General features: G+C 50.5%; 2 protein-coding genes across 4 annotated transcripts; both read right to left on the minus strand.

Annotated features, from left to right (window-relative positions):
* Nucleotides 1-1,087: 1,087 nt before the first annotated feature.
* Nucleotides 1,088-9,428, minus strand: CTF1 (cardiotrophin 1). The gene is made up of 3 exons (XM_077273888.1): nt 9,300-9,428; nt 3,709-3,827; nt 1,088-2,455 (listed from the first exon to the last, which is right to left on the minus strand). The coding sequence occupies exons 1-3, from the start codon at nt 9,313-9,315 to the stop codon at nt 2,027-2,029; spliced, it is 564 nt and encodes a 187-aa protein (XP_077130003.1). The 5' UTR covers nt 9,316-9,428; the 3' UTR covers nt 1,088-2,026.
* A 19,405-nt stretch (nt 9,429-28,833) lies between these two features.
* LOC143785182 (uncharacterized) lies at nt 28,834-60,041 on the minus strand. 3 transcript variants are annotated; one of them, XM_077273889.1, is made up of 8 exons: nt 59,905-60,041; nt 39,910-40,223; nt 38,836-38,874; nt 37,983-38,162; nt 37,425-37,607; nt 37,067-37,207; nt 36,205-36,701; nt 28,834-29,494 (listed from the first exon to the last, which is right to left on the minus strand). In XM_077273889.1, the coding sequence occupies exons 2-7, from the start codon at nt 40,193-40,195 to the stop codon at nt 36,493-36,495; spliced, it is 1,038 nt and encodes a 345-aa protein (XP_077130004.1). In that variant the 5' UTR covers nt 40,196-40,223; nt 59,905-60,041; the 3' UTR covers nt 28,834-29,494; nt 36,205-36,492. The 3 variants fall into 3 exon arrangements, with proteins under 3 accessions (XP_077130004.1, XP_077130005.1, XP_077130006.1); XM_077273890.1 differs by having other exon boundaries at nt 59,884-59,992; XM_077273891.1 differs by lacking the exon at nt 59,905-60,041 and adding an exon at nt 59,117-59,135.
* Nucleotides 60,042-62,432: the final 2,391 nt, after the last annotated feature.

The raw sequence follows: 62,432 nt of genomic DNA on the forward strand, positions 1-62,432 counted from the left end.
ACGCTCCACCCAGTGTGACTAGTTAATACTGTGTATTATATGCACGCTCCACCTAGTGTGACTGCACGATACTGCAACAAGTTAATACTGTGACTGATATGCACGCTCAACCCAATGCGAAAGGTTAATACTGTGAGTGATATGCACACTCAACCCAATGCGAAAGGTTAATACTTTGAGTGATATGCACACTCAACCCAATACGAAAGGTTAATACTGTGAACGATATGCACGCTCCACCCAATGCCACAAGCTAACACTGAACGATATGCACGCTCCACCCAGTGCGACAGGTTAACACAGAGTGATATGCGCGCTGCACCTAGTGCTGTGACCTAGTATCAGCATGCACCAGGACAAGCCCTCCAAATAAACAAGGCCGGTTTATAGACTGGCAGGGCGCCTCCAGCCTCTCCTCCGCCTTCAGGTGCCTGAATGTATCAGACTATAGTATATCCATGGGGAATCCCAAATCTGGATGCAAGGGTAAAGGGCGCAGAACGTGGGCATTGGGGGGAGGATGCGCTGCAGCCAACGTCCCAATACCCTCTACCTAGTAAGAGAGCGTGCACACTCAACTAAACCGAGCATGCACGTCTGGTGGGAGAACAGCTGTTGGCTTCGGTGTCTATATTTTTGGGCACCTCTAAGGCTCGACCACGTCCAAAGCTGCGACCACTTTCTTGCTCCCTTTCACCAGACCTTTTTAGATGATGGTTTGTCTACATCTCACAGTAAATAGTGCAGAAGACGACGAGGCAACCAGATGGAGCAACGGAGTAAACCGGATCGTCCGCCGGTCTGCGACATTTTACTTGAAACCCAATTGCAAGAATTTATTACAAATTTTGTACCGTGTCACTTTTACAGGCATTTTTGTTTCCCTGAAAATTCACCTTTCATGTGATCATAAAATAGACAAAAGCAATAGAAACGTTCCTGACAACCCGAGCTCACTGACCGCTTCTCAATAAACTCATTCCGCAGTGCAAAACAGCAATATTTGTAAGGACAGCGAATACTTGCCTGCACATAAAACAGCTCCCAAGAGGTGGACAACCCCTTTAACCTGGTAGAAGAGTAACGATCACGTGTGCCAGGATTTTATTTATTAGGGACAGACAAACATTTATAGAAATTCTATGGAACATTATAAAAGCAAAGTTACAGCAGGTTTAGACATCTCACAACTATTAATATCAGCTGCCTGGCTATTGCAGGCTCCCATGGGCTCGGGTCCACCACTCTCCATTTCTGGGGGCTATAAGTGACAGTCGAGCCAAGAACCAGCAATGACCGAGAAAAATAATACTCCAAGACTCAACAGGTCACATGGTCCAAGATTATCTTCCCGTTTCTGTGACGTCCATTGTTCCCAGCTGCAGGAACCAGAGAAACCAGTTGGTCCCAATTCACCTGCCGAGAATCCAGGAAGCTGAACCTCAATTGGTTGCCGGAGGTTAGAAGGGATAAATCTCATCAATTCACATGAACGATGAGACTCCCCAGAACTCGACAAACGTCCATTATGACTTGTCCATGGGACAACTCCATTCACCGGGTCAGAGACTGGAGCTGTGATGCTGAGAGAAGAAAGGTCACGAGGAGAACCAGTAGAGTCTACAACCTTAGAAGTCCTGCTTCAAGACGAGCAAAGACTGAAGACCTTCCAGGGCAGAAGAGACTTTGTCCAAATTTTAGGCAAGTTATTCTCCATTGACGTTTGATATCACCTCTTGGATCATGGGTGAACTTCGAAACATGAGACAACTCTACCCAAGATGTCATCACCCCAGTGCAACGACAAGTGTCCTTCAGTTGGAATGAGAAGAAGTCTTGTCCACCGCTGGACCCTGGCACGGCCTAAATGCTTGGTCATGCTGCCTACCTCTGAAGCCTCAGTCCAAAATGAAGTCAATTTTACAACTTTTGTCCTCGTTGAGGTAGACATGTTCTAACTGGAAGTGTCCAAGGAAGGGTCTGGTTAGTAAGGTAGTGTCCGATAAGTCATACTGGTGGAAGGGATCTACACAGAGCTTTCTGCCAGGAGGATCACCAGGTCCCTTTCAGTCTGACTGAGCCACTCGTAAAAGCTCTTACAGACCATGTACCCGGCCACCTTCTTCTTTATGGTGGTGGAAAGAGTCGTCAGAGAAGGAGAAGAGATATCTTGCCGCCCCAGGATGGTGGCCAGATTAGAGCTGACGGCTCGGGAGTTATTTTCTGCGATTTCTAGGAGATTGAGAAGCTCCCACGCTTTAGGATTGAGGGACCTCTGCCAGAGAAGGACAGAAGCCAACCACTCGCTGAGCGAGGAGAGGGCACTGAGGCTCAGAGCCAGGCGCTTCCACGGAGAGGACGGGAGGCTGCTGTGCTCCAGGGACGGCAGGTCTTTGATCTTTGACTGAGGGACGGCACTTCCATTGTCGGAGAACGGAGGCCCTTGTTGACCGAGCTATGGGGAGATGAAAGATGCGAGTTACTGGAGCAGACATGGGAGATTAGAAAGATTATTTTAAAGGGGGTGAAGTCACTGCCTGGAAACATTACACGTAGGTAGGTATCGGAGCAGAGGAGACAGCTAAAAATACCGTGTGACTCCAACAGAACCGACAACTGGAACAAGGTGACAAGACGAGAGCAGTAAATCAGGTCTAAGGATTCATCCACATGGCCACAGTAAGTGCAGAAAACCAGACACTTCCAGAGCTGCATTCACAATTCTGCTAGTCTTCTATTCTACCCTCCTAAAATATCAAGAGTAATAGTTGTCCCCAATGCAACCACCATCAGAGGAACATAGAGACCCCTTTCCTTCAAGGTCCACCACATGGTCATTTGATGATCCTCGTTAAGTAGAATGTTCTAGGAACATTTCTTTTTTAACTTATTGATCAGTTTTTGTAAAGTTATGAATATTTTCATTATACTCCATTACCTTATTTTGGATCCTTCTATCCAAAACAGCCTGCTGAAAATGCCGATTTATCTGCCTAGTTCATGCTTTTTTAAAAGCTGCTTTGAACTGCTGCTCTGGAATTTTTTTACCCAAACGCTATGTACAAACACTCTGTGTCTGAGCACGGGGTGGGGGTGCAGAGAAGCTCACACAGGGAGAGTGTTCATGTTTGCGTGCAGATCTTAGCTAGAGCAGCAGTTCAAAGCAGCTAGTGAAAAACAAACCCCAAGCTAGACAGCTAGAACAGTAAGAAAAGGAACTGGAATATGTGACAAGCACAATGCTGAAAGTGCTGTTTTATCTGCCTAATTCATATCCTTGTAGAAGCTGTTTTGAGCTGCTGTTCTAGCAAGAATCCATAGTGCACACACCAATTACAGACCCTCTCCCTGTATGAGCGTCTCTGCTCCTCTCCCTCCATGCTCAGAATTCAGATTCTTGCTATAGCAGCAGTTCAAAGCATCTTGTAAAAGGAGCATGAACTAGGCAGCTAAAGCTGAACTTTCACAAGGGCATTTTCAATCTACTCCATTGCCTTTTGCTTCCTTTTTTCTGATTCATAACTTTACAAAAAATCTGCTCGACAAATTAAAGAAAAAGGTTCCCTAGTCTTTAATTACAGTCTGATGACCATAGATAATGGTCCAGACAGGAACATGACACCTGGACCCGGACTTGTAAAACCTTCCCATCCCCTCGTATTGGGGGTCCCGGTCCACATCACCCCCACGTCCCCAGATGCCACTTACATACGTCTCCACCAGGGTGTCGGCCTGAGACTTCGCCATGGTGACCAGCAGGAGCGCCTGCCGCTTCGCCTCCTTCCCATCCTGCTCCTGTGAGCGGCTCAGGATTCCAGCCAGGTGTTCTATCGACAACAAGAGAAGGTTAGTGACCAGGAGGGGGCCTGACAACTGACGGAAGGACGGGAGGCCCCGACAACTGACGGAAGGACGGGAGGCCCCGACAACTGACGGAAGGACGGGAGGCCCCGACAACTGACGGAAGGACGGGAGGCCCCGACAACTGACGGAAGGACGGGAGGCCCCGACAACTGACGGAAGGACGGGAGGCCCCGACAACTGACGGAAGGACGGGAGGCCCCGACAACTGACGGAAGGACGGGAGGCCCCGACAACTGACGGAAGGACAGGGGGGGCCCCGACAACTGACGGAAGGACAGGGGAGGCCCCGACAACTGACGGAAGGACGGGAGGCCCCGACAACTGACGGAAGGACGGGAGGCCCCGACAACTGACGGAAGGACAGGGGGCCCCCGACAACTGACGGAAGGACAGGGGGGGCCCCGACAACTGACGGAAGGACAGGGGGGCCCCGACAACTGACGGAAGGACAGGGGGGGCCCCGACAACTGACGGAAGGACAGGGGGGGCCCCCGACAACTGACGGAAGGACAGGGGGGGCCCCCGACAACTGACGGAAGGACAGGGGGGGCCCCCGACTGACGGAAGGACAGGGGGGGCCCCCGACAACTGACGGAAGGACAGGGGGCCCCCCCCCGACAACTGGCGGAAGGACAGGGGGGGCCCCCCCCGACAACTGGCGGAAGGACAGGGGGGGGCCCCCCCCGACAACTGGCGGAAGGACAGGGGGGGGCCCCCCCCGACAACTGGCGGAAGGACAGGGGGGGCCCCCCCCCCGACAACTGGCGGAAGGACAGGGGGGGCCCCCCCCGACAACTGGCGGAAGGACAGGGGGGGCCCCCCCCCGACAACTGGCGGAAGGACAGGGCCGGGGCCCCCCCCGACAACTGGCGGAAGGACAGGGGGGGCCCCCCCGACAACAGGCGGGGGGCCCCCGACAACTGGCGGAAGGATGGGGGGCCCCCCCGACAACTGGCGGAAGGACGGGGGGCCCCCCCGACAACTTACCTAAGGAGGAAAAGTCCTTTTAAGAAACCAAAAATAAATCCCTGTACAGCGGAGACTCCGAGAATGGAGGAAGAAGGACATAAATATGAAGGCGCCAACAGGAGAACAATGGCCGCATTATTACCCGAATTCCTGGGAGATTAAGTATCACCCACAAACAACCACAGATGCCACCCCAAGAGCCCTGTATCTAATCCTCTCCTGTGTGATACTGACTGCTGAGCTGTGTATCTAATCCTCTTCTGTGTGATACTGACTGCTGAGCCGTGTATCTAATCCTCTCCTGTGTGATACTGACTGCTGAGCCGTGTATCTAATCCTCTCCTGTGTGATACTGACTGCTGAGCCGTGTATCTAATCCTCTCCTGTGTGATACTGACTGCTGAGCCGTGTATCTAATCCTCTCCTGTGTGATACTGACTGCTGAGCTGTATCTAATCCTCTCCTGTGTGATACTGTCTGCTGAGCTGTGTATCTAATCCTATCCTGTGTGATACTGTCTGCTGAGCCGTGTATCTAATCCTATCCTGTGTGATACTGACTGCTGAGCCGTGTATCTAATCCTATCCTGTGTGATACTGACTGCTGAGCCGTGTATCTAATCCTCTCCTGTGTGATACTGACTGCTGAGCCGTGTATCTAATCCTATCCTGTGTGATACTGTCTGCTGAGCCGTGTATCTAATCCTCTCCTGTGTGATACTGACTGCTGAGCCGTGTATCTAATCTTCTCCTGTGTGATACTCACTGCTGAGCCGTGTATCTAATCCTCTCCTGTGTGATACTGTCTGCTGAGCCGTGTATCTAATCCTATCCTGTGTGATACTGTCTGCTGAGCCGTGTATCTAATCCTCTCCTGTGTGATACTGTCTGCTGAGCCGTGTATCTAATCCTCTCCTGTGTGATACTGACTGCTGAGCAGTGTATCTAATCCTCTCCTGTGTGATACTGACTGCTGAGCCGTGTATCTAATCCTCTCCTGTGTGATACTGACTGCTGAGCCGTGTATCTAATCCTATCCTGTGTGATACTGACTGCTGAGCCGTGTATCTAATCTTCTCCTGTGTGATACTCACTGCTGAGCCGTGTATCTAATCCTCTCCTGTGTGATACTGTCTGCTGAGCAGTGTATCTAATCCTCTCCTGTGTGATACTGTCTGCTGAGCCGTGTATCTAATCCTCTCCTGTGTGATACTGACTGCTGAGCAGTGTATCTAATCCTCTCCTGTGTGATACTGACTGCTGAGCTGTGTATCTAATCCTCTCCTGTGTGATACTGACTGCTGAGCCGTGTATCTAATCCTATCCTGTGTGATACTCACTGCTGAGCCGTGTATCTAATCTTCTCCTGTGTGATACTCACTGCTGAGCCGTGTATCTAATCCTCTCCTGTGTGATACTGTCTGCTGAGCAGTGTATCTAATCCTATCCTGTGTGATACTGTCTGCTGAGCCGTGTATCTAATCCTCTCCTGTGTGATACTGTCTGCTGAGCCGTGTATCTAATCCTCTCCTGTGTGATACTGTCTGCTGAGCTGTGTATCTAATCCTATCCTGTGTGATACTGACTGCTGAGCCGTGTATCTAATCTTCTCCTGTGTGATACTCACTGCTGAGCCGTGTATCTAATCCTCTCCTGTGTGATACTGTCTGCTGAGCAGTGTATCTAATCCTATCCTGTGTGATACTGTCTGCTGAGCCGTGTATCTAATCCTCTCCTGTGTGATACTGTCTGCTGAGCCGTGTATCTAATCCTCTCCTGTGTGATACTGTCTGCTGAGCTGTGTATCTAATCCTATCATGTGTGATACTGTCTGCTGAGCTGTGTATCTAATCCTATCATGTGTGATACTGTCTGCTGATCCATTGTATCTAATCCTATCCTGTGTGATACTGTCTGCTGAGCTGTGTATCTAATCCTCTCCTGTGTGATACTGACTGCTGAGCTGTGTATCTAATCCTCTCCTGTGTGATACTGTCTGCTGAGCAGTGTATCTAATCCTATCCTGTGTGATACTGTCTGCTGAGCCGTGTATCTAATCCTCTCCTGTGTGATACTGTCTGCTGAGCCGTGTATCTAATCCTCTCCTGTGTGATACTGTCTGCTGAGCTGTGTATCTAATCCTATCATGTGTGATACTGTCTGCTGATCCATTGTATCTAATCCTATCCTGTGTGATACTGTCTGCTGAGCTGTGTATCTAATCCTCTCCTGTGTGATACTGACTGCTGAGCTGTGTATCTAATCCTCTCCTGTGTGATACTGTCTGCTGAGCTGTGTATCTAATCCTATCCTGTGTGATACTGACTGCTGAGCCGTGTATCTAGTCCTCTCCTGTGTGATACTGTGTGCTGATCCATTGTATCTAATCCTATCCTGTGTGATACTGTCTGCTGAGCTGTGTATCTAATCCTCTCCTGTGTGATACTGACTGCTGAGCTGTGTATCTAATCCTCTCCTGTGTGATACTGTCTGCTGAGCCGTGTATCTAATCCTATCCTGTGTGATACTGACTGCTGAGCTGTATCTAATCCTATCCTGTGTGATTCTGACTGCTGAGCTGTGCATCTAATCCTCTCCTGTGTGATACTGACTGCTGAGCTGTGCATCTAATCCTCTCCTGTGTGATACTGTCTGCTGAGCTGTGTATCTAATCCTCTCCTGTGTGATACTGTCTGCTGAGCCGTGTATCTAATCCTCTCCTGTGTGATACTGTCTGCTGAGCCGTGTATCTAATCCTGTCCTGTGTGATACTGTCTGCTGAGCCGAGTATCTAATCCTCTCCTGTGTGATACTGACTGCTGAGCTGTATCTAATCCTATCCTGTGTGATTCTGACTGCTGAGCTGTGCATCTAATCCTCTCCTGTGTGATACTGACTGCTGAGCTGTGTATCTAATCCTCTCCTGTGTGATACTGACTGCTGAGACGTGTATCTAATCCTCTCCTGTGTGATACTGACTGCTGAGCTGTGTATCTAATCCTATCCTGTGTGATTCTGACTGCTGAGCTGTGTATCTAATCCTATCCTGTGTGATTCTGACTGCTGAGCCGTGTATCTAATCCTCTCCTGTGTGATACTGACTGCTGAGCCGTGTATCTAATCCTCTCCTGTGTGATACTGACTGCTGAGCTGTGTATCTAATCCTATCCTGTGTGATACTGACTGCTGAGCCGTGTATCTAATCCTCTCCTGTGTGATACTGACTGCTGAGCCGTGTATCTAATCCTCTCCTGTGTGATACTGACTGCTGAGCCATGTATCTAATCCTATCCTGTGTGATACTGACTGCTGAGCCGTGTATCTAATCCTCTCCTGTGTGATACTGACTGCTGAGCTGTGTATCTAATCCTGTCCTGTGTGATACTGACTGCTGAGCTGTGTATCTAATCCTGTCCTGTGTGATACTGACTGCTGAGCCGTGTATCTAATCCTATCCTGTGTGATACTGACTGCTGAGCTGTGTATCTAATCCTGTCCTGTGTGATACTGTCTGCTGAGCCGTGTATCTAATCCTATCCTGTGTGATACTGACTGCTGAGCCGTGTATCTAATCCTCTCCTGTGTGATACTGACTGCTGAGCCGTGTATCTAATCCTCTTCTGTGTGATACTGTCTGCTGAGCCGTGTATCTAATCCTCTCCTGTGTGATACTGTCTGCTGAGCCGTGTATCTAATCCTCTCCTGTGTGATACTGCCTGCTGAGCCGTGTATCTAATCCTATCCTGTGTGATACTGTCTGCTGAGCCGTGTATCTAATCCTCTCCTGTGTGATACTGACTGCTGAGCCGTGTATCTAATCCTCTCCTGTGTGATACTGACTGCTGAGCCGTGTATCTAATCCTCTCCTGTGTGATACTGACTGCTGAGCCATGTATCTAATCCTCTCCTGTGTGATACTGACTGCTGAGCCGTGTATCTAATCCTCTCCTGTGTGATACTGACTGCTGAGCCGTGTATCTAATCCTCTCCTGTGTGATACTGACTGCTGAGCCGTGTATCTAATCCTCTCCTGTGTGATACTGACTGCTGAGCCGTGTATCTAATCCTCTCCTGTGTGATACTGTCTGCTGAGCTGTGTATCTAATCCTGTCCTGTGTGATACTGACTGCTGAGCCGTGCAGATGAGATACCTCAGGCTTAGATACACGGGGGTCACCTTCTTCCAGCTCTCGGCTGTCTCCCCCGCTATCAGTCAGGACCCCTGGGGCATGCTTGTACTTATAGTCCCACAACTGCTGGAGTCCCATAGCTGACTTCTATCTGTTGCTCTCTGTTATCAGCCGGGGGTGGTTACACACGAGCCCCCCCATCCCCCCTAACATATAGATGTCACACACTAGTCTCACATGCTGGGAGTTGTAGTTCTGCACAGTCAGGCGTCTCACGGGGACGTTTCTAGGACTATGGCCAGCAGTTCTGTGGGCTTGTTGGGAGTTGTAGTCCTACCTGTGATGACCTCCATCCCGGCCGCAGGCTCCAGCAGCGGTTTCTCCGGAGTCTCCCAGCTGCAGACGATCTCCCTCCTTTATCCCGAGTCCGGGCTCCGCCCACCAACAAGTTTCTCTGGAAGTTCTCCCCCGTGATGACGTCACACCGCGCCCCCTCCCCCACCGCCTGCTGCTCAGCACCGGGGGGCGAAGGCTGATCATGGGGGGCGAGAGCTGATCATGGGGGCGAGAGCTGATCATGGGGGGCGAGAGCTGATCATGGGGGGTGAGAGCTGATCATGGGGGCCGAGAGCTGACCATGGGGGGCGAGAGCTGATCATGGGGGGCGAGAGCTGATCATGGGGGCCGAGAGCTGATCATGGGGGGGAGAACTGATCATGGGGGGCGAGAGCTGATCATGGGGGCCGAGAGCTGATCATGGGGGGGAGAACTGATCATGGGGGCGAGAGCTGATCATGGGGGGGCGAGAGCTGATCATGGGGGGCGAGAGCTGATCATGGGGGGCGAGAGCTGATCTTTGGGGAGACTGATCATGGGGGCGAGAGCTGATCATGGGGGGAGAGAGCTGATCATGGGGGGTCGAGAACTGATCATGGGGGGGAGAGAGCTGATCATGGGGGGCGAGAGCTGATCTTTGGGGAGAGCTGATCATGGGGGGCGAGAGCTGATCTTTGGGGAGACTGATCATGGGGGCGAGAGCTGATCATGGGGGGTCGAGAACTGATCATGGGGGGTCGAGAACTGATCATGGGGGGGAGAGAGCTGATCATGGGGGGCGAGAGCTGATCTTTGGGGAGAGCTGATCATGGGGGGCGAGAGCTGATCATGCGGGGGCGAGAGCTGATCATGGGGGCGAGAGCTGATCATGGGGGGCGAGAACTGATCATGGGGGTGAGAGCTGATCATGGGGGGGCGAGAGCTGATCATGGGGGTGAGAGCTGATCATGGGGGGCGAGAACTGATCATGGGGGGCGAGAGCTGATCATGGGGGGAGAGAGCTGATCATGGGGGGTGAGAGCTGATCATGGGGGGGCGAGAAATGATCATGGGGGGAGAGAGCTGATCATGGGGGGAGAGAGCTGATCATGGGGGGTGAGAGCTGATCATGGGGGGAGAGAACTGATCATGGGGGGAGAGCTGATCATGGGGGCGAGAACTGATCATGGGGGGCGAGAGCTGATCATGGGGGGAGAGCTGATCATGGGGGGGAGAACAGATCATGGGGGGCGAGAACTGATCATGGGGGCGAGAGATGATCATGGGGGGCGAGAGCTGATCATGGGGCGAGAGCTGATCATGGGGGCGAGAGCTGATCATGGGGAGTGAGAGCTGTTCATGGGGGGGGAGAACTGATCATGGGGCGAGAGCTTATGGGGGTGAGAACTGATCATGGGCGGCGAGAGCTGATCATGGGGGCGAGAACTGATCATGGGAGGCGAGAGCTGATCATGGGGGGAGAGCTGATCATGGGGCGAGAGCTGATCATGGGGGGGGGAGCTGATCATGGGGGGGAGAACAGATCATGGGGGGCGAGAACTGATCATGGGGGCGAGAGATGATCATGGGGGGCGAGAGCTGATCATGGGGCGAGAGCTGATCATGGGGGCGAGAGCTGATCATGGGGGGGGAGAACTGATCATGGGGCGAGAGCTTATGGGGGGAGAACTGATCATGGGGTGAGAGCTTATCATGGGGGGGAGAACTGATCATGGGGGGCGAGAGCTGATCATGGGGGGGAGAACTGATCATGGGGGGCGAGAGCTGATCATGGGGGGCGAGAGCTGATCATGGGAGGCGAGAGCTGTTCATGGGGGGTGAGAGCTGATCATGGGGGTGAGAGCTTATCATGGGGGGGAGAACTGTTCATGGGGCGAGAGCTTATCATGGGGGAGAACTGATCATGGGGCGAGAGCTTATCATGGGGGGGAGAACTGATCATGGGGGGCGAGAGCTGATCATGGGGGGCGAGAGCTGATCATGGGAGGCGAGAGCTGTTCATGGGGGGTGAGAGCTGATCATGGGGGGTGAGAGCTGATCATGGGGGGCGAGAGCTGATCATGGGGGGGAGAACTGATCATGGGGGGCGAGAGCTGATCATGGGGGGCGAGAGCTGATCATGGGGGAGAGCTGATCATGGGGGGCGAGAGCTGATCATGGGAGGCGAGAGCTGTTCATGGGGGGTGAGAGCTGATCATGGGGGGTGAGCTGATCATGGGGGGCGAGAGCTGATCATGGGGGGAGAGCTGATCATGGGGGGTGAGCTGATCATGGGGGGAGAGCTGATCATGGGGGGCGAGAGCTGATCATGGGGGGTGAGAGCTGATCATGAGGGGCGAGAGCTGATCATGGGGGGGAGAACTGATCATGGGGGGCGAGAGCTGATCATGGGGGGCGAGAGCTGATCATGGGGGCGAGAGCTTATCATGGGGGGGAGAACTGATCATGGGACGAAAGCTTATCATGGGGGGGAGAGCTGATCGTGGGGGGCGAGAGCTGATCATGGGGGCGAGAGCTGATCATGGGGGGCCAAGAGCTGATCATGGGGGGAGAACTGATCATGGGGGGGTGATAGCTATTTATGGGGGGTGAGAGCTGATCATGTGGGGTGAGAGCTGATCATGGGGGGGAGAACTGATCATGGGGGGCGAGAGCTGATCATGGGGGGCGAGAGCTGATCATGTGGGGAGAGCTGATCATGGGGGGCGAGAGCTGATCATGGTGGCGAGAGCTGATCATGGGGGGAGAACTGATCATGGGGCGAGAGCTTATTATGGGGGGAGAACTGATCATGGGGGCGAGAGCTGATCATGGGGCGAGAGCTGATCATGGGGGGAGAACTGATCATGGGGGCGAGAGCTGATCATGGGGGGGGAGAACTGATCATGGGGGCAAGAGCTGATCATGGGGGCGAGAGCTGATCATGGGAGGCGAGAGCTGATCATGGGGGGCCGAGAACTGATCATGGGGGGAGAACTGATCATGGGGGGCGAGAGCTGATCATGGGAGGCGAGAGCTGATCATGGGGGGGCAAGAGCTGATTATGGGGGGGAGAACTGATCATGGGGGCGAGAGCTGATCATGGGGGCGAGAACTGATCATGGGGGCGAGAGCTGATCATGGGGGCGAGAACTGATCATGGGGGGAGAACTGATCATGGGGGCGAGAGCTGATCATGGGGGGGGAGAACTGATCATGGAGGCAAGAGCTGATCATGGGGGCGAGAGCTGATCATGGGGGGCGAGAACTGATCATGGGGGCGAGAACTGATCATGGGGGGCGAAAGCTGATCATGGGGGGGCGAGAGCTGATCATGGGAGGGGAGAGCTGATCATGGGGGGGAGAGGTGATCATGGGGCGAGAGCTTATCATGGGGAGGAGAACTGATCATGGAGCAAGAGCTTATCATGGGGGGGAGAACTGATCATGTGGGCGAGAGCTGATCATGGGGGGGGTGAGAGGATCATGGGAGGCGAGAACTGATCATGGGAGAACTGATCATGGGGGGCGAGAGCTGATCATGGGGGGTGAGAACTGATCATGGGAGAACTGATCATGGGGGGCGAGAGCTGATCATGGGGGGCGAGAGCTGATTATGGGGGGGGAGAACTGATCATGGGGACAAGAGCTGATCATGGGGGGGCGAGAGCTGATCATGGGGGCGAGAACTGATCATGGGGGGCGAGAGCTGATCATGGGGGGCGAGAGCTGATCATGGGGGCGAGAGCTTATCATGGGGGGGAGAACTGATCATGGGGCGAGAGCTTATCATGGGGGGGAGAACTGATCATGGGGGCGAGAGCTGATCATGGGGCGAGAGCTGATCATGGGGGCGAGAGCTGATCATGGGAGTCGAGAGCTGATCATGGGGGGCCGAGAACTGATCATGGGGGGGGGAACTGATCATGGGGGGCGAGAGCTGATCATGGAGGCGAGAGCTGATCTTGGGAGGGCGAGAGCTGATCATGGGGGCGAGAACTGATCATGGGGGCGAGAGCTGATCATGGAGGCGAGAGCTGATCTTGGGAGGGCGAGAGCTGATCATGGGGGCGAGAACTGATCATGGGGGCGAGAGCTGATCATGGGGGCGAGAGCTGATCATAAGGGGGAGAACTGATCAAGGGTGGTGAGAGCTGATCATGGGGGGTGAGAGCTGATCATGGGGGCGAGAGCTGATCATGGGGGGCGAGAACTGATCATGGGGTCGAGAACTGATCATGGGGGGTGAGAGCTGATCATGGGGGGGCGAGAGCTGATCATGGGAGGGGAGAGCTGATCATGGGGGGGAGAGCTGATCATGGGGGTGAGAGCTGATCATGGGGGGAGAGCTGATCATGGGGGGTGAGATCTAATCATGGGAGGCGAGAGCTGATCATGGGGGGCGAGAGCTGATCATGGGGGGCGAGAGCTGATCATGGTGGGCGAGAAATGATCATGGGAGAACTGATCATGGGGGGCGAGAGCTTATCATGGGGGGGCGAGAGCTGATTATGGGGAAGAGAACTGATCATGGGGACAAGAGCTGATCATGGGGGGGCGAGAGCTGATCATGGGGGCGAGAACTGATCATGGGGGCGAGAGCTGATCATGGGGGGACGAGAGCTGATCATGGGAGGCGAGAGCTGATCATGGGGGGGCGAGAGCTGATTATGGGGGGGAGAACTCATCATGGGGGCGAGAGCTGATCATGGGGGGCGAGAGCTGATCATGGGGGCGAGAGCTGATCATGGGGGCGAGAGCTTATCATGGAGAAGAACTGATCATGGGGCGAGAGCTGATCATGGGGGGGGTGAGAGCTGATCATGGGAGGCGAGAACTGATCATGGGAGAACTGATGTGAATTCTGTTCTCGAACTCCCTCCTTTGGTTATGAATGATACTTCGGCGAGTTCTGTCCATGGACTCCCTCTGGTGGCTGTGAGTGGAGCTGCTGGTTCTGAGGTTCTTTCCTCAGCTGACCTCGTTTAGTTCTAGGCTGGCTGCTCTATTTAACTCCACTCAGATCGTTACTTGATGCCAGCTGTCAATGTCCTAGTACTGATTCAGTTCTCTCTTGGATCTTTCAGATGACCTGTCTACTCCAGCAAAAGCTAAGTCCCTGCTAGCTTATTTGTTTACCACTGTTTTCTTGTCCAGCTTGCTATCATGATTTTGCCTTGCTAGCTGGAAGCTCTGGGATGCAGAGTGGCACCTCCGCGCCGTGAGTCGGTGCGGGGGTCTGTTTTGCACACTCTGCGTGGTTTTTTGGTAGTTTTTTATGCTGACCGCAAAGATACCTTTTCTATCCTCAGTCTGTTTAGTTAAGTCTGGCCTCCTTTGCTGAAACCTATTTCATTCCTGTGTTTGTGACTTCCATCTTAACTCACAGTCAATATGTGTGGGGGGCTGCCTTTTTCTTTGGGGAATTTCTCTGAGGCAAGGTAGGCTTAATTTTCTATCTTTAGGGGTAGTTAGCTCTTAGGCTGTGAAGAGGCGTCTAGGCAGAGTTAGGTACGCTCCACGGCTATTTCTAGTTGTTGTGATAGGATTAGGGGTTGCAGTCAGCAGAGCTCCCACTTCCCAGAGCTTGTCCTATATTACTAGTTTGCTCATCAGGTCATTCCTAGTGCTCCTAACCACCAGGTCATCATAACAGAGAACTGATCATGGGGGGCGAGAACTGATCATGGGAGAACTGATCATGGAGGGCGAGAGCTGATCATGGGGGGGCAAGAGCTGGTTATGGGGGGGGGAGAACTGATCATGGGGACAAGAGCTGATCATGGGGGGGCGAGAGCTGATCATGGGGGCGAGAACTGATCATGGGGGGCGAGAGCTGATCATGGGGGCGAGAGCTGATCATGGGGGGAGAACTGATCATGGGGGGCGAGAGCTGATCATGGGGGCGAGAGCTTATCATGGGAGGGAGAACTGATCATGGGGGCGAGAGCTGATCATGGGGCGAGAGCTGATCATGGGGGCGAGAGCTGATCATGGGAGTCGAGAGCTGATCATGGGGGGCCGAGAACTGATCATGGGGGGGGAACTGATCATGGGGGGCGAGAGCTGATCATGGGGGGCGAGAACTGATCATGGGGGGAGAACTGATCATGGGGGCGAGAGCTGATCATGGGGGGGAGAACTGATCATGGGGGCGAGAGCTGATCATGGGGGGAGTGTTGTGATTCGGTTCGTGGGCTCCCCCGGTGGTCTCTTGTGGTACTGGTGTCCTGCAAGCTTTGCCTTCTCAGTTCACCTGTTCCTATCAGGATGTGGGAGTATCCTATTTAACCTTGCTCCTCAGTCATTCTAATGCTGGCCATCAATATATCCAGAGTGATTCTGTTGCATGTTCCTGCTCCCAGTTTTCTGCTCAGCTAAGTTGGACACTTTAGTCCTTAAGTCTATTTTTGTATGTTTTGTCCAGTTTGCACTTATGTGTATCTGCAGCTGGAAGCTCTTGTTGGGCTGAAATTACCACTCCGGTGTCATGAGTTGTCACATGAGTTAAGGTAATTTCAGGATGGTGTTTTGAAGGGTTTTGCAGCTGACCGCGAAGTCCTCTGTTGTATCTTTCTGCTATTTAGTTAGCGGGCCTCTCTGTGCTAAATCTGCTTTCATACTACGTGTGTCTTTTCATCTGCTCTCACCGTTATTATATGTGGGGGGCTGCTATCTCCTGTGGGGACATTCTCTGGAGGCAAGCCAGGACTGTGTTTCTTCTACCAGGGGTAGTTAGTTCTCCGGCTGGCGCGCGGCATCTAGAGACAACGCAGGAATGCCCCCTGGCTACGTCTAGTGTGGTGTGTAGGTTTAGCATCGCGGTCAGCTCTAGTTTCCATCACCCGAGAGCTTGTCCGTTTATTCTATGCTTCTGATGTTTCCTTGCCATTGGAAACCATAACAGGGGAGAACTGATCATGGGGGGGAGAACTGATCATGGGGGGAGAACTGATCATGGGGGCGAGAGCTGATCATGGGGGGGAGAACTGATCATGTGGGCGAGAGCTGATCATGGGGGGAGAACTGATCATGGGGGCGAGAGCTGATCATGGGGGGGAGAACTGATCAAGGGTGGTGAGAGCTGATCATGGGGGGTGAGAGCTGATCATGGGGGGCGAGAACTGATCATGGGGGCGAGAACTGATCATGGGGGGGCGAGAGCTGATCATGGGAGGGGAGAGCTGATCATGGGGGGGAAAGCTGATCATGGGGGCGAGAGCTTATCATAGGGAGGAGAACTGATCATGGGGCGAGAGCTGATCATGGGGGGCGAGAGCTGATCATGGGGGGCGAGAGCTGATCATGGGGGGGCGAGAACTGATCATGGGAGAACTGATCATGGGGGGTGAGAGCTGATCATGGGAGGCGAGAGCTGATCATGGGGGCAAGAGCTGATCATGGGGGGCGAGAGCTGATCATGGGGGGGCGAGAACTGATCATGGGAGAACTGATCACGGGGGCGAGAGCTGATCATGGGGGGGCGAGAGCTGATTATGGGGGGGAGAACTGATCATGGGGACAAGAGCTGATCATGGGGGGGCGAGAGCTGATCATGGGGGTGAGAACTGATCATGGGGGCGAGAGCTGATCATGGGGGCGAGAGCTGATCATGGGGGGGCGAGAGCTGATTATGGGGGGGAGAACTCATGGGGGCGAGAGCTGATCATGGGGGGCGAGAGCTTATCATGGGGGAGAACTGATCATGGGGCGAGAGCTTATCATGGGGGGAAGAGCTGATCATGGGGGTGAGAGCTGATCATGGGGGGCGAGAGCTGAACAATGGGGGTGCGAGAGCTGATCATGGGAGGCGAGAGCTGATCATGGGGGGTGAGAACTGATCATGGGGGAGAACTGATCATGGGGGGCGAGAGCTGATCATGGGGGGACGAGAGCTGATCATGGGGGCGAGAACTGATCATGGGGGGAGAGCTGATTATGGGGGGGAGAACTGATCATGGGGGCGAAAGCTGATCATGGGACGAGAGCTGATCATGGGGGCGAGAACTGATCATGGGGAGAAAGCTGATCATAAGGGGCGAGAGCTGATTATGGGGGGAGAACTGATCATGGGGGGGAGAGCTGATCATAAGGGGCGAGAGCTGATCATGGGGGCGAGAGCTGATCATGGGGGGAGAGCTGATCATGGGAGGGCGAGAACTGATCATGGGGGGCGAGAGCTGATCATGGGGGGCGAGAGCTGATCATGGGGATGAGAGCTGATCATGGGGGGAGAACTGATCATGGGGGCGAGAGCTGATCATGGGGGCGAGAGCTGATCATGGGGGCGAGAACTGATCATGGGGGGCGAGAACTGATCATGGGGGGCGAGAGCTGATCATGGGGGAGAGAACTGATCATGGGGGGCGAGAGCTGAACATGGGGGGCGAGAGCTGATCATGGGGGGGCGAGAGCTGATCATGGGGGCGAGAGCTGATCATGGGGGGCGAGAACTGATCATGGGGGGCGAGAGCTGATCATGGGGGCGAGAGCTGATCATGGGGGGCGAGAACTGATCATGGGGGGCGAGAGCTGAACATGGGGGGTGAGATCTGATCATGGGGGGCGAGAGCTAATTATGGGGGGCGAGAACTGATCATGGGGGAGAGCTGATCATGTGGGGCGAGAGCTGATCATGGGAGGCGAGAGCTGACCATGGGGGGCAAGAACTGATCATGGGGGGCGAGAGTTGATCATGGGGCGAGAGCTGATCATGGGGGGAGAGCTGATCATGGGGGCGAGAGCTGATCATGGGGGGCCGAGAACTGATCGTGGGGGGCGACAGCTGATCATGGGGGGAGAGAGCTGATCGTGGGGGGAGAGAGCTGATCATGGGGGGCGAGAGCTGATCATGGGGGGCGAGAGCTGATCATGAGGGCGAGAGCTGATCATGGGGCGAGAGCTGATCATGGGGGGCTGAGAACTGATCGTGGGGGGCGAGAGCTGATCATGGGGGCGAGAAATGATCATTTTTAGGTCAGAAATTTTCCAAATTCCTCCAGAAAAACGTAGGAGTTTTCACTCAGCTTCTTCTTACAGGATTTCATTGAGGCAAATGTAAGAGGCGTTTGCAGTTTTTTAGTTTTTTGCACGATTTTCAGTCTTAAAATCTAAGCTATTCTTCTGCTCCGATCACTTTTTTTTATCGGCACGTGCGCAGCGCTGGTGACCCAATAATTTACACCAGATAATCGAAAATTGCTGAAAATCAATCTGCGCTGCAGCCGCAACGTGTGAACGTAACCGAAAAGTGATGCTAAATTCTTAGTCGCTGCCTCACAGGAGGACTTTGCTGCAATTTTTAAAAAGAGTTTGCAGAAATCGCATTAGGAGACACTTTCGTCAGTTTCATGTTTTTGGACAATTTGTCAAATTTGTGCCATGTTTTATCGCACTCTTCAAAAATTGTGGTAAAAACCGCGCAGAATTTTAGAGTGAAGTCAGGAAAACTGTGAAAAAGCGGCGTGATGGCGTCTTGTGAACATGCTCCTGGGCGGACATTTTTTATGCAGTTTTGACAGGTGAACGCATTTATTTTACATGTTTTTCCTGCGCGGTCAAAAACCGCATTACGAAACCGCAAGAATTTTTCTGTAGTTTCGGTGCTTTTTTTTCCGCGGTCATAGGGACGATAATGAAAGAATCAGGGGGGAAGCGAGATTTTGCGCCAGTTCTTGTGGCTTTCTAGGAATTTTGCCCCATCAGTAAGACGTCCGCGGTCACGATCGGAGCTGGAATATTGCGCCACTCCTTACGGAAAGTGATGAATTCCTCAGATAACCCCATTGCTCAGTCCTGGTGGAGCCGCCATGTTTCCTGGACCACGACGCGGCAGGAAGTCAGCGCCCCTTATCGGCCGGTGGCGTCTGCTTGTGGTCAGACAGAAAACGTCTCACTTAGGCCCGGTTTCCAGTGAATCCCTTTAAAGCTGAAGCCGCTCGTCTGTAATACTGAGAAATACGGAGGATTGAGGGAAAACAGTAATTCCCGGAACTGGGAAGAACTCCAGATGGAGGTGACGGCTGACGTGTGGACCCAGGTTCTAGGAAACCATCGACATATGTGGAGTCGGATGAGGAGTTATAGTTTGGGGAGATAATCACAGCTAGTAGGGTCTTTTTCTTAACGGGATTGTCCAGCATTAGAGAAACATGGCAGCAGCGGCGATGGATCTCTGGTGTCAGTCATAAGGGGCCTCTGGTGGCAGTGGTGCTGGGTCTCTGGTGTCAGGGGTGATGGGTCTCTATTGGCAGGGATGGTGGGTCTCTAGGTCTCTGGTGGCAGGGATGATGGGTCTCTGGTGACAGGAATGATGGATGGATCTCTGGTGACAAGAGTGATGGGTCTCTAGGTTTCTGGTGCCAGTAGTGATGGGTCTCTAGATCTCTCGTGACAAGGGTGATAGGTCTCTGGTGGCAGGGGTGAGGGGTCTCTTGGGGCACAAATGATGGATGGATCTCTCGTGACAAGAGTGATGGGTCTCTATGTCTCTTGTGCAGGGGTGATGGGGTTCTGGTGACAGGAATGATGGATGGGACTCTGGTGACAAGATTGATGGGTCTCTAGGTCTCTCGTGGCAGGGGTGATGGGTCTCTAGGTCTCTGGTGGCAGGGGTGATGGGTCTCTGGTGACAAGAGTGATGGGTCTCTAGGTCTCTCGTGGCAGGGGTGATGTGTCTCTAGGTCTCTGGTGCCAGTAGTGATAGGTCTCTGGTGGCCGGGGTGATGGGTCTCTAGGTCTCTGGTGGCAGGAGTGATGGATGGGTCTCTGGTAACAAGAGTGATGGGTCTCTAGGTCTTTCATGGACCGGGTGATGGGTCTCTAGGTCTCTGGTGGCAGGGGTGATGGGTCTCCGGTGCAGGAATAATGGATGGGCCTCTGGTGACAGGAGGGATGGGTCTCTAGGTCTCTGGTGCCAGTGGTGATGGGTCTCTAGGTCTCTCGTGGCCGGGGTGATGGGTCTCTAGGTCTCTGGTGGCAGGGGTGATGGATCTCTGGTGACAGGAATGATGGATGGATCTCTGGTGACAAGAGTGATGAGTCTCTAGGTCTCTTGTGGCAGGGGTGATGGGTCTCTAGTGGCAGGAATGATGGATGGGTCTCTGGTGACAAGAGTGATGGGTCTCTAGGTCTCTGGTGGCAGGGGTGATGGGTCTCTGGTGACAGGAATGATGGATGGGTCTCTGGTAACGAGCGATGATTCTCTAGTTCTCTCGTGGCAGGGGTGATGGGTCTCTGGTGCAGGAATGATGGATGGGTCTCTGGTGACAAGAGTGATGGGTCTCTAGGTCTCTGGTGCCAGTGGTGATGGGTCTCTTGGTCTCTCGTGGCCGGGGTGATGGGTCTCTAGGTCTCTGGTGGCAGGGGTGGTGGGTCTCTGGTGACAGGAATGATGGATGGGTCTCTGGTAACGAGCGATGATTCTCTAGTTCTCTCGTGGCAGGGGTGATGGGTCTCTGGTGCAGGAATGATGGATGGGTCTCTGGTGACAAGAGTGATGGGTCTCTAGGTCTCTGGTGCCAGTGGTGATGGGTCTCTTGGTCTCTCGTGGCCGGGGTGATGGGTCTCTAGGTCTCTGGTGGCAGGGGTGGTGGGTCTCTGGTGACAGGAATGATGGATGGATCTCTGGTGACAAGAGTGATGAGTCTCTAGGTCTCTTGTAGGTATGATGGGTCTCTGGTGGCAGGAATGATGGATGGGTCTCTGGTGACAAGAGTGATGGGTCTCTAGGTCTCTCGTGGCAGGGGTGATGGGTCTCTAGGTCTCTGGTGGCAGGGCTGATGAGTCTCTGGTGCAGCAATGATGGGTGGGTCTCTGGTGACAAGAGTGATAAGTCTCTAGGTCTCTGGTTGCAGAGGTGATGGGTCTCTGGTGACAGGAAAGATGGATGGATCTCTGGTAACAAGAGTGATAGCTCTCTGGTGGCAGGGTGATGGGTCTCTAGGTCTCTCGTGGCAGGGGTGATGGGTCTCTAGGTCTCTGGTGGCAGGCGTGATGGGTCTCTGGTGCAGCAATGATGGATGGGTCTCTGGTGACAAGAGTGATGGGTCTCTAGGTCTCTGGTGGCAGGGGTGATGGGTGTCTCTCTGGTGACAAGAGTGATGGGTCTCTAGGTCTCTGGTAGCAGTGGTGATTCGTCTCTGGTGACAGGAATGATGGATGGGTCTTTGGTAATGAGTGATGGGTCTCTAGGTCTCTCGTGGCAGGGGTGATGGGTCTCTAAGTCTCTGGTGCCAGTGGTGATGGGTCTCTCGTGGCTGCGGTGATGGGTCTCTAGGTCTCTGGTGGCAGGAATGATGGATGGGTCTCTGGTGACAAGAGTGATGGGTCTCTAGATCTCTGGTGGCAGAGGTAATGGGTCTCTAGGTCTCTGGTGCCAGTGGTGATGTATCTCTAGATCTCTCGTGGTAGGGGTGATGGGTCTCTAGTAGTGATGAGTGAACATGCTCGTGTGGTAACAGAGTGTTCAATGTGCTCGAAAAATATGTTTGAGTCCCCGCGGCTGCATGTCTGTTATGCCGGGTGGTGGTGCTGGGTGATGCTACAATGCTCCCATGCCAGGGAGGCACATACAGCGTTGCAGCATGGAGACCCATATGGTGGAGCAGCCTATATATCTTCATGTGTCTGAACTTCCGATCATATATATCTAATATTTGGGAATTTCAGAAGCCACATTACTGGCATTTCCCTGGACACATCCACAGCCTGGAGATCAGCGCCCGGGACTGAGCGTCCACAATGATGACATGTAATGTCACCTCACATAGTGGAGTTCTCCTTTAATTACACCCAGAGGATTGTGGGATGTCGGCCGGTGTGGGGGCAGTGATGGCTCCCCTCCATCGCTCATGTTCCTGGCAGGGATCGTACATTCATCTCAGTACAATCATTGCTTTATCAGCCGAGAATTCGGATTATCCAGAAACTTTGGACTCGGCTGGAAATGACGAGAGATGGAGGATTTGGGTAACACCGGCGTCACACAACACACGAGTCTCCGAGTCTCCCTGCCGAGAGTCGCACGGGGGTAATGCGAGTACAATCTGATTATTCACACCTAACGTCCCATTTATAGCCGAATGCAGTGTGGTTTTAACATGAGCTTTTACATAGAGCGATTCTCTGTCATTTACACATCGTTTTTAATGGAAATATTCATCAAAACACACACACATATATATGTACTGTATATAATTAGATAATAGAAGAAAAGCCGTCAATTCATGTGCGGTGTGCAGGAGCCGTCAGGACAGAAGAGATGGATGACATACAGTACATACACATAGAATAGGTAGATATATAGATGTCAGTGACAAATACAATTAGTACACTGTGTGTGAAATTATGGGACATGTATTTAATTAATAAAAGATTATTTTACGGAACAAAATGGTGTGGGCTCCCGCTTATTTTTCGTAACCAGCAGAGGGAAAGCCGATGTTTATAGCCTGGGAAGGGGTGATACCCATGGAGCTTCCCTGGCTATTAATATCAGCTCACATGCTATTCTAACATGTCGGTGTGATTTTACTGTATGCGGCACATTATTTGCCGGCTTTTCAAAGGACTCCGATGCGTAAATATTGGACAGCAGTCGCATGGCCCGAGGGCTGTATTTTTTTCTCGCACCCATAGGCTTGGAGTGGCGAGTCTCGGCCGAGTCTCTGTGACAATTGCAGCATGCTACGATTTTACACGCACGCCGGAGAAAATAACCGGTGATGTGATCTGCCCCATAGATGAACACTGGGCCGAGCGCTGCGATGTTTTCTCGCACTGCACTCGCCGTATTCTACGGTCTAAGAAATGGACACGAAGGAGGGAGACGAGTGAGGTAATTAGCAGGTGTCTGATGAGGAGGCCTTCACGAGGGAACGTCGCCCCGATCTTACTCTCAGGACTATGGCGCGGGGTCGGCGGTCACTGTAACGAGCCGCGCACCTGTGCGTCCATCATGTGACCAGGACTGACTACCCTGGATGCAAAGAATGAAGGCGGATATGACGTTACAACCAAGTGGAGACCCCACACCGGACCCGCGAGCCCCCCATGTGCTGAGAGTAGGTGCAGACGTCAGGCCTGGCCCGCCGCCCGGTGCGGGTGACATGATCTTATATGGAGGTGTCTGTGCATGTAATGAGTCATCCTGGCCACAAGATGGCAGCAAACAGCAAGAAATAACATTCAGGAAAACCATTACTTTTAATTCATAAATGTTCTCAGAAGTGACCGGAGATCTGGGCCGGTATATGGGGGCGCACTCTGCAGCCAATGACATCTCGAGGGTCTTCTCCTGCATCTGGGATTTGTAGGATCGGACACATTTAAAGGGGCGGTCCTCAAAGCGAAGGTTATATAGAGCTACTGCACACTTATAGAGACCATAGTGACCTGGGAGAGCGCCCCCTACAGATCCAGCATCTGATGTGACATGATGACCCTGTACCGCCATCTAGTGGACAAATCTGATATTACACGACGTCATCAAGGAGATCAATCACCTGCGAACAGATCAGACACTTAGAGGTCATGAAGGCGACCTCTGCTCTTGTTAGAGGGGTTTCTGGACAATAATCTGATCACAGGATGACCTGGGGACCCTCAGCGATAAGCTGGAATCAGTGGGGGAGCCAGAAGAAAGTGTTGTATTTCCCTGCAGTGCCCCCACAGGAGAAAAGAAGTATTACACAGGTCTCACTGACATCCTAGAGTGTTTCATCGAGTTGGGACTCTTTATCCATACATGAGGCTCCTGACTGGAGGACCCCCTACTATTATTATAGTTTTCCTTAATAAGGCGGATTTTTTTAAAGATGTCCCCTTTATAATGTTCTGATCCAGCCGGTGTGTCTCCTCTGTCAGGGAGAGATTATCGGCTTTCTATGACTCTTCGTCTTAGACAGCGATCAGTCATGGGGCTGTCATGGCATTGGGGATCCATGCCTGTTATTACTCGGGTCACAGATAGGGATCTATTATGAAGGGGTCATCTGACTTTCCTTATAGGTCGGGGTAAAGGATCAGGCAGATTGGATTTCAACATGTCCAATATTCTGTTCTTCCAATGGGGACATAGAATTGTTGCATTTCAGCTCCTGCCTGTGTCTCCTGATCGTACCCCCTTCACATACCCTATAGGATCCACCGCAGGGTCTCCATGAGCTCACCTGAGGTTTTGTGCCCTCGGATTCTCGCTGATTTTCAGCAGGACGGTGTACGGCTCTGTGTCTGCTGTAGTCCGTTCCGCTACATCCACAGTAGGTTTGTAGCAGCTGACAGATATAGCAGAATCCTCAGCAGATTGATGCATAATGTGAACAGTCCTGAATAACAGTGATGCTTACAGCAAACAATGGGTTAACCAGCAGGTCACAGAAGCAGCTGATGCAGGTTATAGAATCCACAGTAGATTGCAGCATAATGTAAAGAGACACTAGGGCAATGTGCCTACACTAGATGCTCAGTAGATGGCATTTGTAGAAATCTCATGCCCCCTGTGCTTCTATTTACTGATGCATAAATTCACCCGCGGTGCGTATTTACGAGTCACAGCATGTCAATTTCTGTAGCAGAGGCGCTGGTCTCCACGGCGGATTTTGACCAATTGAATGTTATAACATGCTGTGTTTCCTTATGTGCTGACAAGTGCGGCAATTAGAACGCAGCGAAAATGAGCTATTCCTGATCGTGGGGACATACCCTAATAACAATTGGTGATGCCTACAGTAAACGTTGGGTTAACCGCCAGATCCCAAAAGCATCAAATACAAATGGCAGAAATCACAGGAATCCTCTAAGAACATAGTGTAAGTCCATCATGTTTCAGGATATTGGGTCAGGATCTATGACGTGCTAACACGACCTAGAGAAATACAGCGGTTAAAGTATTCACAACCTCATGTTTCACTGGGGAAAGAACGTGCCGACAACTGTGAACATCTGCTTCTCTTTTTTATGTGAAGCAAACAACAAATAGGACAAAATAACCGAAAACTCCAGTGTGCATAACTATACACCCCCCCCTAAAGTTAGTATTTTGTACAGCTTCCTTTTGCGGCAATTACAGTTATTTTGGATAAGTGTCACGGGTTTGACACCACAGAGAGGAGCCAGAAGACCATCAGTCTCTCCCCTCTCCTACATATTCTGGCAGTCTGGATAGCCATTGGTAAATCTTGTACAGCCTGGCAAGGAGTGGAGGATTCGGTGTTCGGTAGAGGCGGTTTTGGAGAGTTGTTCTGTGACTGTTGCCAGATGTTTTGCCTGTGTGCTATCCCCATCTTCTCCTTTTATGTTACCCTACCTTTTCTCTCTGTTGTCTGTGAGTGTTTATTTGTATGATTGCTATATTCATTTATCCTTGTACGTCCTCCCTTGTTTGTCTGGTTTGTGTATATACATACACTATTACTCCCCACATCCCTGAGAGAGGGAGGGGACAGATAAGGGCTGATTAAGGATTACAGCAAGGTACATGGCCCCAGGATCTTCACCATCAGAAGTAATCCGGGAAGCAGGAATAGCTAGGGCGCCCCTTGCATCAAGGACAGGGTAGGAGCCCCTGGCTCCAGGTGTCACGTCCCCCTGGAAGACCTGGAGTTAGACGGTCACATTGGGTAATGAATCACAGGTCTTCTTTAGAGATGGTGGGACTTGTGTCCCATATTAATTGGATTTAGTTTCCTCTAGTGCTAAAGAGGTTAACCACCCTTTTTATGCTGGTCAGAAACATGCAGCTCCATTTCAGCTGCTTCTGATCTGGTCATTACATCTAGTCAGACCTTTCTGCCCCCGCTGGTGAAAGATTTGTCTTCCTGTGCATTGTGCTAAAGCTAAGTGGTTGGAGTAGAGTTGTTGCAATAGTTATCTGTGATTTGCTGTAGTACGTGTGTGTTTATCTCCTGGTCCCTGTTCCTGTTTAGTTTATTCCTCTCTGTCCCTATCCTCTTCCCTGTCAGTAGGTTGGTGCTTTTGTATGATAGAGGTTTTCTGTAATCTCTGCTTTGTCTTTGTGTCTTGTTTACCTTACATTTCTGTCCCATGTCTCAGGGGCTGGGAGAGGGGACAGACCAGGGTTTAACATGAGCATAGTAAGGTCGGAGACTCTGGCCTCTTTACATTCCAGAGTACCCCCGTGACAGGGATATTAAGGGATCCAGGGTCAAGTTGGAGGTCCCCTTTTTTTTACCAAAGATTGTCACAGCGTGACACTGGGTTATCAGACAACAGAATTGTGACAATAAGTCTCTATGAGCAACTTGCCACTGGGATTTGTTACCATTCCTTGAGGCAACCCTGACTTGTACTTCTCAACAGCTTTGTCCATGACTTCTTTGGAGATCTCCTTGGTCTTCATGGTGTTGTTTAGAGATCTACTTGGTCTTCATGGTGTTGTTTCGATATGTCCTTGGTTGTCCCGACACAGTTGTTGGGTGACCAGGGTCTCCTTCCCTGTCCCTAACACTAGGGGGCGCCCTAGATCGCCCTACTCCCCAGGATACTTTTGAAGGTGAAGATGCCGGGGCCTCCACCCTTGCCTTTTCGACTGTGTTAGCCCTTAGTCTGTTCTCTTTCCCCTCCCAGGGCAGGGGGGCGCTACTGTGCACCCATAGTACACCAACCCGACAAACAAGGCAACACAAACAAGAGTTAACAGAAAACTCCATGCATACAACATTACAAAATATTCACTCACATATAACAGAGGAATGCACTGGGGTGTGGAGGTAGGGGAATAAACCAAAACAGAGAAGGATAAGGAATTACCACACATACAAACCAAGCAACAGTCACAGATAGCTCCTCTGACTCTCCTTCTTATATGAAGTCCTCTCCCTCCGTTAGCCATGCAGCAAATGCTAGCTCTGACAAGGATTTGTATCAGAGCCCAGATTATAAAGGGGAATGGAGTGGCTAACCGAGCTCAGCTGTGAGCACAGGGATTTCTAACATGTCTGATTAACCCCTGTTCTGCCAGAAGGAATAAACACATTTAAAACGAAGGAGAACTGCTTCTTCTTCGCGCTGGAGTAGGAGCAATCCAATGCTGCGGTCTTCTGGCTCCACACTGCTGCGATAACCCCATGACATTGGTCTTCATGGTGGTGTTTGGAGATCTCCTTGGTCTTCATGGTGTTGTTTGGAGATCTCCTTGGTCTTCATGGTGGTGTTTGGAGATCTCCTTAGTCTTCATGGTGTTGTTTGGAGATATCCTTGGTCTTCACGGTGGCATTTGGGGATCTCCTTGGTCTTCATGGTATTGTTTGGAGATCTCCTTGGTCTTCACGGTGGCTTTTGGGGATCTCCTTGGTCTCCATGGTGGTGTTTGGAGATCTCCTTGGTCTACGTGGTGGTGTTTGGAGATCTCCTTGGTCTTCACGGTGGCTTTTGGGGATCTCCTTGGTCTCCATGGTGGTGTTTGGAGATCTCCTTGGTCTTCATGGTGGTGTTTGGAGATCTCCTTGGTCTTCATGGTGTTGTTTGGAGATCTCCTTGGTCTTCACGGTGGCTTTTGGGGATCTCCTTGGTCTCCATGGTGGTGTTTGGAGATCTCCTTAGTCTTCATGGTGGTGTTTGGTTAGTGGAGCCTCTTGTTAATGTAGTTGCAACCCCTGTGGCCTTTCAGAAAAGGTAAAGTGTATATAGTGACAGACATGTGACCCTTACATTGCACACAGTGGGACGTCCTGTCACCAAGCATGGGACTTATGAAGGGAATTGCTAGCAGCTGAAATTTTTAGGGGCTTCATAGTAAAAGGGGTGAATACATATGCACATGCCAATTGTTAGTTATTTTATCCCAAAATTTAATTTATGCCGATATTTTTCTCACTTCACCAACTTAGACTATTTCGTGCTGATGCATCACACACAAATCATGTTAGAAAAATATTTGCACACAGGTTGAAATGTAATAAAATAGTTAAATAGCCAAGGGGGTGAATAATTTCACAGGTATATTCCATCTCCTTAAACTCTGATTATAGAGTAACTCCATTTATATCATTATATTAACCGGCTACATCTCTTTATAGCACTGGAAAAAAAGAGAAGCCTGGAATTGTCGTAAACCTTCTTCTCCTGCACTGGAGAGGTCCTAACCCGGCATATCCAAGGGATATGTTATAAGTGACCTCTGGGACCTGCGGGGCCGGGTCACGTGCTCGCTAGTGAGGAGTGGGCTCTCTATTCAGCTATATGGGAGGAATCCCGACATGCCCAGCTTCTTCTCTACTGTCAGCCATGTTCTCGAAGGCAGATGTGGATCCCAGCCATGGACCCATCATTTATGGCTTATCCTGTGGAAATATATTACACGTATTAGAAAGAGCAACTGCTTTAAGTAAAATGTTCAAGACAAAGTTGATATTAGATCCCAGACTCTGCGAAGATTTGTCTGTGTTTACTTTCAATAAACTCGCTATTTCCTCCACAATTATGGTTCATTTTCTGATGTTTGGCGAAAAGAAATGAAGTTTGACGGCTTTCACGCTGACGGACTGTGACCTTAATGACATCATTGAGTTAAATACCACGCTCAACATCAAATACTCTTTTTTTTTGAGCAAGGAACAAGCACAGTTTTAATTTTAAAAAAAACATAAAAAAAGTTTTCAATTATTAAAGACGAAAATAAAATGTGGCAAATTCTTCTTGAGTGGAAGTGGAGTTTCTTATAAATTGGGACAAGTTGCATAACCGGGAACATTTCGGCCAGTTAGGGCTTTTATCAAACCGATGATCCATGTGGTCAGAATTCAGAGTTACAACGATTTGCTTTTGGGATGAGTCTGTAGAGGTCACGATGGTGACTTTCCAATGACTTCTAGAAGACCTTGAGTTTTTCTTCTAGACTTTGTGGGACAAATCCTTTAAAGATGAAGATGTTGTCTGAAGCCGTAGCCCGTGGTAAGAACATGATGAGACTTTCTTATTTAGCTGACTACTACTTTTCCAAGTTGAATTTTTTTTTCAGAGTCTTAATGACGGTGGGATAATGCTTCTCCAAAACGGGCAGGAATTTATCGTTATCTTCGTGATCCACAGAGTTAAGGAGTAGTCTCATCCTCTCCTGACTGCTGCCTTTTTTCCAGATGCTGTCGTATTGCTCCTGGGTCAGGAATCCTTCCTCCAGAAGATCATCCAGAACCGGATCCACTTGTGTGATTAACTTTATTAGGTTGTTTCGATTTTCATTCACAAAATTATTCTTATCTGTGGAAAATGAAGAAAATATCATTACAAAAAAAAGAGCTGATGAAGAACTTTTTTTTAGGTATTTCATTAAAGCTGCATCTATAAAAACCCAACTATGGACCCACGTGTGTTTAGGCACCGCGGCATGTCCACCTCTGGGACCTGCGGGGCCGGGTCATGAGAGGAGTTCGGATGGTGAAGCAGCCCCCATCATTAAAAAAAACCTGCAAAACCCCCAAAACACGGCGAGAGAAACTGAGACGGGACAAAATCCCTCCGAGCAAGAAAAGATACAGACTTGGATGTTCGCAATCTCTCATCAAGTAGAGGATTTGCCAAGTTCTGCACCTTCCAACAACTTTACCTTATTCTCGGCGGTCCTGGTCACTAATTTGTAAAGGATTTATCGCTATTCTCTGCCAGATATTGAGGCTCCATTAGAAAATATACCGTAATGACTGAATACTAAGCACGTAGATTCCTGGAACAAGTCGCCGCGGCTTGTCTGTCAAGGTCGTTTATTAGTTTGTCCTTTTATCCTTTGGACTGTAGGCACCATGGTTCAAGAACTGGTAGAATATGACCTGTTAATTTGCCTAGGAACAAAATGCAAACAGAGCTAGGCTCACCCACCGCTGCCCCGTTGACGGCTCTCCTCCACTGCCCCAGTGCTGACCCTTTCCCACTGCTAGCGCTCCTTCACTGCCCCAGAGCCGGCTGTCCTCCGCTGCCAACTCTCCTCTGCCCCAGTGCCGACTCTCCCCCGCTTCCTCAGTGTTTGCTCTCCCTTGTTGCTAGCGCTCCTCCACTGCCCCAATGCTGACCCTTTCCCGCTGCTAGCGCTCCTTCACTGCCCCAGAGCCGGCTCTCCCCTGCTGCCAGCTTTCCCCCGCTGCCCCAGTGTTTGCTCTCCCTTGTTGCTAGCGCTCCTCCGCTGCCCCAGTGTTTGCTCTCCCCTGTTGCTAGCGCTCCTCCGCTGCCCCAGTGTTTGCTCTCCCCTGTTGCTAGCGCTCCTCCGCTGCCCCAGTGTTTGCTCTCCCCTGTTGCTAGCGCTCCCCCGCTGCCCCAGTGTTTGCTCTCCCCTGTTGCTAGCGCTCCTCCGCTGCCCCAGTGTTTGCTCTCCCCTGTTGCTAGCGCTCCTCCGCTGCCCCAGTGTTTGCTCTCCCCTGTTGCTAGCGCTCCCCCGCTGCCCCAGTGTTTGCTCTCCCCTGTTGCTAGCGCTCCTCCGCTGCCCCAGTGTTTGCTCTCCCCTGTTGCTAGCGCTCCTCCGCTGCCCCAGTGTTTGCTCTCCCTTGTTGCTAGCGCTCCCCCGCTGCCCCAGTGTTTGCTCTCCCCTGTTGCTAGCGCTCCCCCGCTGCCCCAGTGTTTGCTCTCCCCTGTTGCTAGCGCTCCTCCGCTGCCCCAGTGTTTGCTCTCCCCTGTTGCTAGCAATCCTCCGCTGCCCCAGTGTTGGCTGTCCCTCGTTGTCAGTGCTCCTTGACTGCCCCAGAAGTGGCTCTCCTCCGCTGCCCTAGTGCCGCCTCTTCCCCGCTGCCGGCTTTCCTCCGCGGCCCCAGTGTTTTATCTCCCTTGTTGCTAGCACTTCTCCACTGCCTCAGTGCCATCTCTCCTCCACTGCCCCGGTGTTCGCTGACAGGCTGCAGCGGTCACATGTGCTGTAGTAGTGACATCACCGCAGCAGCCTGTCAGCAATCAGTAAGGTTCAGTTGGTCATTTTTACCCCACACAAGCCTTTTTAGAAAAGAGAATAATTCTTGGACAACCCCTTGAGGGGAAGCTGCCATCAGAAAATTACCTATTGTATAAATCAGGTTTTTGAATGAAATGTTTTTGTCTTTTTTTATTATTATTTTTACAGTGTTTTATTTTCTAAATCACAATCTGTATTAAATCTAAAAAAATAAAAATCTTGCAATTTTCACACCGGCCAATGGGGCGTTTTTAGACTCTAACCTCCTGGGTTTTCAGTATATAACATGCACATTAGCAGCAATGAACAGACTGTGATTCTATCTTTTGTATTGTAGCATCTGATGAGCGTGTGCAAAGGTCAATGTGAAGGGAGGAGGAGCAGGGGAGCTGTGACATCGCCTACTATGATTGATGGATCCTGTGTTATTAGCAGTGTATGGAGATAATCAATAATTGGAAACCTGCCTCTGATGATAAGGAGTCTGCTGAAAACTCTTCTGGAATGAATATGAAGTAAGAGTCTAAAATAACCCAAGTGGCCAGTGAGAAAATTGCTAAATTTCGTTTTTTTAACCCCTTTACCCCCAAGGGTGGTTTGCACGTTAATGACCGGGCCAATTTTTACAATTCTGACCACTGCCCCTTTATGAGGTTATAACTCTGGAACGCTTAAATGGATCTTGGCGAATCTGACATTGTTTTCTCGTGACATATTGTACTTCATGATAGTTGTAAAATGTCTTCGATATAACTTGCATTTATTTGTGAAAAAAACGGATATTTGGCGAAAATTTAGAAAATTTCGCAATTTTCCAACTTTGAATTTTTATGCCCTTAAATCACAGACATATGTCACACAAAATACTTAATAAATAACATTTCCCACATGTCTACTTTACATCAGCACCATTTTGGAACCAAATTTTTTTTTGTTAGGGAGTTATAAGGGTTAAAAGTTGACCAGAAATTTCTCATTTTTACAACACCATTTTTTTTTAGGGACCACATCTCATTTGAAGTCATTTTGAGGGGTCTATATGATAGAAAATACCCAAGTGTGACACCATTCTAAAAACTGCACCCCTCAAGGTACTCAAAACCACTTTCAAGAAGTTTATTAACCCTTCAGGTGTTTCACAGGAATTTTTGGAATGTTTAAATAAAAATGAACATTTAACTTTTTTTCACACAAAATTTATTTCAGCTCCAATTTGTTTTATTTTACCAAGGGTAACAGGAGAAAATGGACCCCCAAAGTTGTTGTACAATTTGTCCTGAGTACGCTGATACCCCATATGTGGGGGTAAACCACTGTTTGGGCGCATGTCAGAGCTCGGAAGGAAAGGAGCGTCATTTGACTTTTCAATGCAAAATTGACTGGAATTGAGATGGGACGCCATGTTGCGTTTGGAGAGCCCCTGATGTGCCTAAACATTGAAACCCCCCACAAGTGACACCATTTTGGAAAGTAGACCCCCTGAGGAACTTATCTAGATGTGTGGTGAGCACTTTGACCCAACAAGTGCTTTACAGAAGTTTATAATGCAGAGCCGTAAAAATAAAAAATCATATTTTTTCACAAAAATGATCTTTTCGCCCCCATTTATTTATTTTCCCAAGGGTAAGAAAAGAAATTAGACCACAAAAGTTGTTGGGCAATTTGTCCTGAGTACGCTGATACCCCATATGTGGGGGGGAACCACTGTTTGGGCGCATAGCAGAGCTCAGAAGGGAAGAAGCGCTATTTTACTTTTCAATGCAAAATTGACTGGAATTAAGATGGGACGCCATGTTGCGTTTGGAGAGCCCCTGATATGCCTAAACATTGAAACCCCCCACAAGTGACACCATTTTGGAAAGTAGACCCCCTAAGGAACTTATCTAGATGTGTTTTGAGAGCTTTGAACCCCCAAGTGTTTCACTACAGTTTATAACGCAGAGCCGTGAAAATAAAAATTCCTCTTTTTTTTCACAGAAATGATATTTTAGCCCCCAGCTTTGTATTTTTACAAGGGTAACATAATAAACTGGACCCCAAAAGTTGTTGTCCAATTTGTCCTGAGTACGCTGATACCCCATATGTGGGGGGGAACCACTGTTTGGGCGCATGGCAGAGCTCGGAAGGAAAGGAGTGCCATTTGGAATGCAGACTTAAATGGATTGGTCTGCAGGCGTCACGTTGCATTTGCAGAGCCCCTGATGTACCCAAACAGTAGAAACCCCACACAAGTGACCCCAAATTGTAAACTAGACCTCCCAAGGAACTTATCTAGATGTGTTGTGAGAACTTTGAACCCCCAAGTGTTTCACTACAGTTTATAACGCAGAGCAGTGAAAATAAAAAAAAAAAATTTTTTCACAAAAATGATTTTTTAGCCCCCAGTTTTGTATTTTCACAAGGGTAACAGGATAAATTGGACCCCAAAAGTTGTTGTCCAATTTGTCCTGTGTACGCTGATACCCCATATGTGGGGGTAAACCACTGTTTGGGCGCATGGCAGAGCTCGGAAGGGAAGGAGCGCCGTTTGGAATGCAGACTTAGATGGATTGGTCTGCAGGCGTCACGTTGCATTTGCAGAGCCCCTGATGTACCTAAACAGTAGAAACCCCCCACAAGTGACCCCATATTGGAAACTAGACCCCCCAAGGAACTTATCTAGATGTGTTGTGAAAACTTTGAACCCCCAAGTGTTTCACTACAGTTTACAACGCAGAGCCGTGAAAATAAAAAATCTTTTTTTTTTCCACAAAACTTATTTTTTAGCCCCCAGTTTTGTATTTTCCCAAGGGTAACAGGAGAAATTGGACCCCAAAAGATGTTGTCCAATTTGTCTTGAGTACGCCGATACCCCATATGTTGGGGTAAACCCCTGTTTGGGCACACGGGAGAGCTCGGAAGGGAAGGAGCACTGTTTTACTTTTTCAACGCAGAATTGTCTGGAATTGAGATTGGATGCCATGTCCCGTTTGGAGAGCCCCTGATGTGCCTGGACAGTGGAAACCCCCCAATTTTAACTGAAACCCTAATCCAAACACACCCCTTACCCTAATCCCAACGGTAACCCTAACCACACCTCTAACCCAGACACACCCCTAACCCTAATCCCAACCCTATTCCCAACCGTAAATGTAATCCAAACCCTAACCCTAACTTTAGCCCCAACCCTAACTGTAGCCCTAACCCTAGCCCTAACCCTAGCAATAACCCTAGCCCTAACCCTAGCAATAACCCTAGCCCTAACCCTAACCCTAGCCCTAACCCTAGCCCTAACGCTAGCAATAACCCTAGCCCTAACCCTAGCCCTAACCCTAGCCCTAACCCTAGCAATAACCCTAGCAATAACCCTAGCAATAACCCTAGCAATAACCCTAGCAATAACCCTAACCCTAGCAATAACCCTAGCCCTAACCCTAGCCCTAACCCTAATGGGAAAATTGAAATAAATACATTTTTTTATTTTTCCCTAACTAAGGGGGTGATGAAGGGGGGTTTGATTTACTTTTATAGCGGGTTATTTAGCGGATTTTTATGACTGGCAGCCGTCACACACTGAAAGACGCTTTTTATTGCAAAAAATATTTTTTGCGTTACCACATTTTGAGAGCTATAATTTTTCCATATTTGAGTCCACAGAGTCATGTGAGATCTTGTTTTTTGCGGGACGAGTTGACGTTTTTATTGGTAACATTTTCGGGCACATGACATTTTTTGATCGCTTTTTATTCCGATTTTTGTGAGGCAGAATGATCAAAAACCAGCTATTCATGAATTTCATTTGGGGGGGGCGTTTATACCGTTCCACGTTTGGTAAAATTGATAAAGCAGTTTTATTCTTCGGGTCAGTACGATTACAGCGATTCTTCATTTATATCATTTTTTTATGTTTTGGCGCTTTTATACGATAAAAACTATTTTATAGAAAAAATAATTATTTTGGTATCGCTTTATTCTCAGGACTATAACTTTTTTATTTTTTTGCTGATGATGCTGTATGGTGGCTCGTTTTTTGTGGGACGAGATGACGTTTTCAGCGGTACCATGGTTATTTATATCCGTCTTTTTGATCGCGTGTTATTCCACTTTTTGTTCGGCGGTATGGTAATAAAGCGTTTTTTGCCTCGTTTTTTTTTTTTTTTCTTACGGTGTTTACTGAAGGGGTTAACTAGTGGGGCAGTTTTATAGGTTTTATAGGTTGGGTCGTTACGGACGCGGCGATACTAAATATGTGTACTTTTATTGTTTTATTTTTTTTATTTAGATAAAGAAATGTATTTATGGGAATAATATATATATTTTTTTCTTTATTTAGGAATTTATTTTTTAGTTATTTTTTTACACATGTGGAAACATTTTTTTTTTACTTTTTTACTTTGTCCCAGGGGGGGACATCACAGATCATTGATCTGGCAGTGTGCACAGCACTCTGCCAGATCTACGATCTGCTGTGCAGGGCTGCAGGCTTACCAGGTGTCTGCTCTGAGCAGGCACTCGGTAAGCCACCTCCCTCCCTGCAGGACCCGGATGCCGCGGCCATCTTGGATCTTTGACCTGCGGCGAGGAGGGAGGTAGGAGACCCTCGGAGCAACGCGATCACATTGCGTTGCTGCGGGGGTCTCAGGGAAGCCCGCAGGGAGCCCCCTCCCTGCGCGATGCTTCCCTATACCGCCGGTACACTGCGATCATGTTTGATCGCGGTGTACCGGGGGTTAATGTGCCGGGGGCGGTCCGTGACCGCTCCTGGCACATAGTGCCGAATGTCAGCTGCGATATGCAGCTGACACCCGGCCGCGATCGGCCGCGCTCCCCCCGTGAGCGCGGCCGATCGCGTATGACGTACTATCCCGTCGGTGGTCATACGGGCCCACCCCACCTCGACGGGATAGTACGTCAGATGTCAGAAAGGGGTTAATAATGCTTGTGATATAGGAAAAAAAAAATATTAACAAAGATTTGTAGCCTGATTTCAATAATAGGTGATTTTTCAGCAGACTGGTCACAAATCCGACAGTTCCTTTACTGCTCGTTGGAGGCTTACTTGCTGTTTTTGGTTTCTCATCTTCCTCTCTCGGCTCCTTTCTCGCACGTTTGCCTCCCACAGCTCCACCGGAGGTTTGCGCTTTCACAGGTGACTTTTCTGTCGTTGTTGGTTCTGCACAGACATAAGTGTAACCTGCTCAGGACTCCATGAATAACATCGTCATCTGCCGTTATGTGGCCGCGATCGTCCACCAGAAGAGGTCTGGGGAACACTAATGGACTAAGAATATAACCAAACTTCCAAAATGTGACCTTTACCCAAAAACCAACAGAATATTATTTAGTATCACTCGATACTACTGGGCCGTTTACCAGTTTTTGGTTTCCTTCCTCTTTTAGGTTTGATTTCTTCACCAGGTCGTTGTGTTGTCCCCGGTTCACACCCCGTATCGGCCCCCGCGGTTTGTACGGTCACGGCCGGCTTAGGACTATCTCCTGCTCCTGTGATCTTCTCCGGCTCCTCGGCACTGACCCGTCCACCGCTCGTCCGAGGAGCTTCATACATGAAACAGAAAGAAAGAGGAACATAAAGAATGACGGAGACATCCTGAATGTGAGTGGGATCTACTGGGGGGCAACTATTATGTAACTTGGCCAAAATTTAGGTGAAAGAATAAAATGGAAAACTTTGGAGAATACGGTTTGGTAAAAAAAAATCCACTTTTTATTCCGTAGTCCTGCCAGAATCTCATTTACACCCTTACGAGACTCTTCAATAGACTTCTGCATTATCCTTCTCCACAGCCTCCCACCTAACACTCTGGTGCCCCCAATCTTCTGCACAGGTTCCACCTCTCCCCTTGTTACTCCTGTGCTGCCGCCCTCCTGCTTCCCCACACATGACACTGTCTTCTCCATACATCTCTGACTGCTCGTTGGAGGCTTTCTTGCTCTTTTTGGTTTCTCATCTTCCTCTCTCGGCTCTTCTCTCGCACGTTTGCCTCCCGCAGCTCCACCGGTGGTTTGCGCTTTCACAGGTGACTTCTCCGTGGTTGTTGGCTCTGCACAGACATAAGTGTAACCTGCTCAGGACTCCAAGAATAACATCGTCATTTGCCGTTATGTGGCAATGATCGTCCACCAGAAGAGGTCACATCTGGGGAACACTAATGGACTAAGAACATAACCAAACTTCCAAAATGTGACCTTTACTCAATAACACTCCCCCCATCCAATAAAATATTATTGTGTACCACCCGATGCTACTCGGCCGTTTACCAGTTTTTGGTTTCCTTCCTCTTTTTGGTTTGACTTCTTCACCAGGTTGTTGGCTTGTCCCCGGTTCACACCCCTTATCGGCCCCCGCAGGTTGTACGGTCACTGCCAGCTTAGGACTATCTCCTGCTCCTGTGATCTTCTCCGGCTCCTCGGCACTGACCCGTCCACCGCTCGTCCGAGGAGCTTCATACATGAAACAGAAACAAGTAACATAAAGAATGATGGAGACGTCCTGAATGTGAGTGGGATCTACTGGGGGGGCAACTACTATGTAACTTGGACAAAATTTAAGAGAATGATTAAAATGGAAGCGTTGGAGAATTTGGTTTGGAATTTTTTTCCCTTTTTTTAATGGTATTACTTATTTATGTTACATAGGTGTAACCTGCTCATGACTCCACTAATAACACTGTCATCCACAGTTATGGGGCCGCGATCGTCCAGCAGAAGAGGTCACATCTGGGGAACGCTTATAAATGAATATGACATTTGCTCATAGACCCCATCCAATACCACCTTATGCTGCTCCACACCACCCAACGCTCCACAGCTGTTTACCGTTTTTTGGCTTTCTTCCTCTTTTGGGCTTGGTTTCTTCAGTTTGTTGGCTTGTCCCCAGTTCACATTCTGTCTCGGCCCCCGTGGGTTGTACGGTCACGGTCGGCTTAGGTCTATATCCGGCTTTTATAATCTTCTCCGGCTCCTCGGCACTGACCTGTCCACCGCTCGTCCGAGGAGCTTCATACATGAAACAGAAAAAAAAAATGCAAAACAAATTTCATAGCGGGAAGAATGATGAAGACGCCATGAGCTTGGGGACGGCTACTAGACGACTTGAGATATAAATTGGGCAAAAATTGTAAAACTTTAGCAAATTTTACGTTTGCCTAAGAATTTGCTCCCTTTTGCAGTTTGGTTTAAGTAAATAGGGCTTAGTGGTGGAGGAGTGACCTCCTATGCCGAAGCAAATTTCTTATCATTTATATCAGATATCGGTCTGTTTTTACGATTCCCGTCCTTCGTAGGAACTATGACGTAGTTTGCTCCAGCCCATTTTTCAGTAAGATCACTGGTATTCAGTAAAAAAAGGAGATCTGCCAATTTGTCCGTCCACCCTCGTCTACACCCTTAAGGAGACCACTGTTACCAGCCCCACCGCAGTCTCATAAGGTCAATACCTGGGGGAACCTTTGCCGTAATCTTCTCTTTTACTGAGAAGAGTGTAGCTAATTTCTGACTTCCGTCAACCCTGATCTATTGGCTACTTCTCTAGATTTTAGCACCGACCCCTACAGACCATGGATGGTGGTCACCACATCTAGGACCTTTCTACTGTCTGCCCCAATGACCACAGTAACGCTGGACTGAATCAGTTTAATCATCAGCTTCATCAGTCTAATATTACACTCACCGGGCTCGGCTTCTTTTGGGTTTTTCTTTTCATTTTTATCTGTTAAGATAAAAGAAACACATCATGTTTCGGACAAGCTGTGGTCCAGCAGTTGGACCTCCAGTCATCCGGATCTGCAAAGGAAAAGTGGCTGCACATGTACAAGTCATAAAACCTCCGAAGAAGAGCAGGGACTACCTCCTCCGAATCCGCATGTTTGATTGACGTCTGTGAGATATCAATTTCTGGACAATCCCTTCAATTAATAAAATGAAGCCGGCTATATTATCATATAACCCAATGTAGTGAGGCCGAGCTCTGATGATATTGGTATAGGCAGAAGAATGAACTGATAAACTATGGCATGTATTCCTCATAATAGGAAGTATTGAACAGTAGGTGTAAAAAATGCTAAAAAAGACTTAAAATTTCCAGTAAAATGTTCAGTCATAGCGCTTTGCTTTGCTCCTCATGGTCGTGGACTAATTTTGAGTCCTGCCCATGGACAACTCGAAACGTCTTCATTAACTTCCATTTTGGGCCATTCTTGCATAAATCACCCTTTTAGGAAATATGTCTACAGGCCTCCCATGCACGTTAGACTACGGTCAGCCAAGCTCGTCGATATCAGTGGGGTCGGCCGACGGTCTAATGTGTGTGGTTCTCCCAACTCAGCCCCGACAGGTGATGTTGAGGGAGAGAATATCCATCATGTCTGATTTCCACCAGTCGATATTTTTGTTTCCTGGAGATAACAGAGAATATAGGAGATCTTGGTCGAACGTTCCTGCCTACGAACGTTCCTGCCTACGAAACATTCGGCTAACAGCTATCTATTATGTTTGTGGGGCTTTAGTCTCTGACATTGGGGAGACGAGGAAAAGTAATCTCCATTCTTCCCTCCAATCAATCATTACTGAGTTAATTAGTGATTTAAGGACCTCAAAATATTCCGCACCTTTCGCTGGATGGACGATGTGAAGGAGAAGGGTTCTCCGAGTGTCCCCTCCTCTGTGTCACCAGTATGACCAGTGACGGCTCCTGCGTAAGATGACTAATAACTCAATAAATCAATGTACCTATTAATCTGCTCACCTCCTCGGAGATCTTTCTCTAGGTCAACCCGAATCTGATTTTCGTTGAGGTTCCTCAGAGCTTCTCTGACTTTCACTGGCCCGTGTTTTACCGTGTAGGAATTTATGATAATGTCGGCCACCTCCATTGGAGTTTTTCCTTTTAGTCGGTCTGTCTGGATTTGGTTGCATCCTCGAGGAGCCTGGAGACCACAGAGAGCCCCAACGAAGGCGTCTAGACGGGCCTTGGACAAGTCTCTCAGACGGTTTCCCAGGATATTTATGATATTTGTAGTTTCTGTCCCCATAGTTGTAGAATCACAGATCCCGAAATCCCTTACAAATAAAGATTGACATTCAGTTACTGAAGGATCGAGAAATCCAAGGAACAACATCTCAGCGAGAGGAGAAAACTGTGATGTCTGAGGTGGAAGCGACACATCTCCGGTGGAAACTCAAGGTCACGAGGTGGTAAAATCTGGGCCTGGGAATCTCACTATATGTCAGCCATCATGGCTCTCACAGGTATCCTGCAGTCCTATGTAACACTACAGATAACAGTGATAACTCTCTGCGTACAGATAATGTAGTAGGTGTCACCTGCAGTCCTATGTAACACCACAGATAACACAGTGATAACTCTCTGCGTACAGATAATGTAGTAGGTGTCACCTGCAGTCCTATGTAACACCACAGATTACACAGTGAGTACAGATAATGTAGTAGATGTCACCTGCAGTCCTATGTAACACCACAGATAACACAGTGATAACTCTGAGTACAGATAATGTAGTAGATGTCTCCTGCAGTCCTATGTAACACCACAGATAACAGTGATAACTCTCTGCGTACAGATAATGTAGTAGGTGTCACCTGCAGTCCTATGTAACACCACAGATAACACAGTGATAACTCTCTGCGTACAGATAATGTAGTAGGTGTCACCTGCAGTCCTATGTAACACCACAGATTACACAGTGAGTACAGATAATGTAGTAGATGTCACCTGCAGTCCTATGTAACACCACAGATAACACAGTGATAACTCTCTGAGTACAGATAATGTAGTAGATGTCACCTGCAGCCCTATGTAACACCACAGATAACGCAGTGATAACTCTCTGAGTACAGATAATGTAGTAGATGTCACCTGCAGTCCCATGTAACACCACAGATAACACAGTGATAACTCTGAGTACAGATAATGTAGGAGATGTCACCTGCAGTCCTATGTAACACCACAGATAACACAGTGATAACTCCCTGAGTACAGATAATGTAGTAGATGTCACCTGCAGTCCTATGTAACACCACAGATAACACAGTGATAACTCTCTGAGTACAGATAATGTAGTAGATGTCACCTGCAGTCCCATGTAACACCACAGATAACACAGTGATAACTCTCTGAGTACAGATAATGTAGTAGATGTCACCTGCAGTCCTATGTAACACCACAGATAACACAGTGATAACTCTCTGAGTACAGATAATGTAGTAGAAGTCACCTGCAGTCCTATGTAACACCACACATAACACAGTGATAACTCTCTGCGTACAGATAATGTAGTAGATGTCACCTGCAGTCCTATGTAACACCACAGATAACACAGTGAGTCTTTTATTAAATAAAATACTTTCACATGACACTAACTATGATACACTACAAATAGAACACAACAAAACAAAACATAAGAACAAAGCTCCAATCAGACGGCCACAAAAGACAAAAAAGAAACCTACTAATCAGGGACAAGAAAGAAAATTCCAATTAAATAAAGAAAGCAAAAAGAAAAGACAACAAACAAAATACTCATAACTTACATTAATACCCCTGTAAAAATTATAAATAGTAATAAAATCATACAAGACCCCCGGCCCAGCTTCATTCATACTACTATATACAACCCCAACTACATTCACACCGTCCTATATACAATATAAACAATATATACACTATAAACACATTATATACAGATTTATACAACGCCGCAAACACAGCAAAACCCTACTGGTCCCACTGCCTTACCTTACAGCCACCCGCTTGCACCGCCACATACACCCTACAACAAACCTAAATACAATACACTATACAAAATTATTATTATTAAATTTTTTTTTTATTTTTTTTTTTTATTTTTTTTTTTATTTTTTTTTTATTTTATATATATATATATATATATATATATACACACACCTACACTAACTATCCCGCCACCCCTGATCCAGCTCTGGCCACAAAGTTCAGGAATTATCCGAGCTAGGATCAGGCCCCAAAGTTTTTCCCCAGGCGGGGCCTGGGCCAGGCCAGATCAGTCTCATATCACCGCTGTTGAAACCCCCCAATCCCCCACCCAACCTAACTAAGACCCTCTATTATACACACTATATACAATATATACAATACACTATATACAATATATACATAAACCAACTTCACAACCTACATACTCACCACCCAAGGCTCAAGTTCGATGCCTGCAAACCTTCTATTCAGGGAACAGAGATACAAAACAAAAATCTAGGGTGTAAAGATATCAGCCCACCACCAGGATATAGGAGCGCTAACGGACTAAGGCACCCCGAAGGAGAAACCCCTCCAGAGATGGGCCGCCCTCCGGGCACCCAGTCTTTCGCACTCCAGAGAACGCACCTTCACCAGGGCACCTAGGATGCTGCTACAAACTTCATCTACACGGAGGATTTTATGCTGCGTCGAAACTAAAACTCGTGCGTTCCACGTGAAGTACCTGACCACTGCGCTGACTAAGAATAAAGTGGCTCGGTCCCTTCTCCCGAGGTCTCTGAACGCTCCATAGGCCCACTCGGCATAGGACAGAGTGGCCAGCCGCGGCCAACCAATGGAAGCGCCCAGCCTGTTGTACACCTCTGTATTAAAAGGACAATGAAGCAGGAAGTGCTCCATGCTTTCCAGCATGGTAGCGCAAGCCTCACGGGGACAATTCCTGTCCACGGAGCTCCTGTGCTTCAAATTGTCCTTCACATACAACTTACCTTGGAAGCAGCGCCAAGTCAAGTCCCAATACTTCTTGGGGATCCTGCTAGAATTTAGCAAACTTAACCCAACCTCTAGATCCCGACTTGGGCAGTCCTTGAGGACCAATGGTCTCTGAAAATGCGAAAGCAAGACCCGCATGTCGAGGAGTTTCCTCGGGAGGGACCTCACTTCCCACATTCCCAGACCCCACCGGCGCATCATTTTCAGAACCGGGGTAACATAAGCCGGGAGATGCCCGTGCGGTGTGCGGAGATCCTTCAATCTTCCCCCTGTCTCCCATTCCTGGAAGAAAGGCTGAAACCATCCCTTGCAGGAGAATACCCACGGAGGAGCCCTCTCTTTCCAGAGGTTTGCCACGTTAACTTTCAAAAAGGTGTTCACTAGGAACACCACGGGGTTTACCATATTCAACCCCCCTAGTCTCCTCGTGCGGTAAGTGACCTCTCGTTTGACTAGATTCAGTCTATTCCCCCATAACATCTGGAAGAACAGACTGTAGACCCGTGTCCAGAGAGGCTCTGGTAAGACACAGACGCTGCCCAGGTAGATTAGCAAGGGGAGCAGGAAAGCTTTGCACAGGTCAACCCTTTCCCTCAGGGTCAAAGACCAACCCTTCCATTGGTCCACTCTTTGGGCGACACCTTTGATTCTGCCTTCCCAGTTTTTCGTGGGGTAATCACCCTGGCCAAATTCGATGCCTAGGACTTTGGCATGTTCTTGGGGTTCGGGGAGGGTGTCCGGAAGATCAAACGCGGGATCCCCGCCTCCCAGCCAGAGACTCTCACACTTGTCCTGGTTGACCTTGGACCCGGATGCCTCCGAGTAGCTCTCCACTTCTGACATCACCACCATCGCCTCCTCTTGCGAAGAAACAAAGACCGTGACGTCATCCGCGTAGGCCACTACCCTCAGGATAGCCTCCGGCGCCACCCCGCCCATCCCCACCCCCGCCAACGGCCCACAATCGACCCTTCTGAGGAAGGGATCGATCGCAAACGCGTAAAGCAAAGGGCTAAGAGGGCAGCCCTGGCGGACACCGGACTCTACCCCGAAAGGTTGTCCAATCCACCCGTTTACCAGAGGGAAAGTCTCAGCCCCTGCATACAAGGTCTTAAGCCAGTCCACAAACCCTCCAGGCAGACCATACCTCAAAAGAGTGGACCAGAGGTACTCGTGGTCAACCCGATCAAAGGCTTTTGCCTGATCCAGGGTCAGCAAGAACCCCTTCCAAAGGCCCGCCCTGCCTTGCTCCACGGCCTCTCGGACACCCAGAACAGCACTGAAAGTGCTACGGCCAGGAACGCAACAGTGCTGGGCCTCCGAAAGGAGCCGCGGCGCAAATTTCACCAGCCTGTTGAAGAGTATCTTAGCCAAAACCTTCCTGTCCACATTGAGAAGTGATATGGGACGCCAATTCTCAATGCGTGATGGATCCTTACCCTTTGACAAAATGATCAGAGCCGACCTCCTTAATGATCTCGGCAGAGTGCCCGAGGAGAGACACTCATTAAACACCTGAGTCAAGAGGGGGACCAAGGAGTCCCTAAAGGTCTTAAAGAACTCGGATGTTAAGCCATCCGGACCTGGCGATTTTTTGGGCCGGAGCCCATCGATCGCCAGTCTCACTTCCTCTTCTTTGATCGCTTCTGCCAAACCGCCCAGCGAGAGGTCAGCCCCTGGCTCAGGAACAGCTTCAGCCAGGAAAGCCGACATCCTGTCACGATCCAGTTCCTTCCTTCCCAAGAGGTGCGAGTAGTATGAACTGACGACCTCCAAGATCCCTGATCTGGACCTTCTCAGGGATCCCGTACTGTCCATCAGCCCCGTCACTATCTTACTATTCACTGACATCTTGCAGCTTCTGTAGGGGTCGGGCGAGTAGTACTTCCCGTAGTCCCTCTCAAAAACCAAAGATGCGTGCCTATCGTACTGACACCTCTTTAGCAAGGATTTCACACTGGAGATCGCCTCGCGGCTACCCCCAGTCGAGACAAGTTGCTCGAGTTTCCTCCTCAGGCTCTGATACAGGCGATCCCTGTTCAGGCTTCTGAGGTTCGAGAGTTGCCGGAAGAATCTCGCCACCCGATGTTTGAACATCTCCCACCACTCCGACTTAGTGTTACTTAGGCCCAGCAGCGGTACCTGGCTCTGAAGAAATTCCTCAAAGGACCGTCTTACAGCTTCTTCCTCAAGGAGTGACGAATTCAGCTTCCAATAACCTCTTCCCATCCGAGGAGTCTCTGTAACGCTCAGAGAAAACATAATCAAACAGTGATCGGAGAATTCCACCTCCACAACCGACAACGGCGAGGAAACGGCCTCCTCCTTCAAATAAAACCTGTCTATCCTAGACCTGCACTGACTACCTCTAAAATAGGTGAACCCCGCGTGGCCTGTGTTGTGCCGGATGTGGACATCCACCAGGCGTGCCTCACTTACTATCCTATTTAGCGCGACGCAATCGTAAGCCAGCCGGTCTACGGAACCTCCTCTATCACAGGGTCTCGTGACATTGTTGAAATCCCCTCCAAAGACCACCTGCCGACTCGAAAATAAGTAAGGTTTGATCTTCATGAAGAGACACTTGCGGTCCCACTTGGACTGGGGACTGTAGATGTTAATGAGCCGAAGCTCCTGTCCCCCCATGGAGACATCTAGGATCAAGCATCTCCCCATTTCTAACTCGATCAATCGTCTGCATTCAACCGCTGCGGTCTTAAAAAGGACCGCCACCCCGCTATACGGCTCGGCCGCGAGAGACCAGTAGGAGGGCCCGTGCCTCCACTCCCGCCTTGCTTTATGCATGGTTGATAGGTCGGTCAACCTGGTCTCCTGCAAAAACAAAATGTCGGCGTCAAGTTGGCCGAGAAAATGAAAGGCCGTGTACCTTGCCGCTTCTGACTTTATGCTGGCAACATTAATGGTTGCCAGCGTCAACGGGGTGGGTGCCGCCATCATGATTGATTGAATTAGATAGCCTTTTTCTTCCCACCCCCAACAGTTTCACCCTCTTCCTCTGACAATGATGAGTTTTTAGTGCGCTTAAGACAAACTGACTCATCCATTCTCTCCTTACATACACTCTGGCCCTTGTCTGGTGGTCCCGAGGTAGTCCCCCCCCCAGAAGGCTTTGTATTTGCCCCCTGAGAAGAAGACCCAGCGACCTCCTGAGCCCCAACAACCCCGTCCGCAACCTCCGGCCCCGGGTCCCCATCGCCCCCCTCTGGAGGGGAGTCCTGGAGGGCCCGGAACCGGTTAGAGAGATCCACCAGAGGGGGGGCGGCTGGACCTTCCAATGGCACCTGGATCAGGGCTACGGAGTCAGAGGGGTCGCACTCCGAGGAGGAGGCTCGAGGCCCGGACCCCCTCTTATCCTTAGTTGTTTTCCTGTTACCCTTTTTCTTTTGCTGTGACCACTCCCCCTCTCCCTCATCCAGACTGTCACCGGATGAAGGTTCCTGGGCAGACATGGCGTCCTTTTGCTCCTCTCTTTCAAGTCTCTTGACTTCCTCGCTCAATTCGCTGTCTTTAGGATCCTCAGCTGCAAGTGGAGCACCCGGGTCAGAGTTTAGGGTCATTACTCCCTGCCCCCTTTTCCCATGGCGCTGCTCCTGCCGCCTGATATTGGATGGCGGCAGCCTGCTCCTCACCGGTTCCCTGCCTCCTCCGCCTCTGCTGGTCCCTTCACCGGCGAGATTAGTCCCGGCTTTCGCCTGTCCCGCACTCGCCGCTTTCAGGACCGCATTGGCAAAGGAACGCGGACAGCGACTGAACGGGTGACCGAGGTCACCACACAGGTTACACCTAATCCTGCCACAGGTAGCAGCAAGATGGCCGAGGTCCCCACACAGTGCGCATTTCTGGGTGGTACACTGCGCACTGAAGTGTGTGGGGCTGCCGCACCTGTGACAGACCTTAGGCTGCCCCCGGTAGAAAATCAAGATCCTGTCCCTCCCCAAAAATGTTGAGGAAGGGATATGGGTAACGGTGTTTCCTGAAACCTTCAATTTCACCATGAAGGTCCAGGCTCCTGACCAGATACCATGCTCATCGAGGGTCTTCTCGGGAATACCGACGATGTCGCCGTATCGTCCAACCCAGGTGGAGATGTCGACACAGGAAAGTGACTCGTTACTGGTCAAAACGGTCACCTTCCTGACTGAGTTCTGGCGAGATATTGCCACAGCGAGGAAACCCTGCCATTCGGGGCGACCCCGAGCCAGCTCATGGCGAGACCAGAAAAGCTCAAGGCCCTCCGGTCTCACGAAGCTGACATCGAAGTAGGAGGTCCCATAGGGATGGATCAAGGCGAAGATGTCATATGCCACGAAGCCCATCCCCAGCAGGAGCTCAGCAACCTTTGACCGATCAGGACAGGCATCCTTGCTTACCCACTGGAGACGGGCCACGTTCCTACGGTTGCTCCTCTGCCCTGGTGTTGGCAGAGACCAGACAGTCTCTGCCCCTCTATCTCGGAAGGCGGAAAGACCGTGTCTCTCTATCCAGAAAGACAGATCAACCTCCCTCCCCTCTACATTGATGGAACTCTCCCCTCTCCTCAGGGCGTCCAGGAAGCGCTGTTGCAAGTCACCATCCTCAGGGTCACCAGACAAGGGCGCACTACTACCCCCAGCAGTGACAGCTGCTGAATAGCTTGGGGCTGAAGCCCCCGCCACCGCTGGGGGGGCAGCGGGACCACTACCTGCTTCCCCTCCACCAACATCAGTAATGCTCTCCTCATTCACTCCTCCACTACTCCCATCATTTGCAACATCACTACTCCCATCATTTACTCCACCACTGCTCCCATCATTCATTCCACCACTATTCCCACCATTCACTCCACCACTACTCCCATCATTCACTCCACTACTACTCCCATCATTTCCTGCACAGCTGCTTTCATTCTTCTTACCACTGCCACCACTTCCCGTCACTTTTTTTCCAGTATTCTCACCACCATTTGTCACAGTGTTCTCTGCACCTGCCACAGTCACATCCATTCCTTCCTCACTTGTGTCTGCTAGCTTCTCTGCACTCACACCTGCCGGACCGGGGGAGGGGTGCAGCACCACACTCGATTTCCCTTGATTGGTGCTGACTCTCTGTTGTGTCCTTGGAGCGCCTTGCCCCCCCACTGCAGCAGTTTGCACTTTATTATTTTGGGCCCGCTGCTCGTTGGGGGGCGCCGCCTGCCCCGCACCCACAGACTTCGCAGTCCTGGTGTCATGCTGGGGTGCTGGAGCACTCTGTCCCCCTGTCACAGCAGGGCGCCTCTTGTTCCCTGCAGATGATTTATCCTTTTTCTGTCCTTTTTGGACACGCTGCTCTCCTGTCACAGCTGCGTGCCTGTTCTCCTTTAAGGCGCACTGCGCCCCTGTCACAACAGTGCGCCCTCCTTTCGCCGCACCATGTTCCTCGGACCTGCCCCCCACAGCCCCGGCGTCGGCCGGCTCAGCCGTAGTGAGCAGGGATGGAGTCTGCCCACACCGTCCCCCTTTCGCAACGGCGTGGACACCCACCTCACCCCCCTCAGCCCCGGTGATAACCGGCTTAGCCGCAGAGGGCAGGGAGGGAAACTCCTCGGGGTCCCCTATGTCCGGCGCCGTGAGTACCTCCACAGCCTCGCCCCCTGCACTGTTCCCCGCACAGACGGCAGCACCGCCGGACGTCCTCCTCCTCTCCCCACCTTGCCTATGCCCCGGACCCACTGCAGAGCCCGTGCGTTTAGGTTTGGTGGGGTTTACACAGGAGATGGTAGGTGTAACATCATCCATCGGTACATATTTGTAACTCACCACCTCCCGTGCGGTCTCCGTCGTCTTCTTCTTCCTCTTCTTGGTTTCCTCTGCTGGCTCGTCCTCACCGAAGGAGAAGCGGTCCAGGTTCACTGGAGACTCCAGCTGTCTGATCTCCTGTAGCAGACCGCCCTCCTCCTCTTCCTCCGCTGACACTCCAGCCTGTGCTGTCGGAGTCCTCTGCCGTGCCGGGAGGCCGCTTCCCTGTTGTCGGCTCTGCGGCTCACTCTCCCGGCTGGTTCCAGCTTGTAGGACTCCAGTCACGACCACATCGGCGTCCTCCTCCTCCTCGTCGCTTAGGACGCCGGCTGGCGGTTCTCCTGAGGTATTTAACCCCTTCATTTCTGAGAACCGCCGCTGGTTCTTAAACCTCTCCAGGAAGGGACCTGCGCTTTTCTCAATCCCCTCCCGGAGGAGCACTAACCGGGCCACCTCATCTCTGAGGGCTCTTAACCTCTGGGAGGTCACAGGTTTCTCCTTGCTAGAGGCTCGGGTATTCAGGATCCGAGCCTCCCGCAGCTCCTCCTTCAGCCCGGTCAGTGCTTTGCCGGCGTCCTCGTACTCACGTAGCATGGCGACCACTCGGGAGGAGAAGGTACTCGTGGACTCGCCGGAGCTCCTCTCCCCCCAGGATGTTCCTGGGCTCTCCTTCCTGGGGCCTGGGGTGCCCCTGTCTCCCTCTCTGGGCGGACGATGAGCCGTCTCAGGGTTGGAGTAGGTGGGTATGGTTCTTCTCACCCGTCCTGACCTCCTCAGTCCCTCTTGGGCCAGTTGCTGTTGCTGCTGCTCTCTGTCCCCCGCCGGCACAGACCGGGGAACAGAAGCCTGGGAAGCCATGTCGGCCTCCCAGGAAGCCTGCCTCTCCCTGGGGAGAAGAGAGGCAGACTCTGGGCCTCCTGCTGGAAGTCCTGGAGCTCACAATACAGGTGCTGCTCCCAGCAGGGTGTGACTGATTGTGCGCACCTGTCCTCCACACTCAGTCCTGTGTAACACCACAGATAACACAGTGATATCTCTCTGAGTACACATAATGTAGTAGGTGTCACCTGCAGTCCTATGTAACACCACAGATTACACAGTGAGTACAGATAATGTAGTAGATGTCACCTGCAGTCCTATGTAACACCACAGATAACACAGTGATAACTCTCTGCGTACAGATAATGTAGTAGATGTCACCTGCAGTCCTATGTAACACCACAGATAACACAGTGATAACTCCCTGAGTACAGATAATGTAGTAGATGTCACCTGCAGTCCTATGTAACACCACAGATAACACAGTGATAACTCTCTGAGTACAGATAATGTAGTAGATGTCACCTGCAGTCCCATGTAACACCACAGATAACACAGTGATAACTCTGAGTACAGATAATGTAGGAGATGTCACCTGCAGTCCTATGTAACACCACAGATAACACAGTGATAACTCCCTGAGTACAGATAATGTAGTAGATGTCACCTGCAGTCCTATGTAACACCACAGATAACACAGTGATAACTCTCTGAGTACAGATAATGTAGTAGATGTCACCTGCAGTCCCATGTAACACCACAGATAACACAGTGATAACTCTGAGTACAGATAATGTAGGAGATGTCACCTGCAGTCCTATGTAACACCACAGATAACACAGTGATAACTCCCTGAGTACAGATAATGTAGTAGATGTCACCTGCAGTCCTATGTAACACCACAGATAACACAGTGATAACTCTCTGAGTACAGATAATGTAGTAGATGTCACCTGCAGTCCCATGTAACACCACAGATAACACAGTGATAACTCTGAGTACAGATAATGTAGGAGATGTCACCTGCAGTCCTATGTAACACCACAGATAACACAGTGAGTCTTTTATTAAATAAAATACTTTCACATGACACTAACTATGATACACTACAAATAGAACACAACAAAACAAAACATAAGAACAAAGCTCCAATCAGACGGCCACAAAAGACAAAAAAGAAACCTACTAATCAGGGACAAGAAAGAAAATTCCAATTAAATAAAGAAAGCAAAAAGAAAAGACAACAAACAAAATACTCATAACTTACATTAATACCCCTGTAAAAATTATAAATAGTAATAAAATCATACAAGACCCCCGGCCCAGCTTCATTCATACTACTATATACAACCCCAACTACATTCACACCGTCCTATATACAATATAAACAATATATACACTATAAACACATTATATACAGATTTATACAACGCCGCAAACACAGCAAAACCCTACTGGTCCCACTGCCTTACCTTACAGCCACCCGCTTGCACCGCCACATACACCCTACAACAAACCTAAATACAATACACTGTACAAAATTATTATTATTAATTATTATTTTTATTTTTTTTTTTATATGTATATACACACACCTACACTAACTATCCCGCCACCCCTGATCCAGCTCTGGCCACAAAGTTCAGGAATTATCCGAGCTAGGATCAGGCCCCAAAGTTTTTCCCCAGGCGGGGCCTGGGCCAGGCCAGATCAGTCTCATATCACCGCTGTTGAAACCCCCCAATCCCCCACCCAACCTAACTAAGACCCTCTATTATACACACTATATACAATATATACAATACACTATATACAATATATACATAAACCAACTTCACAACCTACATACTCACCACCCAAGGCTCAAGTTCGATGCCTGCAAACCTTCTATTCAGGGAACAGAAATACAAAACAAAAACCTAGGGTGTAAAGACATCAGCCCACCACCAGGATATAGGAGCGCTAACGGACTAAGGCACCCCGAAGGAGAAACCCCTCCAGAGATGGGCCGCCCTCCGGGCACCCAGTCTTTCGCACTCCAGAGAACGCACCTTCACCAGGGCACCTAGGATGCTGCTACAAACTTCATCTACACGGAGGATTTTATGCTGCGTCGAAACTAAAACTCGTGCGTTCCACGTGAAGTACCTGACCACTGCGCTGACTAAGAATAAAGTGGCTCGGTCCCTTCTCCCGAGGTCTCTGAACGCTCCATAGGCCCACTCGGCATAGGACAGAGTGGCCAGCCGCGGCCAACCAATGGAAGCGCCCAGCCTGTTGTACACCTCTGTATTAAAAGGACAATGAAGCAGGAAGTGCTCCATGCTTTCCAGCATGGTAGCGCAAGCCTCACGGGGACAATTCCTGTCCACGGAGCTCCTGTGCTTCAAATTGTCCTTCACATACAACTTACCTTGGAAGCAGCGCCAAGTCAAGTCCCAATACTTCTTGGGGATCCTGCTAGAATTTAGCAAACTTAACCCAACCTCTAGATCCCGACTTGGGCAGTCCTTGAGGACCAATGGTTTCTGAAAATGCGAAAGCAAGACCCGCACGTCGAGGAGTTTCCTCGGGAGGGACCTCACTTCCCACATTCCCAGACCCCACCGGCGCATCATTTTCAGAACCGGGGTAACATAAGCCGGGAGATGCCCGTGCGGTGTGCGGAGATCCTTCAATCTTCCCCCTGTCTCCCATTCCTGGAAGAAAGGCTGAAACCATCCCTTGCAGGAGAATACCCACGGAGGAGCCCTCTCTTTCCAGAGGTTTGCCACGTTAACTTTCAAAAAGGTGTTCACTAGGAACACCACGGGGTTTACCATATTCAACCCCCCTAGTCTCCTCGTGCGGTAAGTGACCTCCCGTTTGACTAGATTCAGTCTATTCCCCCATAACATCTGGAAGAACAGACTGTAGACCCGTGTCCAGAGAGGCTCTGGTAAGACACAGACGCTGCCCAGGTAGATTAGCAAGGGGAGCAGGAAAGCTTTGCACAGGTCAACCCTTTCCCTCAGGGTCAAAGACCAACCCTTCCATTGGTCCACTCTTTGGGCGACACCTTTGATTCTGCCTTCCCAGTTTTTCGTGGGGTAATCACCCTGGCCAAATTCGATGCCTAGGACTTTGGCATGTTCTTGGGGTTCGGGGAGGGTGTCCGGAAGATCAAACGCGGGATCCCCGCCTCCCAGCCAGAGACTCTCACACTTGTCCTGGTTGACCTTGGACCCGGATGCCTCCGAGTAGCTCTCCACTTCTGACATCACCACCATCGCCTCCTCTTGCGAAGAAACAAAGACCGTGACGTCATCCGCGTAGGCCACTACCCTCAGGATAGCCTCCGGCGCCACCCCGCCCATCCCCACCCCCGCCAACGGCCCACAATCGACCCTTCTGAGGAAGGGATCGATCGCAAACGCGTAAAGCAAAGGGCTAAGAGGGCAGCCCTGGCGGACACCGGACTCTACCCCGAAAGGTTGTCCAATCCACCCGTTTACCAGAGGGAAAGTCTCAGCCCCTGCGTACAAGGTCTTAAGCCAGTCCACAAACCCTCCAGGCAGACCATACCTCAAAAGAGTGGACCAGAGGTACTCGTGGTCAACCCGATCAAAGGCTTTTGCCTGATCCAGGGTCAGCAAGAACCCCTTCCAAAGGCCCGCCCTGCCTTGCTCCACGGCCTCTCGGACACCCAGAACAGCACTGAAAGTGCTACGGCCAGGAACGCAACAGTGCTGGGCCTCCGAAAGGAGCCGCGGCGCAAATTTCACCAGCCTGTTGAAGAGTATCTTAGCCAAAACCTTCCTGTCCACATTGAGAAGTGATATGGGACGCCAATTCTCAATGCGTGATGGATCCTTACCCTTTGACAAAATGATCAGAGCCGACCTCCTTAATGATCTCGGCAGAGTGCCCGAGGAGAGACACTCATTAAACACCTGAGTCAAGAGGGGGACCAAGGAGTCCCTAAAGGTCTTAAAGAACTCGGATGTTAAGCCATCCGGACCTGGCGATTTTTTGGGCCGGAGCCCATCGATCGCCAGTCTCACTTCCTCTTCTTTGATCGCTTCTGCCAAACCGCCCAGCGAGAGGTCAGCCCCTGGCTCAGGAACAGCTTCAGCCAGGAAAGCCGACATCCTGTCACGATCCAGTTCCTTCCTTCCCAAGAGGTGCGAGTAGTATGAACTGACGACCTCCAAGATCCCTGATCTGGACCTTCTCAGGGATCCCGTACTGTCCATCAGCCCCGTCACTATCTTACTATTCACTGACATCTTGCAGCTTCTGTAGGGGTCGGGCGAGTAGTACTTCCCGTAGTCCCTCTCAAAAACCAAAGATGCGTGTCTATCGTACTGACACCTCTTTAGCAAGGATTTCACACTGGAGATCGCCTCGCGGCTACCCCCAGTCGAGACAAGTTGCTCGAGTTTCCTCCTCAGGCTCTGATACAGGCGATCCCTGTTCAGGCTTCTGAGGTTCGAGAGTTGCCGGAAGAATCTCGCCACCCGATGTTTGAACATCTCCCACCACTCCGACTTAGTGTTACTTAGGCCCAGCAGCGGTACCTGGCTCTGAAGAAATTCCTCAAAGGACCGTCTTACAGCTTCTTCCTCAAGGAGTGACGAATTCAGCTTCCAATAACCTCTTCCCATCCGAGGAGTCTCTGTAACGCTCAGAGAAAACATAATCAAACAGTGATCGGAGAATTCCACCTCCACAACCGACAACGGCGAGGAAACGGCCTCCTCCTTCAAATAAAACCTGTCTATCCTAGACCTGCACTGACTACCTCTAAAATAGGTGAACCCCGCGTGGCCTGTGTTGTGCCGGATGTGGACATCCACCAGGCGTGCCTCACTTACTATCCTATTTAGCGCGACGCAATCGTAAGCCAGCCGGTCTACGGAACCTCCTCTATCACAGGGTCTCGTGACATTGTTGAAATCCCCTCCAAAGACCACCTGCCGACTCGAAAATAAGTAAGGTTTGATCTTCATGAAGAGACACTTGCGGTCCCACTTGGACTGGGGACTGTAGATGTTAATGAGCCGAAACTCCTGTCCCCCCATGGAGACATCTAGGATCAAGCATCTCCCCATTTCTAACTCGATCAATCGTCTGCATTCAACCGCTGCGGTCTTAAAAAGGACCGCCACCCCGCTATACGGCTCGGCCGCGAGAGACCAGTAGGAGGGCCCGTGCCTCCACTCCCGCCTTGCTTTATGCATGGTTGATAGGTCGGTCAACCTGGTCTCCTGCAAAAACAAAATGTCGGCGTCAAGTTGGCCGAGAAAATGAAAGGCCGTGTACCTTGCCGCTTCTGACTTTATGCTGGCAACATTAATGGTTGCCAGCGTCAACGGGGTGGGTGCCGCCATCATGATTGATTGAATTAGATAGCCTTTTTCTTCCCACCCCCAACAGTTTCACCCTCTTCCTCTGACAATGATGAGTTTTTAGTGCGCTTAAGACAAACTGACTCATCCATTCTCTCCTTACATACACTCTGGCCCTTGTCTGGTGGTCCCGAGGTAGTCCCCCCCCCAGAAGGCTTTGTATTTGCCCCCTGAGAAGAAGACCCAGCGACCTCCTGAGCCCCAACAACCCCGTCCGCAACCTCCGGCCCCGGGTCCCCATCGCCCCCCTCTGGAGGGGAGTCCTGGAGGGCCCGGAACCGGTTAGAGAGATCCACCAGAGGGGGGGCGGCTGGACCTTCCAATGGCACCTGGATCAGGGCTACGGAGTCAGAGGGGTCGCACTCCGAGGAGGAGGCTCGAGGCCCGGACCCCCTCTTATCCTTAGTTGTTTTCCTGTTACCCTTTTTCTTTTGCTGTGACCACTCCCCCTCTCCCTCATCCAGACTGTCACCGGATGAAGGTTCCTGGGCAGACATGGCGTCCTTTTGCTCCTCTCTTTCAAGTCTCTTGACTTCCTCGCTCAATTCGCTGTCTTTAGGATCCTCAGCTGCAAGTGGAGCACCCGGGTCAGAGTTTAGGGTCATTACTCCCTGCCCCCTTTTCCCATGGCGCTGCTCCTGCCGCCTGATATTGGATGGCGGCAGCCTGCTCCTCACCGGTTCCCTGCCTCCTCCGCCTCTGCTGGTCCCTTCACCGGCGAGATTAGTCCCGGCTTTCGCCTGTCCCGCACTCGCCGCTTTCAGGACCGCATTGGCAAAGGAACGCGGACAGCGACTGAACGGGTGACCGAGGTCACCACACAGGTTACACCTAATCCTGCCACAGGTAGCAGCAAGATGGCCGAGGTCCCCACACAGTGCGCATTTCTGGGTGGTACACTGCGCACTGAAGTGTGTGGGGCTGCCGCACCTGTGACAGACCTTAGGCTGCCCCCGGTAGAAAATCAAGATCCTGTCCCTCCCCAAAAATGTTGAGGAAGGGATATGGGTAACGGTGTTTCCTGAAACCTTCAATTTCACCATGAAGGTCCAGGCTCCTGACCAGATACCATGCTCATCGAGGGTCTTTTCGGGAATACCGACGATGTCGCCATATCGTCCAACCCAGGTGGAGATGTCGACACAGGAAAGTGACTCGTTACTGGTCAAAACGGTCACCTTCCTGACTGAGTTCTGGCGAGATATTGCCACAGCGAGGAAACCCTGCCATTCGGGGCGACCCCGAGCCAGCTCATGGCGAGACCAGAAAAGCTCAAGGCCCTCCGGTCTCACGAAGCTGACATCGAAGTAGGAGGTCCCATAGGGATGGATCAAGGCGAAGATGTCATATGCCACGAAGCCCATCCCCAGCAGGAGCTCAGCAACCTTTGACCGATCAGGACAGGCATCCTTGCTTACCCACTGGAGACGGGCCACGTTCCTACGGTTGCTCCTCTGCCCTGGTGTTGGCAGAGACCAGACAGTCTCTGCCCCTCTATCTCGGAAGGCGGAAAGACCGTGTCTCTCTATCCAGAAAGACAGATCAACCTCCCTCCCCTCTACATTGATGGAACTCTCCCCTCTCCTCAGGGCGTCCAGGAAGCGCTGTTGCAAGTCACCATCCTCAGGGTCACCAGACAAGGGCGCACTACTACCCCCAGCAGTGACAGCTGCTGAATAGCTTGGGGCTGAAGCCCCCGCCACCGCTGGGGGGGCAGCGGGACCACTACCTGCTTCCCCTCCACCAACATCAGTAATGCTCTCCTCATTCACTCCGCCACTACTCCCATCACTTGCAACATCACTACTCCCATCATTTACTCCACCACTGCTCCCATCATTCATTCCACCACTATTCCCACCATTCACTCCACCACTACTCCCATCATTCACTCCACTACTACTCCCATCATTTCCTGCACAGCTGCTTTCATTCTTCTTACCACTGCCACCACTTCCCGTCACTTTTTTTCCAGTATTCTCACCACCATTTGTCCCAGTGTTCTCTGCACCTGCCACAGTCACATCCATTCCTTCCTCACTTGTGTCTGCTAGCTTCTCTGCACTCACACCTGCCGGACCGGGGGAGGGGTGCAGCACCACACTCGATTTCCCTTGATTGGTGCTGACTCTCTGTTGTGTCCTTGGAGCGCCTTGCCCCCCCACTGCAGCAGTTTGCACTTTATTATTTTGGGCCCGCTGCTCGTTGGGGGGCGCCGCCTGCCCCGCACCCACAGACTTCGCAGTCCTGGTGTCATGCTGGGGTGCTGGAGCACTCTGTCCCCCTGTCACAGCAGGGCGCCTCTTGTTCCCTGCAGATGATTTATCCTTTTTCTGTCCTTTTTGGACTCGCTGCTCTCCTGTCACAGCTGCGTGCCTGTTCTCCTTTAAGGCGCACTGCGCCCCTGTCACAACAGTGCGCCCTCCTTTCGCCGCACCATGTTCCTCGGACCTGCCCCCCACAGCCCCGGCGTCGGCCGGCTCAGCCGTAGTGAGCAGGGATGGAGTCTGCCCACACCGTCCCCCTTTCGCAACGGCGTGGACACCCACCTCACCCCCCTCAGCCCCGGTGATAACCGGCTTAGCCGCAGAGGGCAGGGAGGGAAACTCCTCGGGGTCCCCTATGTCCGGCGCCGTGAGTACCTCCACAGCCTCGCCCCCTGCACTGTTCCCCGCACAGACGGCAGCACCGCCGGACGTCCTCCTCCTCTCCCCACCTTGCCTATGCCCCGGACCCACTGCAGAGCCCGTGCGTTTAGGTTTGGTGGGGTTTACACAGGAGGTGGTAGGTGTAACATCATCCATCGGTACATATTTGTAACTCACCACCTCCCGTGCGGTCTCCGTCGTCTTCTTCTTCCTCTTCTTGGTTTCCTCTGCTGGCTCGTCCTCACCGAAGGAGAAGCGGTCCAGGTTCACTGGAGACTCCAGCTGTCTGATCTCCTGTAGCAGACCGCCCTCCTCCTCTTCCTCCGCTGACACTCCAGCCTGTGCTGTCGGAGTCCTCTGCCGTGCCGGGAGGCCGCTTCCCTGTTGTCGGCTCTGCGGCTCACTCTCCCGGCTGGTTCCAGCTTGTAGGACTCCAGTCACAACCACATCGTCCTCCTCCTCCTCGTCGCTTAGGACGCCGGCTGGCGGTTCTCCTGAGGTATTTAACCCCTTCATTTCTGAGAACCGCCGCTGGTTCTTAAACCTCTCCAGGAAGGGACCTGCGCTTTTCTCAATCCCCTCCCGGAGGAGCACTAACCGGGCCACCTCATCTCTGAGGGCTCTTAACCTCTGGGAGGTCACAGGTTTCTCCTTGCTAGAGGCTCGGGTATTCAGGATCCGTGCCTCCTGCAGCTTCTCCTTCAGCTCGGTCAGTGCTTTGCCGGCGTCCTCATACTCACGTAGCATGGCGACCACTCGGGAGGAGAAGGTACTCATGGACTCGCCGGAGCTCCTCTCCCCCCAGGATGTTCCTGGGCTCTCCTTCCTGGGGCCTGGGGTGCCCCTGTCTCCCTCTCTGGGCGGACGATGAGCCGTCTCAGGGTTGGAGTAGGTGGGTATGGTTCTTCTCACCCGTCCTGACCTCCTCAGTCCCTCTTGGGCCAGTTGCTGTTGCTGCTGCTCTCTGTCCCCCGCCGGCACAGACCGGGGAACAGAAGCCTGGGAAGCCATGTCGGCCTCCCAGGAAGCCTGCCTCTCCCTGGGGAGAAGAGAGGCAGACTCTGGGCCTCCTGCTGGAAGTCCTGGAGCTCACAATACAGGTGCTGCTCCCAGCAGGGTGTGACTGATTGTGCGCACCTGTCCTCCACACTCAGTCCTGTGTAACACCACAGATAACACAGTGATAACTCTGAGTACAGATAATGTAGGAGATGTCACCTGCAGTCCTATGTAACACCACAGATAACACAGTGATAACTCCCTGAGTACAGATAATGTAGTAGATGTCACCTGCAGTCCTATGTAACACCACAGATAACACAGTGATAACTCTCTGAGTACAGATAATGTAGTAGATGTCACCTGCAGTCCCATGTAACACCACAGATAACACAGTGATAACTCTGAGTACAGATAATGTAGGAGATGTCACCTGCAGTCCTATGTAACACCACAGATAACACAGTGATAACTCCCTGAGTACAGATAATGTAGTAGATGTCACCTGCAGTCCTATGTAACACCACAGATAACACAGTGATAACTCTCTGAGTACAGATAATGTAGTAGATGTCACCTGCAGTCCTATGTAACAGCACAGATAACACAGTGATAACTCTCTGAGTACAGATAATGTAGTAGATGTCACCTGCAGTCCTATGTAACACCACAGATAACACAGTGATAACTCTCTGAGTACAGATAATGTAGTAGATGTCACCTGCAGTCCTATGTAACACCACAGATAACACAGTGATAACTCTCTGAGTACAGATAATGTAGTAGATGTCACCTGCAGTCCCATGTAACACCACAGATAACACAGTGATAACTCTGAGTACAGATAATGTAGGAGATGTCACCTGCAGTCCTATGTAACACCACAGATAACACAGTGATAACTCCCTGAGTACAGATAATGTAGTAGATGTCACCTGCAGTCCTATGTAACACCACAGATAACACAGTGATAACTCTCTGAGTACAGATAATGTAGTAGATGTCACCTGCAGTCCTATGTAACAGCACAGATAACACAGTGATAACTCTCTGAGTACAGATAATGTAGTAGATGTCACCTGCAGTCCTATGTAACACCACAGATAACACAGTGATAACTCTCTGAGTACAGATAATGTAGTAGATGTCACCTGCAGTCCTATGTAACACCACAGATAACACAGTGATAACTCTCTGAGTACAGATAATGTAGTAGATGTCACCTGCAGTCCCATGTAACACCACAGATAACACAGTGATAACTCTGAGTACAGATAATGTAGGAGATGTCACCTGCAGTCCTATGTAACACCACAGATAACACAGTGATAACTCCCTGAGTACAGATAATGTAGTAGATGTCACCTGCAGTCCTATGTAACAGTGTGGCTGGCTCTGGCACCAGGTCCCGGTGTGGCAGGCTGCCGTCTCGCTCACTTTCCCGCTCCTTACACTTCCTCATTCTTTCTGAGGCTGCGCAGTTTCTACAACATGAAACCAGAAGAACGAGAAGTGTCTTCCTGTCCCTGTATGAGCAGCTGCCGGTCGGACCCCCCAGGCTGTGATCGGGGTCTTTACACTGCGGACATTCTGTCCTGTGTAGACTGAGGAATATTAACCCCTTCACCCTCGAGCCTGCTTTCTCCTTCCTGACCGGCCAGTTCTGACCACTGTCCCTTTATGAGGTTAGAACTCTGGAGCTTCCACGGATCCCGGTAACATTTCCCACATGTCTACTTCACATCAGCACAATTTTTGAAACATCTTTTTTTTGTTAGGAAGTTATAAGGGTTAAAAGTTGACCAGCGATTTTTCATTTTTCCAACAAAATTTAGAAAACTGTTTTTTTAGGCACCATCTCACATTTGAAGTCATTTTGAGGGGTCTATATGATGGAAAATAGCCAAAAGTGACACCATTCTAAAAACTGCACCCCTCAAGGTGCTCAAAACCACATTCAAGAAGTTTATTAACCCTTCAGGTGCTTCACAGGAACCGAAGTAATGTGGAAGGAAAAAATGAACATTTAACTTTTTGTCACAAATATTTTACTTTAGACCGCACATTTTTTATTTTTGCAAGGATTACAGGAAAAAATAGACAATAAACAATTGCTGGGCAATTTCTCCTGAGCATGCCGATACCCCATATGTGGGGGTAAATTACTGTTAGGGCGCACGGCAGGGCTCGGAAGGGAAGGAGCACCGTTTGACTCTTTGAAAGTAAAATTTGGTAGATTAATTGGCGGACGCCATGTCACCTTTGCAGAGCCCCTGATTTGCCTAAACAGTGGAAACCGCCCACAAGTGACCCCATTTTGGAAACTAGACCCCCCAAGGAACTTATCTAGATGTGTGGTGAGCATCTTGAACCTCCAGGTGCTTCACAGAAGTTTATAACATAGAGCTGTGAAAATCAGAAAATCACATTTATTTTGATTGTTTTTTAGGTATTGGAGCGCCCGCCAGAGCCGTGGGGTACTCGGGCCACTTCCGATGGTTCTTAAGGGGGCGGCCACAGCAGCAGTGACCCGGTCCGTGGCCCTGGGCATCCAATAAAAAGTCAACGAACTTAAAGGGGAATAAAGTTTCTGGGGAGATTGTTTGTGATGCCACCTGTGGTGTTCGGCAATGAGGAAATGGCCGACGCTGTGGTTCAGGTCCGCTGGAGCAGTTGGTGACGTAGCAGAGATGGTACAGCTCTAGACGGGTAGAGCTAGGCCCCAGGGCAGTTAAGGAGTTAAATGTAATGATGGTGGTTGTAGTGCAGGGCAGGTGGCGCAGCAATAATTCAGAGGACACAGCAGGGTGCAGTTTCCACACTTTACTCACAGTTCTTATAAGCAGTGCCCCTAGGACCCCTTCTCTCTCTCTTCTTTCTGTGAGGAGCTTCTCTTTCTCACGTCTGCTCTGCTCCACTCCTCCCCACTCACAGACTAACTAACTTTCTAGACCTTTCCTGATTCCTCCTACTGTTTCCATGACAACTCAAATCTCTCCACCCACACCCTCTACCCAGTTCCACCCTGGTCTTGAGAGGTGTGGTGTTGGATGTAAGTGTGTGGGCTCTGGGTAGTGCCCCCTCCTTACCTGAGTCCGAGGTGCAGTACCTCTGTGGCGACTGGACCTCAGAGGCGCCACAGAATCTTGTATGATTGTAATATTTGGTCTCTCGGGAGCCGCCGGCTTTCAGTCAATGGTGCATGGAGCAGCTACAGTCACTGCTCACTATGCTGTGAGTGGCAGCTATCAGCACGCACCGGCACTTTGATTGACAGCTCACTCCGCAGTGAGTATGTGTAAAGTGAGCTGTCAATCAATGTACTGTCAATCATTGAGCTGTCAATGGAGTGATTACTGCAGCCGCTCACTGTACACTGAGCAGTTACTGTGGCCGCTCCGTGCACACCCCATGACTGAAAGCTGGCGGCTCCTGGGAGGATAGTACGATGGTCGGAACAGCATTTTAATGTTATTTACCTGCTGAATAACCCTACATTTGTAGGTAAATAGCGTTTTTGCACCTGACAGGTTCCCGTGAAATGCTTCAATGGGTTGATGGCCCAGTGCCCATTGGACCACCCTAGAGATATCTGATAATTTCTCCTTATATTATCAATGTTTTAAGTATACCTTAACAACCATCTGTCAGATGAAAGGCATCACCTAAGATTAAAAAAACAAGGCTGCTTTCCTCCAGACACAGCACCACTCCTGCCCATGCGTTGTGTCTGGTATTACAGTTCAGCTCCATTGATGTTCAGGAATAAAGTAGTCATGATTTTTTTTTTATCTTAGACATCTCCTTTAATGTACTGGCATATAGATACTGTATAAATTATACTGCAGAAATGACAAAAAACTGACTGGCACTGACGATGGTTGATGGGCAGA

The sequence above is a fragment of the Ranitomeya variabilis genome, chromosome 7, assembly GCF_051348905.1.
Source record: "Ranitomeya variabilis isolate aRanVar5 chromosome 7, aRanVar5.hap1, whole genome shotgun sequence".
Lineage (NCBI taxonomy): Eukaryota > Metazoa > Chordata > Amphibia > Anura > Dendrobatidae > Ranitomeya > Ranitomeya variabilis.

Coding starts and splice junctions, on each gene's coding strand:
- LOC143785182 (XM_077273889.1), bottom strand. CDS start 40,195: ATGGGGACAGAAACTACAAATATCATAAATATCCTGGGAAACCGTCTG. Junction 37,208..37,424: donor AGGAAGGAAACCAAAAACTG/GTAAACGGCCGA, acceptor ATGTCTGTGCAG/AGCCAACAACCACGGAGAAG. Junction 36,702..37,066: donor TCCAACGAGCAGTCAGAGAT/GTATGGAGAAGA, acceptor TCATGTATGAAG/CTCCTCGGACGAGCGGTGGA.
- CTF1 (XM_077273888.1), bottom strand. Junction 2,456..3,708: donor ACACCCTGGTGGAGACGTAT/GTAAGTGGCATC, acceptor ATCTCCCCATAG/CTCGGTCAACAAGGGCCTCC.